The sequence below is a fragment of the Scleropages formosus genome, chromosome 6, assembly GCF_900964775.1.
Source record: "Scleropages formosus chromosome 6, fSclFor1.1, whole genome shotgun sequence".
NCBI classification, from domain to species: Eukaryota; Metazoa; Chordata; class Actinopteri; order Osteoglossiformes; family Osteoglossidae; genus Scleropages; species Scleropages formosus.
In genome coordinates this window covers 30,178,796-30,250,654 of record NC_041811.1, presented here as the reverse complement: position 1 = coordinate 30,250,654, position 71,859 = coordinate 30,178,796, and the positions used below count along the sequence as shown (strand labels likewise).

At 42.6% G+C, this 71,859-nt stretch overlaps 2 protein-coding genes across 4 annotated transcripts; one reads left to right on the top strand and one right to left on the bottom strand.

The window, feature by feature from the left end:
• Nucleotides 1-18,021: 18,021 nt before the first annotated feature.
• On the top strand, nt 18,022-47,317 carry lpar1 (lysophosphatidic acid receptor 1). Of its 2 annotated transcripts, XM_018755628.2 has the most exons (4): nt 28,803-28,872; nt 29,092-29,185; nt 36,698-37,449; nt 45,375-47,317. In XM_018755628.2, the coding sequence occupies exons 1-4, from the start codon at nt 28,845-28,847 to the stop codon at nt 45,674-45,676; spliced, it is 1,176 nt and encodes a 391-aa protein (XP_018611144.1). In that variant the 5' UTR covers nt 28,803-28,844; the 3' UTR covers nt 45,677-47,317. The 2 variants fall into 2 exon arrangements, with proteins under 2 accessions (XP_018611153.1, XP_018611144.1); XM_018755637.2 differs by lacking the exons at nt 28,803-28,872; nt 29,092-29,185 and adding an exon at nt 18,022-18,188.
• Nucleotides 47,318-51,529: 4,212 nt separating this feature from the next.
• musk (muscle, skeletal, receptor tyrosine kinase) lies at nt 51,530-71,163 on the bottom strand. 2 transcript variants are annotated; one of them, XM_018751038.2, is made up of 17 exons: nt 70,983-71,163; nt 66,399-66,525; nt 66,013-66,164; nt 64,829-64,956; nt 64,564-64,705; nt 63,676-63,800; nt 62,567-62,726; nt 61,800-61,806; nt 60,866-61,129; nt 59,933-60,105; nt 58,770-58,793; nt 58,567-58,655; nt 57,499-57,676; nt 57,053-57,233; nt 56,680-56,871; nt 53,310-53,458; nt 51,530-53,150 (listed from the first exon to the last, which is right to left on the bottom strand). In XM_018751038.2, exons 1-17 carry the CDS (start codon nt 71,059-71,061, stop codon nt 52,468-52,470), a joined length of 2,853 nt encoding a protein of 950 aa, XP_018606554.1. In that variant the 5' UTR covers nt 71,062-71,163; the 3' UTR covers nt 51,530-52,467. The 2 variants fall into 2 exon arrangements, with proteins under 2 accessions (XP_018606554.1, XP_018606563.1); XM_018751047.2 differs by having other exon boundaries at nt 57,517-57,676.
• Between the last annotated feature and the right edge of the window lie 696 nt (nt 71,164-71,859).

Below are 71,859 nucleotides of genomic sequence, written 5' to 3'. Positions count from 1 at the left end.
GGATTTCCAAACGGGACAACCACACGGCCAAGGTGGGTTACAAGTACAGAGCCTTGATCCCACTGCTGGGAAAAACAACAAATTTTTCTAATTAGAGTATTACGTTTCATAACCGAAGCTAAATTACTTTAATATTCAATGGCAGGGGGTAACCCTCTGCAGTAATCTGAGCTGATGTTGGGAAGTGTGCCATTGGTGTACCAGGATGACGACATCCTGCCTTTAACAGAGATTCCGTGTGCTGGTAAACACTTGAAAAGCTCTTCATGCAGGTCTGACCACAGCTGCTAGGGATTACATTGACATCTTCCAAAACCCCTGAGGCACACAGCGGGAATGACCTCCACTGGTCGCATTGAAAGGGACACAAAGAATAACTGTTTACCTCCTGACTTCGTTTAGTTTAGAGGTCGCCTCCAGGTTTTCCTACACAGCCTCTAGTTCCGAAAAGAACAGGGCATGTGCATAATAACAGAAAACCTTGTCTGAAAATACAGTGTTCACCCGCTGCATACCCTATTACAATGCTAACGTGCTCCTGAAAAACACTTTTTAAGGTGAATTCTCGTAACTTCAAGATGTAACTCCCATTGGTTTCAATGGTAAACATTTTTTATGTGGTCCTGACCCCAAAAGCAACACTAATTTTCTTCTAAAATGTCACCATATCCAATCAAAATGGACACGAGCACTTTAACAGTAAACCTTAGTTATCACAACATAAGACTGTTTTCCTTCATTAATGTCTGTATAATACCATATGGCTGCCTACCTGTCTACATGTTATAGCTCTGTTATAGCTATTATTCTCCATACACTTTCCGGGTACCCCATTTTTGTGTTTCATGTGAATTGGTGACTCCAAACTGATTGTGTTTTTTTGTGTGTGTTACAGTTCCCTGCTGCTAACACAGCACATAAAAGCCAACAACTTTCTAGCTCAGGCTAGTTTTGTAACCTATATAGCCTATACAGTATATAGGTTATATATAGCCTAGCCTATATATTGCCTATATTGTTTTATATAGGCTATCTCCTTGTGGCGCCAAAGCTTGGGGGTACAATATTTTGCTTCTTAAATCTAAAAATAAATTGCAAAGTTGGGAAAAGCTATTTTTAAAAGCCTGGCTTAATAATGAAGTTTTTTAAATGAAATTTTAGATCTGCTGAATTGTATATAACATAACAGTTTCTCAGGGGATGTGGTGGAGCAGTGGGTTTGGCTGGGGCCTGCTCTCTGGTGGGTCTGGGGTACGAGTCCTGCTTGCGGTGCCTTGCGACAGACGGGCATCCTGTCCTGGGTGTGTCCCTTCCCTCTCCAGCCTCGCACCCTGTTTTGCCGGGTTAGGCTCTGGTTTGCCGTCACCGAGTTTGGGACAAGCGGTTTCAGACAGTTTGTGTGTATAGTATCCATTGTAAGTTTCTTTGGAGAAAAGCGTCTGCTAAGTGAATGAATGTGTGTGTAAAGATTGCTTCATGCATCACTGTCCCATATCTTTGAAATGTTGCACCTCTGTGAAACATTTTCTATGAAGCAAGTCATTGGTCTATGTAGTAAACAGTTTGTTCCCTTTGCAAAGTGGTCTTGAAAATAAGTTTCATTTTCAGTCTATTTTCTTTTAAATTTGTTTTATTACAGGATTCAGATTTTAGTTTCCCTTTTTCATCTGTATGTCCGTATCTAAAATAATAAGAATTTTTTGTAATGATTTGTGCATGTGTACCTCTGTTAAGGGGTACTGAATTGATTCCAGGAGTGCCAGATATTGGGGATTCTAAATGGCCTGTAGTGTGTGTGTGCGCGTGTGTGTGCGCGTGTGTGTGCGCGTGTGTGTGTGTGCGTGTGTGTATGGAATTGCTATAGAAATGGATGAATGACTGCAGGGAGTACAGTGTTATGTGAGTAAGCTTGGATAAAAGTATGAGCTAAGTACTAATTAATTAAAGCATTTTCTAGAGACTGAGAGTTGCGCACCCTGGACAGGACACCAGTCCATCAAACATTCACACACTTAAGGGAATTTAATTAACCTCAGTCTTAGAGGAAGATTTGTGGAATAGAATTAAAAACGTACATAAATTTCTCACTTAATGAAATATATTCCATGAAATCATATCATTAATAAAATTCCCATTGAGAGAGGCTGGAATTAAAATTATTTATTACAAAAACAAAAACTGGTTCCCGAATGAAAAATGTGTCAGCTGACATTAATTTAAATATCAAAATAGGGGGTATTTTTATGCATGACAGTGAGGTGCTGTGTAAAATTTAGAGACAAATGTTATATCTTCATCCGAAGGCAAAATCAGCTCTATTTACACCTGTTTAAGATTATTTTTAATATTAAATCTGTTTATATAGTTTTGGCCTTGTGTGTTTGGCCACAGTAGCATCGTTATGGGAGGAGAGACAGTTTATTTAAACCGTTCCCAGGAGTAGGAGGGTCCGTGACCCTGGGATAGAGACCGGACAGGGTGTGTCCCTGCCAAAGAGAACCCGTCTCCCAGCCTTTCCGTATATCCAGTCCCTTGTTGTTTTCAACCCTCTCCAGTCACTGTTCCATCTGTTTCACAGATTATATACAAATTTCACTTGCACCTTTGGTCAGTCCCGCTGCTTGAAAGAACCAAGTATTTCACACTGATTTAAGTAACTTGGTTATTTGTTACATGTTTGTAGTTTATTTCCATAAGGACTCAAAGGACCCAGGTTTGTATCCCACATCCTGCTGTTAGTACTCTTGAGCAAGGTGCTTAACCCTGAGTTGTTCTAGTAAAAATGCTGCATAAATGGATAAATTCCTGTAAGCACATTAACAATGCAAGTCCCATTGGAGAAAAGCATCAGCTGTATTAATAAACTTGCTGAAAAAAAATGACATTAGTGTAATTAATGCAAAATTAATTTGTTCATTTACAGATCAGAATCCGATGTATTTGGCCAATTATGCACACACATACAAGGAATTTTGCTTTGGTTCCCAATGGCTTATAGTGTAGAGTAGACAAAAAAAAAAAAAAAAACATTTACACACATAAACTTACATACATACAGCGATTCAGTTTAGTGGGAGACGAATAAATAATGAGGGATCCAATAAATAATGAAGTAGAGAATAAGTAAGAGGGAAAAAGTATTGCACAAGGAAAAGGTATTGCACAGAAATTTAAACACTAACAACAGTCAGCTGTTCATGGACATAACAGTGTGGGGAAAAAAACTGTTTTTATATCTTGTTGTTGATGTGATATTAGATTATTCCATCACGTTAATCGATGGCTGAGACTGATGGAGATTGTCAGTAATATAGGACATTGCTCTCCCATGTTGCCTTGTGAGAAGAGTAGAAGATTTAGTACATGGTTATATTAATTTATTGTGCTTTACATTTTTTTTAAATGTTCCCAGCAGTATTTATTCCATGTTTACTTTGTTGTTGTGTTTAACTATTCTTATGAACTAATAACCTCTTTCTTGAGAGCATACTGTAGGTATGCTGTTATGCTGCAATCTTTGTGTACCTTTACCTGTACCTGATGCTTTTTGTTCTAAGGGATGTGGAATGTTAAGTGTGTATACAAAGCTTGCCCATTTATACAGCTGGGTAATTTTTACTGGAGCTATTCAGGGTAAGTACAGTACTCAAGGCTACTACAGCACATAGCAACTCTAACCACTGCACTACGTGCTTCACTCAGACCTTCTGTGTTCCTCTTTTAAAGTCTCCAACAATGATAGTTAAAAATAAACCCTCAGGCCATCAGATCAGTAACCGAAGCTGAAGAGAAAGCCACTAGGTTGCTCTGGTTTAAGAGAGTTGATCTGTGGTCAGTTGCTGCTGAGACGCAAGTCGGGAATTGATCAGCCTCGGTTGGGTCGCCCGGGCAAGGCTGTCTGATGCTGAAAGACCCGAAAGACTCGAAGACCCCAGGTCACATCACTGACAATGTGTCCCAGCGCATGCACAGGATGTATCTTATAACTCATAAGAGGTAAGTCAACCCAAGCAAGCAAGGCGCATACCTAGACATGCTATTACCATGCGCCCAGCACACATGCATGGAATTATGGCCCAGTCATTTATCAGAGATTCTCTCTGTCACACACACCACAAACCACACACACTGGTTCTCGTCAGTCCTGCTTCTGGCTCACCCACTGCTGCACTGCTGAGAAGGGCCAAGAGTGATGCAAGACCGGAGGTGGGCTGGATGTGGAAGGTAGGGGGAAGAAGGTTACCCAGCATTTGTATTACTGTTGATATAGCTGGTTTTAGGTATCCGAGGAAGATACGCTACCATGATAGAACTACTCACCACAACTTTTAGACGAGCTGAAGTAAACTCATCTTGTGTAAACTCATTCGTTTCATTTTCATTTCCAAAACTTTGTTACGCAAGGTACAGTGTAAGGACTGTCAGCACTATGTGTAATTCCAGGGTAGGGGCTCCGATGTCAGAGACTCCGTCTGAAACTGAATGACCTAGAATAATTTCAAGCTGTAAAAACGGATGCAGCTACAAGTTACTTAAATCATCAGATCAGAACTTCCTTGGAATCAGTGATGGAAGTGATGTCTTCACGCTCTCTTTAAAGCTCAAGTAGTAGTACTTGCAGTGCTGCGTAAAAGGATGTGAAACCCTTGCGTCTCTCAGTTTTACCAGAAAATGATTATTTAATGAGAAGCAATCTTTCCCATCTGACATAATCGGTGTGTAATGACAAATGTTGGTTTTGAGGAAATCATATGTGTAGTAAAAAAACGGAAGTAGTGCTGGTGCAAAAATAAGTGAACCCCAATCTGCACCGGTTACACCAAATATGTAAGTAGAATCAAGTGTGCAAATCATAATCATTTATGCATTTTAGAAGTTTATTTTAATATTTTCTGCAAGAATGATGACCATCCCTTTAGGGTTCATATGCTTCCAAGCAGCACTGTATCTGATCATGAGTCATTGTAGGAAGATACTCATTCTCACTATGAGGATCACCTCCCTGTCCCTCCCCCAAAGCTTCATAGGAACCCCAAATGGGTTTCACTTGTTCGCCATTTTTGGCAGTAAACTATTAGAGAGTGGGCGCTAAATGAGGGGCTTTGAACTCAGCCCAAGAGTGCTATGGAGGAAAGGAAACCACAACCCCTGGTTCCCCCCCATCCTCCCCCCAATCCATTTTCAAAAGCCTCTCTGTCTTCAGGAAGATGTTCTGGTCAAAAAGCTCTTTCCATCATTGATATGAATCTACTGGATTATCTTTTAGCCTATTGACAGAAAAAATGAAAAAAAGTGTAAAAAATCACTCGTTGCAAAATCGAGACACGTCCGCCCTCCTACCGTTCCCAGCTCACATTTCCTCGGAGGCGATTAGTTTGGCAAATTGCTGCAAAATGTGCATTTTACTACCTCATTATAGCCATACATAAACTCCAAACATTAATATTTGTCCTGGATCCTGTCTGAAACATCAATTACGCTCTCCTTCTCTGGGTTTTTGTCTGCGGCAGATTCAATTAGTGCCCATATTGTTGTCGTCTGAAGAATCTTTTTGTCGCAGAGATAATAGATGTAGAGGAGGAAGTGGAAATCATTGTTTCATTATTCAGACCCTTGAGTGGGAGCAGCCTTTGTAATTGCAGATTTTTCTTGATGCATTGCCAAGAGATTTCACTCAGCGGTACTTTTAAACATATCTGCAGCCCTCCGCTTTTACGGAAAATCGATTTAGAAGGAGACAGACTAATTTAGTATGTTTTTATTACATTTTCCAAATGTACATATTGTGTTCCTGTTATTATTATTAATTTGGGGAAATTATATGTATGTCATGTCAGTTTTCCAAACTGGCATTTTTCTCATTCAGTTATCCTTTTTTTTTTGTCATTCCAGAGCATGCTAGAACTCACATGTTTACTGTATTCAGACCCTCGGAAAGACTTGCCTTCCAGGGGCCAGGATCAGGGCGTACCTGAGCTTGGGTTTGTATCCTTAAGAGTTAAACAAGGGGCCCTTTCTTTCTGACAAGCAGCACCACGCGTCAGCTGCTCACGTCAAAGGACCAGCGGACGCTCGCAACTCCAAATGGCGAAACCCGAAGCCCTTTGCCGGTTCCACAATCAGTTAGAAAACCAAAGCAAGGTTGGGTGTGGGGCTAGCAAGGGGTAGAGAAAATAAGCAAGCACGTCTGGAGGGGGGATGCAGGAAGAGAAGCGGGTCCCTTTAAAGTCGTAGGATCTGGTTTCAGGCCTCATCTGGAGAACAGCACCTTCTATTCGGAGGCCAAAGGGCCACCATGGCAGACACTCATGCTGAGATTTGCGTCACAATAGATTGATCTCGCCCTGTGAGACTAGCACGAGGAGGGCTTGGAGCTGTGCTTGGAGTCAGCTTCCTGCAGTGACTGCTGGGGAATGTAAAGCTCTCTTCTCTCGATGAGTATGGCGCAACTTAAAGGCGTGTGCAGCATTCCCACTTTTCAAAATTTTTGGTTGCGTCACAGTGAAGCGGTTGCCTTGCAGCTTCATGCGTGAGTCTTCTGGTCACTCACATGCATGACAACGGTGAGTTCAGTTGTCACTGAAACAAATGAATGTAAGCAACAGCAAAAAACTATATTGTAATGACCTGCGTTACCGTGTTTAGGTGGGAAGATTTGTTTAATGTAAATAGTTGCATTATGGGAAAAATGTGGAATGTAAGTGTGCAACCACTGGGGGCACTTCTGGGGGAAATGATGGGGTGACCCATGTTTACTAAGCAGACTGGGACGGCTGGCTTAAGGTGTGGGCTCTGGAGGAAACAGGGTCCTTGGACTGAGAGCATTATTTCCTTGTGTGCTAGTGTTCAACTAAAATGTTTGAGATGAACGCTGTCTCTTTTCCCCATCCAAACCCCCAGGGCTGTGTGCTACAGTATAATAGAAAAATATATACAGTATTATTACACACACACACATTTTTGGAACTGCTTGTCCCATACGGGGTCGTGGGGAACCGGGGCCTACCCGGCAACACAGGGCGTAAGGCCGGAGGGGGAGGGGACACACCCAGGACGGGACGTCAATCCGTCGCAAGGCACCCCAAGCGGAACTCGAACCCCAGACCCACTGGAGAGCAGGACCTGGTCCAACCCACTGCGCCACCACACCCCCCACAGTATTATTATTTCTCATTAAATTTTAAGTATAGATTTCAGTGCTGAGTTTGAAACAAAGCTTTATTTTTGTAAACACATAAAGTAATAAAGAAGCTATTTTCTCTATTTTCCTTTACCAACTATCAAGTCTAATAAGATTTCTGCTTGGGTGGTAGGGGGTGTTCACGTGCTTAGTGAGCACTTTTACAGCTGGGTGGCTGAAATTGTGACACACTGGGTTAAATCTGAGCAGGGATTGGGTCTTGGGTGGGCCGTTAAATCTGCCTAGGGGTAAGAGATGAGGACTGAGAGCAGCCCTCGCACCCAGACTCCGTCATCTTAATGAATTTCTCTGGTTGATGTAATGAAAACTCGCACCGCTGGAGCTATCCCCCCTTTCCCCCGGCAACTCACTCATTCCCCTTCTGCCACTCTCTTTCCAGGACAACATAAGGAGTTGTTTGTTTAAGGAGACTTTGTGGGCGGGGGAGCGGAGGATACTAAAACCACCCATTGTGTAATGTAATCCTCACTGTGTTGGCTGCATCTCCTACGTTGGCTGTGCAGTGGATCCCAGCCTTTTCACACCACATGTTAAGAGAAGACCGTCCCGCGGCATTGCATTACATCACAGTATTTCTCAGGATAGCTGTAGATTTTACTGTTTAGCCTGTTGACACAGCTGCATATTTTTCAGGAAATTTAGGTTAAGGATCTCATTTAGGAGCACAGGAGCAAGGGGCCCGTTGGCACTTGGACGCGCAAAATTCCATTCCCACATCAAATTCAATACCAGCGCAATCCGACAAGACTGTGCGCCTCCTTGTCACAAAACTTACCTGATCACGAAACATTTGACCAAGCAAATGAGCTGAGCTGTGAACGGGGTCTTGCTGTGATTCTGCTCATAAACCTACTGCTGATGTCTCTGCTCTCCCCAGACAAAGAATGCAGTGTGCTCCAGGTTTAGAAAATCAGAGTAAACGCAAACTTTAGCCCAACTAATTGTGTGCACATCGTTGAACTTGCCATCACACATCCAGCTGAAGTGGAGTAAATAGAAATGTAAATACCGTTCACTGCATTTTCCATTGCAATGACCCATCAATGCACTGCAAATATGGGGATGATGCAGATGAGAGGAGGATGAAAATGACATTATTTTAGTGAGACCTGAAAACAAATTAACAAAATTCAGAGGCTGATCACTTTCAGGCTTGCAGTAGTCGTACATTGGAACCGAAAGACCAGGGCCTATTGCACAGCAGGGACCCGGCAGGCAGAACCACGCCATTTGTCCTGATTTGTTTCTTAACTTTGCCGAGAACAAAGTTTAAAAAAGGAAAAGAGTAGCGCTGTATTGACCTCGATGCTGAATGCCATGTGGTCAACCCTGAATGAGGTCCACCGCAGGCATCCAATGCTGCGGTGAGCATCCAGGACACTCTGTGAGCCATCGAAAGAGGATCCAGCTGATGCTTCAACTATCCAAACCCTGTCAGGAAATACTGGTTGCTGGGGGGTGGGGGTGGGGGTGGGATAGGGGGTGGTCTTCATGGGAAGATACCGAAGCTTTTGACTCCTTTTCTTTTTGTCTCTTCTTAAAGCGGCACAAGCTATGCTTTGTGTATCAACAGGTTTTCCAGCTGCACACATCTGGCAAATAAATGTCCCTGCGTCTAGACTAAGTGATTAAGTGATGCAACACAAAGGTTTTTCTTTAATGTCATTTACAAAGTTTAGACAACTATTTCAGTTTAATTCTACCGCTTATTCAGAGAAGCCACTTTTCACATAATTTAATGCGTAAAACATTGCTCATCTTGTAGGGATGTTTTAACCAAGGCTTTAATAATTTAGCATTTCCATTGTAGCAGCAAACGCAGACCTGTGTGAATCATATCTGAGATCACTTTGATCAAGGCCTTGGATACTGTTCCAGAGAGTGTGACTCTGGCTGTAACTATTTGCATCAAGTCCAGATGGAGCCGAATCACAGCATGCTAACATTAGCATATGGCGACCCGACAAGGCAGAGAAGTGTGTTCTTGAGTGGGTGCGAAGTGATTCCTCCTGTCTGGGGGGGATGTGAGCCTTTTAACCAATGTAAGCAGGATCATTTTGAATGGAGTTCTGATGCTGCAACTTTTTATCCGGTACCAGTCCCTTTCAACTAGATTTTAATGTTGTCGTGATTCATTAGTAACCTTCTCAAAAAACGTGTGTCCACAAGAGGTGCAGGCTGTATTTATACAGCTGGATGCCCCAAAAGTACAACAAAGTCTCTCATGTGTCCTGAACCTCCAGTATTTGGATCATCGGCCCTATTTCTTACCTTTTCACGTACCTGCTGTCCAAGCGGTCGCAAAGAGCAACCAATGACCAATACATTCGCCCCTGTAAAAGGAGTAGATGCTCAGACCTTTCGGGAACAGAAACGGACAAATTCCATACGTTAAATAAACACTGAGTGGCTCTAGTGATGTGACGGGATATGGAAAGGTTGCCTGTAACTGGAGTGTGAGAGTGCGGCGGCAGCAGCGGCCGGTGAATTCTCCTATTACAGACAACCTTTCCGTCTGCAGTCGTTACGATAGCGCGGCTGTTTCCAGACCTGCCAATAGTAACTCTGGTCTTTCCAAGGTTGCTGGGAAGGAGCTGGGGTGGGACGGGTAATTGGTTCCTCATGTCAAACTGCTGTTAGTTTGATGTTAAATAATGGGGCCTTTTTGTTTAAAATAATGGCTTTTCCATTTGCACTGAGCAGGGGGGCTGGGGCAGTGCATTCTGGGAGCTTTGATCCTCCCGCTTCACGTTTCTGTTTCAGGGCAAAGCTTTCCGTTCATCGGCAGAACCTGCAGACAAACAGCTGCGAGGGGAGCCGTGTATGGAGAACGTAGCCTTTAAGTTGTCCAAACAAACTCTGCAATGTGGAAATCAATACTTCTGAAGGGTTCTCAAAGCTGGCCAAAGGCACAGTGAACACTGAAGCGGTGACTCCAGGCCACCAAATGTCTTATCGGGATAGAGGCCCAGCAAATTTCATTGCTCACAGGCACGCAAGAAGCAGAGCGTAAGCCTGTTCTTTGTTAACTGTGATACGTGTCACTGCGAACCATAAACACTTCCTCGCCGAATTCAGCAAATCATTGGCAGGATAAAGAATCAGATCTCCAACGTCAAGGCTCTACCAGGTTGTGCCTGTTCTTTCACCTCCAGGAGATATTTTAACACATGGTAAAGTCAAATATACACACACACACACACACACACACTTTCAGAACCGCTTGTCCCATACAGGGTCACAGAGCCTACCCAGTAACACAGGGCGTAAGGCCGGAGGGGGAGGGAACACACCCAGGACGGGACGCCAGTCCATCACAAGGCACCCCAAGCAGGACTCGAACCCCAGACCCACTAGAGAGCAGGACCTGGTCCACCCCACTGCGCCACCGCGCCCCCGCGCCCCCCTAAGTTAAATATAACAAAGTTAAAGTGTGTTATGTGTTTTATGTTAGGTGTAGGGTTTTCATATCTTTTTTAGCACACTTTAATCACACAGTTCTTTATAATTCATAGGACTTATTGCACTTTTAAGTAGTCGCTTAATTGACTACCTGCATGGTGTGTTTGTATTTATATATTTATTGTCATTGTAATTTTTTTATTTACTTTATTTTATGGTTTAGGTTAATGTAGTGTAGGTTTGTCTGCTGTGTGTGGGTGTTTATTCATTTTCTTAATTTTCTTTGTACATTTGGTTAAATGTATATGTATTTGTGCCATTTACCTGTTTTGCTAAAATGTTAATAGGAGACGGTAGGTAAGGTGTATGGTGACACCCTGGGAAGAGGCCAGGGGACAGCCCCTTTTGAGCGGTGGAGTTGCCGGTTAAGTTCCTTTCAATTATTTATGGTTTTAAGCCTTGGGGTATGTCTTCTAGAGTCTTACAGGTTCAGTCATGCAGTCTTTATATTAGCTGGTCTTATTCATTATATTGTTTTATGTTTGATTTTATCATTGGCATGACAGTTTTTAGGATTTATTTATTGAATAAAGCTTTTCATCATTGGAAATGATGAATGGAGAAATGTTTACCTGTTGAGCTGGACAGTGTGTGGAGGAAGACACCTTTGGTGGGCTCGTAATCCAATCCATGATCAGTGAAGAAAAAAAAAATAGTCAAATATAACACATTATTCTAGTAGGTTCCTGTCGAGCTGGATATTATTCTACGGTTAGAGATTCAGCGAGACATGATCTCAACTCAACGATCTTTTCCTTTAAAAATCTACCCTGTCTGTTACTCGAAACCTGTATCACTGAATGTCTAGAAGGAATTACTCAGGTGGGCAAAATAAAAATTCTCTTATCTTCCAGTGCCCTGTGTCAAAGCCAGCCTTGTAAATCTCTACATAGGTCTTGCAAGCCTTCTTCAACAACCCCCTTTGGGCTGTCAGTCCCCTGTGCTCCCGCGGGAGCTGTCAGAACAGTCTAGCTGTAGGCGCGGTAAGCGTTCCCATGGTCTGCAGTAGCTGGCCTGTGTAATTCAGCAACCAGAACCCTGTCTGGTGTCTAGAGTACTGTGATTATCTCATGAGTTGTTAGTTTTTGAGTACCCAGCCACAGGAGGTTAAACAAGTGAGCTGCGTCTAAGAGGCTCCTGAAGTCATACCATTTATTTTCAGATATCAGTTATGATTGTCATACTGTCCTGTGTGAGATAACACTCCAGACAGGTACTCTCCCATTCCTATCGTTTATGACTTTCTTCATGTTCTCTGGAAGGTCTCCTGCCGTTCCAAAGCTGACCTCTTTCTTCCCTGCACTCTTTCATCCAGCTATCTGACCGCTTGTAGTCTGTGGGGTGTGTAACTTGCATCCTCGTTCCAGGGATCGCCACAGAGTCGGTGTCACTGGCGTCATCTCTCAGCTCTTCTTCATCTTCTTAATGCTATTTCCATCATGGCTTCTTTCACTGGATTTTATTGTCCCCATGTGTTACCTAGTTGTTTACATTGTGCTGCCTTGGATGTGTTGGTTTCTAACCTGCCTCAATGCAGTTAACTTTTTTAGAATTCACTAACACATAATTCTGCAGCTTGATTTGTCTTGTTTTGTGCAGTCCACTGCTGTTCTTGTCAATAGCTCATGTTCTAACATGCTGCGTAATTTCGTTCCACTCGCTCACTTTTCACAACTGCTTGTCCTGGTCAGGGTTACTGAGGTCCAGAGCCTATTCCAGAATCAATGGGTGCAAAATTGGGGGTACGCCCTGGTTGGGATGCCAGTCCATCATAGGGTAGTCAGACACGAACCCATTCACATGCTACAGACAATTTAGTATTGCTGAGTCATGTGAGGGGGGCGTGGTGATGCAGTGGCTCAGTGGGTTGGACTGGATCCTGCTCTCCGGTGGGTCTGGGGTTTGAGTCCTGCTTGGGGTGCCTTGTGACGGACTGGCGTCCTGTCCTGGGTGTGTCCCCTCCTCCTCCAGCCTTATGCCCTCTGTTGCCGGGTTAGGCTCCGGCTCCCTTCAACCCTCTATGGGACAAGTGGTTCAGACCGTTTGTGTGAGATTCATCTGAAATGGATTTCTTTGGAATGTAGGCGAAAACCCATGTAGACATGGGGAGAACATACATAATCCACACAGACTGAGCTGGATTCAAACCTGCTTCAGGCAATACAATGTGGCAGCGCTGCTCACTGCACTCCTAATAATATTTTATTTGGTTATTATTCTTTTAAATATTTAGTCTTTGTCATAATTGTTGCAATATATAAATGCTTTTCAGACAATATGGTAACAATACCCTGGTAACAATAGTGGTTGAGGTACAATACTATAACACAAAACCCACCTATTAGACATGAATTTCATTTACATTTACATGTATTCATTTATCAGATGCTTTTCTCCAAAATGATGTACATCTCATAGAAAATACAATGTGTTCGTTACATTAGCAGGAAGAGACACTTAGATGCAGACACGTGATTCTTAAGTGCAGCTAGTTTGTCTCTTTCCACCATATGAACCAAAGTTCATCACACGAATAGCTGCATAAAACTTTATCAGAATATCCATGGTTGCAAATAACCTTCCTACTTTTTTTTTTTTTTTTTTTTTTTGGAGATACATATAAACATTTATGTTACATTACAGGAGTAGCTGTGTGAAGGTTTATCTGGGAATGATCTTAAAATTATAGTGCAGGAACATTTACACCTTAGATGAACTTAAGAGATCATGGGTGAAGTGAGTCTGGAAAAGGTGAGTGTTAAGACCCTTTTTAAATGTGGACAGAGATTCAGCAGTTCTGAGTGAAAGGGTGAGGTCGTTCCACCACAGCGGAGCCAGAACAAATTATCATTTGATAAGGTTAAACCTAACCTGGAGATGAGGATTGAAGCACTTAATTATTTTTGTGTTGTCAAGATTTAGAGAAATTGTGTGTTTTACATGTTCTGTAAGAAACAGCTGAGAAAAGGTTTAGAGACTCATAGTGCTTTGTTACATGAAGGTTGAGGACCAGTGCTGCTCCTGCTGTATAGCTTTCTTGAGCAATAATCTCCCAAAAAGTGCCTGTGTGCTTTCTGGTTAATAGATTGGCAGGATACAACAAGGGTAAAAAATGCAGTCAAACCAGAATCTTTGGGAAAGCTGAGCATGAACTTGGGGACAAGAAAAAAGTGGAGTTAAAGTGTGAAACACCTCTTTCCAGTTTTTTGCATATTACTCATCCTGGACTGCAGACATTGGAACCTGCCTGGAGTCAAGCAGGAAAACTTGTTTCTTACGCAAAGCATGACTAAAATCAGCCCATGTGAAGAGATCATGCACTTATTGAAATGCCTTCATTCTTACATTAGCTCCATGTTGACTCTCATGATCCCATGTCATAACTACCATAGCTTTTCTTTTTTTTTATTGCTTCTATGCAAGGTGCAAGGTCAAAACAGCATGCAGATAGACGGTACAAGTAGAAAAAGCAAATTTGTCCACCTTCATAAATCGAGGACTCGGGGTCGAAAGGTTACAACTTATCTCAGGTATGATCATGAAGCACTTTTTCATAACTTCCAGATGGGTGTTGAGATCTTCCAAAATTCATTGGAGTTCAATCAAACAAATGTCAGTTTTTTGAGTGGGATAAATTTAAACACTTAATTTTAAATACAGGGTAACGGTCAAACATATGATACCTTCAAGTCCAGGAAGAGCTGCTGACATGTACCGTGGTGGTGTGTAGGAAGATACCACAAAGCATGTGCAAAGCAATGATAACAATGTGTCTTTTTCCACAGTGTTTGGCTTAGTCATGTATTTCCAGTGATAAGTGAAAGCAAACGTCCTTGAAAAGCAAGTAAAACTTTTAGGAATATTTTGCTTTTTAAGCACGTTCAGTACACCCCCCACCCCAAATGACTTCAGCATGAAAAGATCCGACTTCAAAGCTGAAGTGTGCCTGAAATCATTGCCTCTGCCAATAAAGAATAATTTATTTTTTGTGCAGCTATTTCTTCCCTAACTCTTTTTCTTAGACAGGAAAGGGGCCTAAAGAGTGTGCTTTGAATGACAATTTAGGAGACTGTCTCTTTGTGGTCTACTGGAATTAAGCTTTGACGTATGGTGTATACCTGTCACTGACAGGGAAGGGAGGAAAGAGGTAGGTGGTTTGGACCAAGCGCGGGTGAGGTCATCCCGGATCCAACAAAACCACAGAGGCAGACGAAATCGGTGGTCAGGGACAGGCGTTCGTTGATCGGGGTGCAAATGTCGTTTCGAGGGCAAGACAGTACTCAGAAAAAGGGAAAGCAAGCAGAGGTCGAAAGTCAGGTAAACACGGGAACGAGGAACAGGGTGCAAGGGATGAACCGCTGAATTCGCAAGCCAAGGCATTGCAAGATTCCGCAACCTTGTGCCGGGACGGCGCTGCCTTCATCCCTGGCCTTGTTGATTGTCGTCACGTGCAGCTGCTTGGCTTGTGGGCGTGACAATACCATCCTAAGAGTGGTCAGTGTAACTGATAAGTTTTGGAAGGAGTATATGTATTTCTTCTATAATATTGTATAAACAGTCACACTATTTATCAGTAATAAACATTAATGACCTTTTCATCCAGCTTTATAAATTCAGAATGCCTGAATTTTAGGTTCATATTGGATTTAATAATTTAGCTGATGTTTTTTCCCCCCAACAATGTTAAGTTACATAGAACTATTACCCATTTATACAGCTGGGTAATTTTACCGGAGCAATTTATGGTAAGTCTCAGTAGGTGGAGAATGAAACCACCAACCCTAGGACCCAAAGGCAGCAGCTTTAACTACTACACTTTCAGTGAATGTTACAAATTTTAGCTCTAAATTCTAAATTTAGTATATTGGGATAACAGATAGGGGGGTGTGGTGGCGCAGTGGGTTGGACCAGGCCCTGCTCTCCAGTGGGTCTGGGGTTCAAGTCTTGCTTGGGGTGCCTTGCGATGGACTGGTGTCCCATCCTGGGTGTGTCCCCTCCCCCTCCGGCCCTTCACCCTGTGTTGCTGGGTTAGGCTCTGGCTCCATGCGACCCTGTATGGGACAAGTGGTTTCAGATTGTGTGTGTGTGTGTGTGGGGCATAACAGATATCATAGCAGTTAATAAATCTGAATGATGACCAAAAGGTTGCTGATTTAGGATGTCCCAGATGAGGACTTAAGGCGGTATTCTTGAGCAAGCTGCTTAGCCTAGTGTACAAAACTAATAATGTTAGTTGCTGTAAACAAAGGTGTCTATTTAATTAGTAATAAATGTCAGCTGAAAACCATTCACACCAAAAAAGCAAGAGAACACTTCTTTATTGTTTTTATCTGACATATTTCATTTGTAATATTTAACACATCAAAGATGGATGTCAGTGAGGTGGTTAGCATATCTGGACAGCTAGAAGGAATAGGTTTATAGATTAAATTCAAGTGACAGGATTTTTCTTCTACTGGAAAATGCTGGTATAGTTATTTATAATCCATCACTGTCCTGGATGGAGGTTTGGATGTACAGTCATCACAGATAATAAAGGTGATGTCTGGTCTTTTCATCCCCACCAAAACCTGGTAACAGGGGTGTGTGTCTGTGATGTTTGTGTCGGATACCCAGGTGATATTAAAATTGAGCAGCAGGTAGTGTAACACTTGAAGCTGCAACCTTGAAGTCAAAGGATCCAGGTTCAAATCCAGCTCCTGCTGTAGCACCCTCTACTGTGAATTACTCAGGTGAAATTTATCCAGCTATAAAAATGGGTTTTTGTGTCTTTATATGTTTGGCATCACAAGTTGCATTGCAGAAAAAAAAGAAGAAAAAAAGATCAGCAAATCTGACAAGGGTAAAGCGTAATAATTTATTTGCCGAACAAAATATTAATACATGGGTGGCACAGTGGTACAGCAATTAGTGCTGCTGTCTCACAGTGCCTGGATTGTGTGAGAGGACGTAGATTCCATCCCTGCTCAGTCTGTGTGGAGTTTGCGTGTTCTCCCTGTGTTGTGTGGGTTTCCTCTGGGTGCTCTGGTTTTCTCCCACAGTCCAAAGACATGCTGTTCAGGTTCCCCCATAGTGTGTGAGTGACAGAGTGAGTGTGTTTCACTGATGTATGGATGAGTGACCCATTGTAAGTAGTGTATCTAGCAGTGTAAGTCACCTTGGTGAATAAGGTGTGTGGGCTGGTAACACTCCATAGAGTTCATTGGAAGTCATTTTCAAGAAAGCATCTGCTAAATAAATAAATGGAAATGTATTATCTCAGCAGTTCAGATGACCTTCTGACATCCAGCCTTTACACACCTTTCATGACTGCTTTGTAGATGATTAAACCCCCCCAGTCTTCTGCTTAATTGAATGAAATATGTGTGTTCATTATTAAATGGATTAGGAGGTAATTAATCTGATCAAATGGTGTTCACTCTGGTCTGAGCCAGTCAAACCGGTGTTCTGTGACTGGTAGTTTTTCACTAGCTTATTCACTGGTGTTTTTTTTTTTTTTTTTTTTTCTCACTGGAGTTTAGTCACTGATGTTTTTTCACTAGTTTTCAGTCGCTGGTGTTTTTTTCACTGGTGCTCAGTCACTGGTATTCAATGCATGTTTTCAGTCACTGGTGTTTTTTTTTTTTTTAAACGGTGTTCGATCATTATTTATTGCTTCTCATGGACGGGACTCGGACAAGAGCGCTCATACCACATGAACTCGTGTTAGGCACTCGGCAGAATTCTTCGAAATGCAAATAAATTAAAACGACAAAGAACCGCAAGCGTGACCATTGTGAACATGACGCATGGTGACAAAGCGCGCTCCTTCTCAGAATAGGCGCCCCGTCGTCAAGGTGACCGCGTACGCAAAGTGCCGGAATAAAAACGCGGTTTCAGTCGGGCCGCGTTTCGTGTTCCTCGGAAGCCTAATGTGTTCGGTTGTGTCTTCTCGCGCTTCGTCTGCCCCTGAAAGTACAGTATGCAGCCACCTCCGACCCAAAATTCCCAGTATAACACGAATCTTTTATTTTGAGGGAAATAAAGTCATAACCTCCCGTTTTGAGCTGCTTTTTACTTAAAAGCGTGTTGTAACAAATATGCTTCCAATTACACACCGCAGCGAGGACAAACACAAAGTGTGTGTGTGTGTGTGTGTCGTCACTTGCACACCCCACCTCTCTCTCTCTCTCTCTCTCTCTCTCTCTCTATTCGTTTGTGTGTGTGTGTGTGTGTGTGTGTGTGAGAGAGAGAGAGAGAGAGAGAGAGAGAGAGAGAGAGAAAGAGAGGGGGTGGAGTGGAGAAGGAGGTACACCCCAGCTGGGATCCTCTCCTCCGACGCTCTGCATTCCGCTATCCGTCCTCCAAGGGAATAAGATGACTTTGTCAATCCTGCACTGTCCACGCTGGGAAGAACGTGCACTTTCCACACTGTGACACGCCGCGCGTTCCCTGGAGTTCGGCTCTTTCCCCCATTTTCAACTCTGTTCTTCTGGACTTTTACCGAAGTTTGGGGGAGATACGATTTTGGTGTGGAAACTCTACTGTAAGTATGACATGCTTTTCCGCATCCCAATCACTACCGAAACAAATTAAATTGAAAAAAAAAAAAAAAATACACCGTTAATACGGACGCGAAACACTGCGCACTGCGTTTACCGCGCACCTGTGCGCGCAGCGCGGGCTCCGTCGCTGCCAGCGTGTAACGCGGAGAAGCTCGCGTGCGACGCGATCGGCACGTGGAGCCGCTCGCTGCCGCGCTCGCGTGCAGAGGTGCGCGCGCCCGGGTTCAAGGTGCGAAAAGGGCGGCGGACGATGAGAGGAGAGTTGCGTTTTAAATGTATCATCGACCCGCTCTGTGCGGAGCTGACGCGGGGCGGTTAAGCACACGAAACGTTGAGGACTTTTTAATAGGTCAGAAGGTAGGAGTGGCTCATGGTGTAAATAATCTGTACACATACATGTTATTAATCAGTTTCTACTTTTGGCGACTGCGTTTTTGACCCAATGTGTATTTTCTTTTTCTGATACACACCTGGCTTACCGTCCTTATCACCTGATAATACTGCGTAAACGCGTGTGTTGTACTTATTGATTGCGGACTTTCAGATCATAAAGTGTCAGTGTTTATACCAAAAAGCCGGTAGTGCACCGTTAAACGGGAGCGCTCCCGCTCACTTGGCCCCTGTCCAAGGAGCGCGCCTTGCCTCTCCTCGGGACGATGCCTTAACCACGTCCACTTTGTTGTTAGCGCTCCGCGAGTCATTAATTAATCCGCTGTGTTTTATAGGCAAAAAAAAAAATATTTCAGTCATATATTATATAGTCATAATAATACCGAGGTGAATTTTCATTCAGCTTTTTTGGGTTGTCATGCTAATACATTTGGTCCCTCAACCAATGTCTGACAAGTTGTTATGGCTCCCCATCTATGGGAATGGTTTGATACCTGCAAGATCAAGACATTTCATCAATACTACTATTGGGACTTTAGCCAAATCATCATCCATCCATCCATCCATCCATCCATCCATCGTCAACAACCGCTCGTCCATGATGAACGACGAGATCCAGCTCCCTGTAGGTCCTCTATGATCTGTTGCTGGTCACACACTGGTTTTCTTTAAAATCCTTTGCCTTATTACTCCTCTCGGAACAGCCCCTTTAATATAGTTTAGGTTTAAAAAGTCTTTATTAAAGGCTTCGTTCCTTTTTCTTTTACAAGTGGGCGTGAAGCATTATGAGTCAAGACTTATTTCAGATCTGTGAGTTGGGGGGCTTTTATATGTTTTTTTGTGGCCGAGGTGGCCTCTTCTTTTCAGGAAGGGTGAGCTTTTCAGTTCCTGATCAGGGTTATGTTCCATGCAAACTATGATATTCATTCACACGAACACCTTATTTTAGTTCAAGACCAAGGACAGGAAAATAAGAAATTCATGGGCAAAGGTGAATGTTATCATGTTCTGTACCCTTCAGAAAGCTACTAGATAAAGTTATATGCAGAATTACTGTGCCTGTTTTTTTTCTGTTGATGTGTCAGACAAACTGTTGGTTTTTTTTGTCCCCAAACCGTGCATTCTCTGGATTTTTCTCCAGTCTGTATGGCAAATGCTGTTTTCATTGCAACAGCTGTATTCTTTCTCAACAGAGAGAAAATTAATATCTCATGTCCTTTTATGTGAAGAAATGAGCACTTTGACCATTGGTGAAAATGCATATGTGGAATTATATTCATAATCATATAATTTATAGGGATTAAGGCAAGGATGTACCTCAGAAGACAAGAATTAGGGTGAAATCATCGAGGACGTGTCTTTTTTGTGCCTATCATGCAATGTAATGTAAAATTATAGATTTAACTCAGAGCTTCTCTTTAATTTGGCCAGTGGGTGGTCCAGCCAAGCACAAGGAAGAAATTTGCCCATCCTCCAATTTATTTTGCTGGTGAAGCACCATTCACATGTACATTTGCTCCAAAAATGTGTGAATTAATGTTTTTTGTGCTTTGGTCCTTAAGTTTCATGACTTCTGACACTGAATTCAAATGAGTTCACTGCATCATTCACACAAAGTCACTCAAGTTCAAGTCTGGGTGATTCATTTTAAAACAGTGTTATGGAAAGCTGCTAAAATTCTGTGTTGTCAGAAAAATATTCAGAAGAAAGAGAAGTAGCATAGTTATTTGTCAGCAGTGGTTTAATTGAATTATCATTGCTCTAAAGAACCTGTAGTGTGTTGGGTATCAGAGGCTGTCAAAGCAAGGAAGCCCATCAGTGCTGTTACTGAGGCTGGAGAAAAATGGCATGTAGATGGATGGCATGGTGGCACAGCAAGTAGTGATGCTGTCTCGTAGCACCTGGGTGGTGCGAGAGGACCTACGTTTGACCCCTAGTCAGTCTGTGTGGAGTTTGCATGTTCTCCCTATGTCTGTGTGGGTTCCTTCCTGCAGTCTAAAGACATGCTGTTCAGGTTCCCACGTAGTGTGTGAGTGACAGAGAGAGTGTGTTCCACTGATGTATGGATGAGTGACCCAGTATAAGTAGTGTAACTAGCAGTGTAAGTCACCATGGTGAATAAGGTGTGTGGGCTGACAACACTACATAGAGTTTGTTGGGAGTTGCTTTGGAGAAAGGCATCTAGTAAGTTAGTTGAGATGGTTGATCATAAGAAGGGAGCTGTAGGTTCAAAGTAGCACCACTACTACTTTTTTAATGCTTATATGACCTTTTTTGTGGGATGAGGGGTGTTTCATTTGTTTATTATGTTATCTTTTTTTTCAGTTCAGTCTTTGCTGACCACCTTGGAAAGCACCTTCTTCCTGAAGAAGTAACTTTCAGAACCCAAGCTTTGCAAACTTTATTCTGAATAGTGGACTCAAGTGCTGAAACACTTTTTTTAGTCACAGATGCACAAAGACAGTATGGTGAAGGCACTGGCTGGTGGACAGGAAATTCAAGATTTTAGTCTTTTTTCCAAGATACAGCCAAATAATAAAGTTTTGGCTGAACGTATTTGTTTACAGAAAGGCATACAGTATAGAGAGATGTCAAGAGTGTGCCATGTGACACCAAATGAAGATAACCACAGAGGGAAGAACGATCAAGGTCCATAAACATTAATTCCAAGAAAAATAAATTTGAATTCTTTAAAACTCAGTGAGTCATGTTCATAAGTCATGTTCAGACTTTTATGGCAACACTCTAGCAATGTCATCTATCATGATGTAACTCTTACACCTTAATCCTCTTGAGAATTTTTTCATACCATAAAATGGTCAGTATCACTATCGGTCGTCTTTACTCCAATTTTAAGATTTAAACTCTTTCTAAGGTGAAATCAGTTGACCGATAGCAACAAAACAGTTTTACTCTCAGCCGTGTGCCATATTCAGAGCACCAGTAAAGTGATCACTTTGTTTTTACCGTGTGGACTCTAGTCGTTCTTTCATCTTGGGCTATAGTTACATTGCCTGCTAAATGCATGGACAGTGGTGGGTTTTACATTTTACTCTAGTATTAATATGTGGTTCAGTGTCATTAATTAGAGAGGGGTGCGGTGGCGCAGTGGGTTGGACCGCAGTCCTGCTCTCTGGTGGGTCTGGGGTTCAAGTCCTGCTTGGGGTGCCTTGCGATGGACTGGCGTCCCATCCTGGGTGTGTCCTCTCCCCCTCCGGCCTTACGCCCTGTGTTACCGGGTAGGCTCCGGTTTCCTGTGACCCCGTATGGGACAAGCGGTTCTGAAAGTGTGTGTGTGTGTCATTAATTAGGTGGCGCCAAGTTCTTAAGTTATTCAAAAAGTGGAAATTGATTGTTCTTCCCTGTACGTCTTCAAGCGTGTGGCTCAATAGATAATTCCATGATGCCCCTGGCAAAGTGAGCATTTCCTTTGCCAGGAAACTGGATTCTGTCAATGGTCTTAGGCTCTGAATAAGCAAACAACAGTGTAAAGGAGCGACATCTTCGTTTTGGGTTTATTTCGGAACGCAGCACTTGTGTCTCTCTGGAGATGTCTTGGATGATTACACACCATCTGACAAATGTGCACATTTGCCAGAATTGTTGTAACAAAAATCAAGGTGTGTCCTGTCACCTCCTGGGGGGTGTGTTTCAGTCCCAGCAAGGCTCCTGCTTCTATTTCTCCAGTCTTTCCTTTTTTGGGAGAATGTTGAGAAGTTAAATACACCACTAGCAAGTGAAGTACCACTGGAAGTACCCTTTTGTGGTTTTGAGCTGCTGTCTGGTTTTGTCTTTTGTATCTGATCAACATGGAGAAACTATATGTGGTGCCTTGCTAGGTTAAATTTTGAGCGTTTTCATCACCAAATTTGATGGTAAAGTTATGCACCTGTATAAACTTGTCCAAATGACACAGAGAGAGGCCAGTGGATCATGATTTACAAATTATTGGGGGGAAAAAAAACATCTATTTCAGGAAGGACCTCCCAAAAATACAGGCTGTAGGAAAATATGAGAAACTATGCAGAGCTTTGTTAACCATTTGTTAACTGTTTGCTGGATGAATTAAGCATAGCTGTTGGGTACAGAAACACATCTTACTACACTGTTTGTTTCAAACTCAGTTGGTAGATATTATTTGGACTTGTACCCATACTCTTGTGTCTGTTCTAGAATCCTGAACCAGGACCCTCTTCGCCTGTCTTTATGGAAGTCGTGAGACCTCTGCAGACTTTCAGTTCCTCAGTCAATGCACGTGTGAAACTCTTGAAGCCACTTGTATGAATTTTTGTTTTAAATGCCCTTTAGTGATCCACCCCCCCCCAAGACTGAAAACATGTTTGAAGAAATACTTTCTTTTAATTTTTTTTTTTTTTCTGCAAGAAAAATGAAGTCTCTCAGCTCCTTTACATAAATACTATGCAGGGAGAATAAAATATTTGGACAAGTGTTCTTTGTAAAAAGAGAGTGTGAAAAAGTGGAACGGTAGACACTCAATTTTGAGATGCAAATCAAATATGTTTGGAGTCTGAGGGCTTTTAAATGACATCATTCTTTACTCTTTCTGTCTGCATGCTGAGGGGTAATGACCTGATGACAAACTATCATTTATTATGTCTGACAGCCTTAGTACATGTGCAGATTTATTTAATTTTGGCAGCAGGGAGAGAACACTGCTGGTCACAAATGAATGTAATGTGCAGTACAAACAAAGTGGATACAACATCTCTTCCTTCATAATGTGCATGACTAATAGTAGTCGTTGTTAATAAACAAGAACTCATTTTATGTTTGTTACAACACAAAGCCGCAAGACCTGTGGGGGGGGGGGGGGAAATGGTGATGTCTTGTTTTCGAAATTCTGCAGGATTTCTCCATTAAGACATATTTGCCAACCATTATGTTTATGTAATACAGTTAAAGAGCAGAAGTTAGACAGAACAGTTATCTGTTAAGGTTTAATTGCTAGACTACACTTCGCAAGGACCAAGATCTGTAAAGTAATCCTACAAAAGCACTGTATACATTCACTGAACCTGTGGACATCGCAGCTCTGCTTATATGTCAGCCACCAAGTTATTTAACATCAAAACAAACCGCAATTAAAAACAATCCTTTACCATAATCTGAGTATCCGAGAAAATTTTGAACTCCTCGCTACCACAATGAAAACTACCATTCAATGTACTGTACCCGTTTTTTTTTTTGGCCTCTTTAAAATAATACGTGTAAAATGCATTGAGAACAAATCAGGACTTTCCACTGAGTGGGTGGGGCTCATTTCCCAGGGCCAGAACCTCTGACCAGGTTCAGAAACACATGGCGCATTGGTGACAGGGTCAGTACTGAGGCTGCTGCTTTTTATTGCCCATTCTAGGGTTGTCACAACTGTACATCACACCTTTTATAGCATCATTGGTTTTAAGGGCCTTTAATATTATGATTCTTATCTTTATTGCATAGGGTCAGCCCCTCCCCCACTGAGGGAAATTGAGCTTACAGTCGAAGCTCTAAATGTGTCCGTTACTTTGAGCTTTCGTAATTTATATTACTTTCTGGATGTGAGAGTGTGAGGAATGTTCATGTGAGGAATTGATTTTCAAATGATCTTTAAACTGACTGGAGAAAAAAGGGTGTGTTTTGGGCTGAACCGGACTTATAAATTAAAACTGTGGCCAGGCGCACCAGGCCGATTTGGTTAGTTTAATAAGTAAGTAAGAATAATTCTGTCTGCCCTTGCATTTCAATAAATTTTAAATGAATAATAAGAATCCAGAAACTCATTTTTATTTTAGCAGGGTTTCTGAATCGCTTCTCTGAGGGCTAGACTGCATGTGTCATGATTAACAGATCAAATTTAGCCATCGATTCCGGTCTGGCAGTGATGATGGTCTTTACCCAAAACAAATTGTACTTCTCTTGTGCTTCTCTATTCTATATAAACACAATTCATATGCTTCCTTAATATCTAAATGTTTGCAAACCCTATCGAAGAAGGCATATTTTATTTGAACCACAAAAACAGCTTCATGGCAAACCGCAGAGGTAATTCTGTTGAAACAGTTACTCTACTGGTTACGTAACCGGCCATTGACTTGGCTTTTTGTGATTTGGACGGAGAGCACGGTGGAAAAAAGGGAGCAGCACGCTTGCCCCCAAGCACGAGGCCCTTGGTTGAGAGTGCCGCGTGTGCAAGACTCTGAAACCACAGTTTGAGTCGCATCAGGGCCTGTGGTGCAAAAGGGCTTCTCTTTCCCGTCTCCCAGAATACATGGTTGTTACCGGGGGGATACTAGGGACAAATGAGCAGAAAGAAGTCAGATGGGCAGTGGTATAAATCCAGTTTTTAAATTTCTTTTACAGAGCAAAAATATTGCTGGTCATTAGCACCTTTTTTTTTCTTTATGTATTTTTAAATTAAAATAATCAAAAAATTATGTGTATATGCCTGCCTTTTTATATATAGGCCTATATTCTGATGTGACTTGAGTTACAGTGATGTTCAGATTTGGCTTGAGACAAATTTTCTGTTCTGTCATGTTTTTCCTTAGCATTTCTCTGGGTGGATTAGAAAAGTCAAAGCTATTGGAAATCATTTATAAGTAGAGCAGCCAAACGGGGAATACTATAGAAGAATACATTCAGTGTTAATTACAGAATGAAAGTGGAACGAAGACTTTATTACGGAAGATTAAGAAAGAATGTGAAATTTGCACTGATAGCACGCTTAGTTTTAAAAAAAAATTTGCAAGGGAAACTTCTTCAAGTGCCAGAGGAGTTCAGCATCAAATAAGCAATATAATACTATTGTAAACACTTAAATGGTCTCAATTTGCAAACAATTAAATACCATTCTCTGTTTAAAGATGGAAAAGATCAAGAAGCATAAGAATGTAGCTCCATTGTACTGCGTATTTTGGTTTTAACGTCTTTCATAGAGCACTTTGTTGAGTTCTTTGTGGTTCTGGGTCCATTTAAAAGTGCAAGAATTTGCAGGAACTGGCTAGAAAATGTTTTCCTAAAATAATTTTTTGTTTTAAATAAGCCACTTGAGCATGGAAACCTCTCTCTTTCAGTAAGAGACATTCACTTTAGGATGCTTACTAGACAAGCCAGATGTCCCTGAGTGTTTGGCTGGGGTGTAACGGTGCATTCACCTGTTCGTTGTTAACGCAAAGATATCGTTGACTGTATTCTGAAATGCACTCTGGTAGGAAATGTTTCACTGTGAGGTGATTTAAAACCTTTAGAAGCCTTTTGTCCACAAAAAAAAAAAAAAAATGTGTATTTGGGATACATGTTTCAAAATGGGCGCAGTGGGTTGGACCGCAGTCCTGCTCTCCGGTGGGTCTGGGGTTCGAGTCCCGCTTGGGGTGCCTTGTGATGGACTGGCGTCCCGTCCTGGGTGTGTCCCCTCCCCCTCCGGCCTTACGCCCTGTGTTACCGGGTAGGCTCCGGTTCCCCGTGACCCCGTATGGGACAAGCGGTTCTGAAAATGTGTGTGTGTGTGTGTGTGTGTTTCAAAATGCTCATGTGTGACTGCATTCTTAAGAGTCAATGATTCTGTGGCTTGTCTTGCATGGGCCTCAAAAGGCATGCTATTTAGTAATTAAAAACTTAGCAATCATGGTGATATACACACACACACACACACATTTTCAGAACCGCTTGTCCCATACGGGTCGCGGGGAACCGGAGCCAACCCAGTAACGCAGGGCGTAAGGCCGGAGGGGGAGGGGACACCCAGGACGGGGCATGGTGATATACTGTAAGCGTTACTCAAACTGAAAGGTTGTTATGTACGTGCTAAAATTCAGTTTTTAAAAAATCTCCTTTAATTATTGATTTTTGAACAAATGAATTAAAATTGCATGGGCACCAATTATCCAGGTAAGAATGATTTTTTACAGCTTTTTGACTTCAATCGTTTTTGGTTGTGCTTTTTTCTTTTTGCCAAATTGTTAAGTTTGAGTTTGTCTTCAACCCCTACATCTGTCTTTCGAGCATGTTTTTTGTGCTGTTCAAACAACGTGATATTCACATCATTTGACTTTGACAATACAAAATTCGGAAATTTTGCCTTTAAAAAATACACCCTGTCATTGACGATACATTTGCTTTAATGTTTAAATCTCGCCGTTGATCCCAGCGCTTCACCAACATTTTTATTTCTTCAGCAGTGCGTGTAACCACTACCCCTTAGGACACCTCTGGCTGCTCTTCAAAGACTCCTGATGTTTTTTTTTTTTTTTTAAAAGTGAGCCCCTGTGTCGAGACCAGAACCCCGGGTGCCATGGCTGGGCCACATGTTAGAGAAATGTGGGGCCCTCGATTTATCGAGAGCATGTGGGCTGCGCCTTTGGTGCATCTGGTTCTCAATAGCAGCAACGCAACCTGGGTGTTTTTTCCTCGCAGTCTGTGTCCTGTCCCAGGAGGGTCAAAGGTGAAAGGACATCTGAAGACTGAGGGTGGGCCCGACTGCCTTTGGAAGCATTATTCATGCAATGCTGGTGCACAGGCTCTGGCACACATTAAGAGTAGGGTGATGCCGCTACTGTAGTAGTTGGTCAACAGAGTACTAAAGTATGAGGTTTAGATCATTGGAAGGGGCCTTATGTTGCATTGTGATATTGTGTCAATGAGCGATATACTTTGACTGCATTTCTTTAGTGTCCCATGTCAATAAAGGGTTAAATTTGCGTAAAGCATGGCTATAAAAAGGAATATACATTTACATTTATTCATTTCACAAATGCGTTTCTTTCCAAAGTGACGTACATCTCAGAGAAATACAATTTGTGCATTATCTTAGGAGAAAGAGACATAGTTGCAGACGTGTGATTCTTAAGTAGTTTCTTTCTTTCCACCATATGCACCAATGTTCATCACACGCGTAGCTGCATACAACTCAGAACAGACGAATTGTGATCATCTTCCTACATTTTTTTTTCTGAGATACAAAGACATTTACGTACAATTATAAAAATACATATAAAAATAAATCTTAAGGTTAGATGAGGTCAGTCACAGGGACAGAAAATAGTGACCACTGGGTTAGTAATGCTGACGTTTCTATAATGCATGTCTTCCATGCCCCCACCCTAGTCTTGGCTTCATCACCCTGTTGATCACACATCTAGGCTTTGAGCTTCATTTGACTCAAGAGTGTGGAAGACACAGGAAAGATGACAAATGCACAGCAGGGCTTCGCAATCTCATCATTTACTTTTTATTGGTACCTTGTGGCCATGCAGGGGAGCCGATATCGCAGTAGTTCAGGAGAAGACTGGTGGATGGTGTGAGCCCCAGTAGGATCCTTCCTTTGATATGTTTACGTTACTTCATTTAGCAGGCGCTTTCCTCCAAAGCGACTTCCAGCGAACACTATGTAGCCCACACCTTATTCACTCAAGGTGATTTACAGTGCTATACACACTACTAACAATGAGTTACTCACCCATCCATCTTTGTGTCACTTGCACCCTATGGGTCACTTAGAGTCACCAGTCTAGCCGAACAGCATGTTTTTGGACTGTGGGAGGAAACCAGAGCACAGACCGAGCGGGAATCAAACGGACATCCTTTCGCACCACCCGTGCGCTGTGAGACAGCAGCGCTACTTGCTGTGCCACCGTGCCGCCCGGGTTTCAGGTAAAAATATCCACATGTAAAACGGGGACGGTAAACTGTACATGTTATTCTGGATTAGATGGTCTGCTAGGCAAATAAATACCTGCTGTGTTCTATGTCTAACTGAATAAATATTTAGCGTGATAACTGAATGAAAAGGTGTTCAAAATGAGTGTAACAGCTTAAAGCCTCACCCAAGCTGCAGTGCGATCTAACACATCTGGAATGGAGTACAGTACTACGAGTGTCAGGCAGCCTCCATTCTGAGCTACTATTCCCTCCATGTGGTCCTTGTTGCGATAGCCCTTATACTTAGAGCTCATGTATCGTTTAGAGTCCGGGTGGTGTGTGGTGATGGGGGGAAGGGTGTAAAGTACAGGCCCCTTTACTACTGTAACTTTTAAGCCTCCGCAACGCTCACTGTTCCACTCAAACAGATTTGAATGAGTTCACTGTTCTGGGGTATTGCATTACTTTTAATTTAGATTTTATTAGGGTTATTTACATAAATAGCCTTAGCCTTAGTCCTGCCACTTTTTTTTTTTTTTTTTTCCTCAGTCCACATTTTATTCTACGGAAGATTGCGGCACGTTTCATTTTTGGTTTAGAGTCCGGTAATGCACGTCTTATTAAGGGTTATCATAGGTGAGTGAGCTTTTGTTCATCATATTAAAAGAAAACTTTAATGCCATGGACCGTGAGAAATCTTCCTAGTTAAGTGCTACTAGATAAAAAAATTTTAGTCTAATCAGAGCCTAAAATTGTATACATGTTGATGGCAGTTTTTGGTTTGGTCGTGCTGCTTTGAAAGGAATGTGTGTGAATGTGAACATTTCTTTTTTTTTTTTCCTTTCTGCGCTGAAGGCTGGCTCCATTGCCTTTTTGACAAGATGGGGACAGAACAATGGCTTCATTATGTTACGCTGCTGGCCAGCCAGAGAGGAGCGCCGACACGGACGTATGCAAAGCGCACCCCTCTTGCGGGTTTGAAGGGAGCTGCTGAATAGAATGTACCAGTTGTTCTAGCAATGCGGAATGTATCAAGAGCTCATGCTGACATTACCATAAAGTTTCTTGATTCACTGCAGTGGCCGAGACCTTCCTCCTGCGCTCACAAAACACATGGCATTGGCCCTGTTGAAAACATCAAGTAGTGAAAAAGTCATGATTTCGTATACGGGGGTATGAGATTAAGTTATTTTTCTTTAAGTATCATGTATTTGCATCCAGATCTCCCTGTGTGTTGGTGTAATACACTTTTTTCTAGTTTTATAATATGAGCGTCGCTTTGGAGAAAAGCATCTTTCAAACAAATCTGTATGTGAAATGTACAAGCAGTAACATTTTTCCGGAGTGTATTTCTTATGTTGAGGCACCTGATTACTGAAGAAAAGTGCCGGGTCAAGTAAACACTAAGGAGAGGTCTAAATGCAGTACTTTATTTGAATTCCTAAGTCCCCTGAAATGTTAGGGTTTGAGCAGTGCAGCGGCACAGCGGGTAGCATCGGTTCCTCCCAGCTCTGTGTATGAACACGGGTCCAAATCCATCTCATTCCACGTGGAGGTTGCATGTTCTCCTCATGGTTCAGATGGGTTTCCTGGGGGTTCTTTGCTTTCCTCCCGCAGTCCAGCAGAAGGAATGAGTGTCAGTGTGCGGGTTACGGATAATGAATGAGATTTATAATTTATTTTCAGTAATATTACACAATAGAAAATATACAGTGCTGGTGAAACATGGCGAATTGCTCTTGTAAAAAAAAAATTTGTGGGTGTAAATTGAAAATGTGAAAAATTTTCACTCTTCTGGATGAGGATGTCCCAACGCAGACAGAAGACTTGTAAAGGTCAAAAAATGAAAAGATGAGCATCTCTTCCACAGAGATGGCAAAAACCATCTCCACGGCATCTTTTACAATCTGGACACCGTTGTGGGAAAAGCCAGGAGAGAAACATATTTTATGATGCACAATACCTGCGAATGAGAAACGAGTGAGTTTGAGAGGGGTCTGTGTATTCAGAGCTTCTTGCAGGCCATGCAGCGTACAGAAATGTGTTGTTTTCCTTTCCCTCAGTTCCCCTTCACTTATCTTTCCCAGAATTTTATATTTGTGAGGGTTGTCAGTCTGCTCCTATTTCAGATAATCCTACCTTCACAAAACAGCTCCTTTATGTCTAGTCTCAACTGCTCAATTCAACTCTCCCATGCAAAATGTGTGTGTATTTGACAGCCAGCAAAGGAAAAAGTTATATTTAGCAAAGCTAACAAAAGTCAGGATGTGTGTGAGGGATTCTTTCTTAAAATGCATAATTACATTGGCAGAAGTACTAATGTGAGATTTGCTATTTGAACTGTATATGCATCTGACTTTTTCTTTAAATGTAAAGCTTTTGAAAATACCCAGCTATTTGCTGAATTCAGTTTTCTGTAATGTTTGCATGGGGCAACATGGTGGAAGGTAGCGCTTAGTGTCCCACGGCTCCTGGGCTCTGTGGACATTTTTTTTGACTGGCTTTATCTATGAGGCGTTCGCATGTTCTCCCTGTGCTTGTATGGGTTTACACAGGACACTTCAGTTTCATTCCACAGTCCAAAAACATGTTTCAGGTGAATTGGTGGCTCTAAATTTACATACATTTACATTCATTCATTTAACAGACGCTTTTTTCTAAAGCGATGTACACTCACCAGCCACTTTATTAGGTACACCTTGCTAGTACCAGGTTGGACCCCCTTTTGCCTTGACAACTGCCTTAATTCTTTGTGGCATAGATTCAACAAGGTACTGGAAACATTCCTCAGAGATTTTGGTCCATATTGACATGATAGCATCACGCAGGTGCTGTAGATTTGTCGGCTGCACATCCATGATGTAAATCTCCTGTTCCACCACATCCCAAAAGTGCTCTATTGGATTGAGATCTGGTGACTGTGGAGGCCATTTGAGTATATTGTACTCATTGTCATGTTCAAGAAACCAATCTTTGAGCTTTGTGACATGGCGCGTTATCCTGCTGGAAGTAGCCATCAGAAGATGGGTACACTGTGGTCATAAAGGGATGGACATGGTCAGCAACAATACTCAGGTAGGCTGTGGTGTTTAAACGATGCTCAATTGGTACTAAGGGGCCCAAAGTGTGCCAAGAAAATACCCCCACACCATTACACCACCACCACCAGCCTGAACCATTGATAAAAGACAGGATGGATCCATGCTTTCATGCTGTTTACGCCAAATTCTGACCCCACCATCTGAGATGTACATTGCTTTGGACAAAAGCGTCTGCGAAATGAATAAATGTAAATCTAAATGTAAATGAATGTTGCAGCAGAAATCAAGACTCATCAGACCAGGCAACGTTTTTCCAGTCTTCTGTTGTCCAATTTTGGTGAGCCCGTGTGAATTGTAGCCTCAGTTTCCTGTTCTTAGCAAACAGGAGTGGCAGTCGGTGTGGTCTTCTGCTGCCGTAGCCCATCTGCTTCAAGGTTCGACATGTTGTGCATTCAGAGATGCTCTTCTGCATACCTCGGTTGTAACAAGTGGTTATTTGAGTTATTGTTGCCTTTTTCTATCAGCTCGAACCAGTCTGGACATTCTCCTCTGACCTCTGGCATCAACAAGGTATTTTTGCCCACAGAACTGCTGCTCACGGGATATTTCCTCTTTTTCTGACCATTCTCTGTAAACCAGCGTGAAAATCCCAGTAGATCAGCAGTTTCTGAAATACTCAGACCAGCCCGTCTGGCACCAACAACCATACCATGTTCAAAGTCACTTAAATCACCTTTCTTCCCCATTCTGATGCTCAGTTTTAATTTCAGCAGATTGTCTTGACCATGTCTACATCCCTAAATGCATTGAAATGCTGCCATGTGATTGGCTGATTAGATATTTGCGTTAACGAGCAGTTGAAGAGGTGTATCTAATAAAGTGGCCGGTGAGTGTACCTCTCATAGAAAACACAATGTGTGCATTACATTAGTAGAAAGAGAGACTCAGATGCAGACACATGATTCTTAAGCACACTTAAGTTACTTTCCACCATATGAACCAATGTTCATCACACGAGTAACTGCATAAACTTTATCTGAATTTCGACAAGTCCTGATCACATTCCTAATAATACATATCTGTTTTTATATAAACATTTGCATTAAATTGCCTATAGTGCGCCTATGTTTGTGTGTGTGTGAGTGAGAGTGATTGCTTTACAATGGACTAGTGGTCCTTCCAGGGTGTACCTCCTATATTCCATCTAGTTCCCATGAACAGCCCTGGACCGCTTCAGCCATAGATTTTGTTAACAGTTACAGATGATGCGTGGATGGAAGGAGAGTGTATGTAATTTTTAGCTTAAAATGACACAGCAGCTTTTGTCACCAGCCAACATGGAGATCAGGGAGCCCTGCACGGTTAAGAGGTATTGTTGGATCTCTGGTGTGACTTCTCCCTCAGCAGGGTGACTTTTCAAGGTTATGGACAGTACATTCCCTCCTCCCTTAACACACTCCAGCAACAGTATATGAAAAAGATTAGTTTAAATATGACTGCCCCACATGGGGGGGTGCGGTGGTGCAGCGGGTTTGGCTGGGTCCTGCTGTGTGGTGTGTCTGGGATTGGAGTCCCACTTGGGCTGCCTTGCGGTGGAGTGGCGTCCCATCCAGGGTGTGTCCCCTCCAGCCTTGCGCCCTCTGTTGCCGGGTTAGCCTCTGGTTCACCCCAACCCAACTTGGGATAAGCAGCTTCAGACAGCCTGTGTAATATTTGCCGTGCTCTTGTCTCAGTACTGATTGATGTCCTTTGTCTAGAGTGGACGTCCTTTTGTTTACTTATTGAGTAATGTTCACTTGAGAAGTTTGTTCATTAGTGATAAAGACAGCATTCCTGGCACACTTCTCATTTTGGCTTTTTCTTTAGACCCGTTACTCCACTGAAGCTTAACAGTGGACCTGCTAATGCTGTGCTCAGCTGCTCTGAAGAATTTTAATTAACACCATGGCCTTAAACACTTGTTTACGATGAAACTTTGTTTTGCAAAAGCACTGTTTTGCATTCAGACAGTGTTTTTTGGGTTTTTTTTCTCCATGAATGTTAGTTTCACAATGTAGAGCTTTTAGTGCTATCTCTTAAGAGGGAGCATGTCTGTCTTCCTTACTATTGCTTTTCTGAGTTGCGCCGCCATCACAAGGATGCTAAACGGCACCTTCGGGTGCTTTGAATGCTTCTCACTATAGAAATGTTTCTGACCCGGGTGGATGACTATGGTTGCAGCCCTCAGTTTTTCTTGGACCTGGGAAGAGAACTCCCCTCGTGGGTTGCCCATGTAGGCCGATGCTGTAATGCTAACGCTGCGGTTGCACCAGGGTGGTCTTGTCAACATGACACTAAAATGGCTTCTTGTGACAAGAGATTCAGTGGACGGGAAGTTGGCCTGCAGACATTTTAAATGCACAGACACAGCTTTTGTGCACCCGTTCCTATATGGAGAGCTCAGAGCCCTCCCAGCCCATCGGCGCAATGACGGCCTCTGCCTGTGAAATCTTGCCTGAAGGTCCCCCCAACAGTCAACGTTTTCATCATGTACGCTTTGTGTGAATTTCCTGCACAGAAGAAGGCTTCCATTGTGAGGTACAGTCACACACTGTGGCCAATGGGAAAGCCTTGTTGCACCTTTCTTTGTGCCATTCGTTGTTTTACGGATTTCTACGACGACGATTAAGTTCCAGAATCTTAGATATTCAAAGTGGATTTTTTTTTTGTTTGTTTTTGTTGTATATTTGAGCTGTTTGCCTTTTAGTGAGCAGGAAAAAACTTATGGAAATTACATACGAACAAAATTCTAAGGTGACAAAAAATTTTTCTGTCAGAATCATCATTATGGTTTGGGTTTTGCAAAAAAAAATCTGCAGTCGCATTTGCCTTGGTTCGCCCATGCTGGGAAAGAGTGTGGCCCTTCCAGCATGAGCGGCAACAGCATTAGGCAGATTTGTCCAAATGGTAGCAAAAGTCATCTGGTCGGGAACAACAGTGCGGTTTCGCCTTAATGTATGTTCAGTGGTGGACTAGCATGTGCGCTAATGAACGGAAGCTCGCCTGTGGCTAGGCATGTGGAAGCAACATCCGTGACCCTTGAAAGCAGCTGTCAAGTAGAAAAACCCAGTCCCACATTCCATTACAATCTCACCATTCCTTCCCGTGTCTGGCCTCGTACACTTGTTTGATACTACCGAGAGTTGCCATGACTGGGCACGCAGCTTGTGTCGTTTCCCTGCTCCACAGAGGACCCGTTTCTGAAATCCGTCAACCATTCCCTTCCCCTGACTCCTCCGCCATATTGAACATTCCAGCACCAGGGACCACTTGTCATTAATTGTTCTCATTATTATAATTCAGTTCAAATGATTGCTTTAATGGGGGTGCGGTGGCGCAGTGGGTTGGGCCACAGTCCTCCTCTCCAGTGGGTCTGGGGTTCAAGTCCCGCTTGGGGTGCCTTGCGATGGACTGGCGTCCCGTCCTTGGTGTGTCCCCTCCCCCTCCAGCCTTACGCCCTGTGTTGCCAGGTAGGCTCCGGTTCCCCGTGACCCCGTATGGGACAAGCGGTTCTGAAAATGTGTGTGTGTGATTGCTTTAATTAACTGTATGCAACAACGATACCTGAGTATTTTTGCTGAAGTGTCACTAAGCTGTCTTCTTCTCTCCTGGGTGCAAATGCAGTTCTTCTGTGACTTTAGCCCAGCAGTCTTTCAATCTGCAGTCGGGCTGCTTAACCATTATAACGCCTGCAGCCCCTTCTTCGCTCTTGCTAAGTCCCATGTGGCTCACAAAAGAAAACAGGCCTCATAAATCAAACCCATGCTGGAAGCGCCATGCTTGGGTGTGGTCTACAAACTCACAGACTCTGGGCATGCACATTCAGTCACGAGGTCAAATATATGAGCTGCTAATATGTAAACCTAACAATTTAAAACCCTGAACATTTTGCTTTGATGTCGCTCAGCTAGTTATGGATGTACTACGTAAGATATTTTTTTTCGAATGTGTCAAACGTCTTTAGCTATCACATGTTTATAGTTGCTCCTTAATTGTTCGTCATGATTAATTATGTGGGATCCAGTTGTGATCTGCTTGCGTTGTGCATTTTCCTTGAGGCAGCTGGTTTCGAAGAAAGAGATTTTTTTTTTTTCTTCACAGATTCATTTATTAAATATCAAATATTTACTGTCAGCATGTTTATAAATATTTGTTTTTATGTCGTTGATACACGCACACAAACAACAGTGTTGAATTCTTGCAGGGAGAGTGAAGTGTGCATGGCTCTGGATCCTTGTAGCAAGTAAACAATAAGGGTTGGATAACTCTCAGCCAAGAGGCCCACTTCCTGTCCTGGCTGTTTTGGATGGGTACGAACCAGCCAATTCAAATGAAACCCAGCAGAGATGTGACTGACAACGTGCTGGGAGGGTCTGGGGCCCTGACTCTGGCGTTCCAGCTTCCTGGTTTGTTTATGTGCTCAGTCAGCTTGGCGGTGCCCCCCGCCCCCAACACCCTCCTTTGAAGGCAGCAACACCAATAAAGAAGGCTGGAATGGAAATGTGGGACTTTCATTGCTACAATATGAGAATTTCGTACATTTGCACTGCAGGAAGAAAATCCCTTCAACTTTACGCTGTTTTAGTACTTCACCGGGAGGGGCAATTTTGTACTGTTTAGTTGTGTCTTTTGTTTGGTGCAGCTTTCAAATGATACAGCTGTACTTGTTTATAAAGCAGAACATTTTAACCAATCCAGATCAGACTCAAGTAGTACAAGAGCTTCTGCCCTCACTTGATCCTGAAACTTTTCCACAACCTTTGAAATCCCAGTACTTGACTGCTGTCCTTGATCCCCATCACTGTATTTGCTGATCTCCACATGTCATCCCATGGAGGGAAGCTATATGAACAGCCACAAGGCCACATTGTAAATGGGGGGCTGTTCCTGTTTTCTCAGCAGGGTGCAGCAGCCCCAGTAACTGTGAACTGAGTTTATGAGGACAGGAAAGGTTATCCGTGGTTTTGCTTACACATTTCCTGGAAGGGACAATCGTTTCCTTTAGACACTCAATTAGCGCAACCATTTTGACATTTTTTTCATTTCAGTGCAAAAAAATGTAGAAATTCATAGACATCAGCAGTAATGACAATAATTATGAGAGCCCGGCAAATCAGGGTAAAAATCAACATACATGCAGTCCACGAGAACTTAAACTAGTGTTACAAAAGGCTCATCAACTTCGAAGTCCGGGGTTGGTTTCGGCATGTTTTCCAACTCTTCGTCATATGAGCTCAGAAAGGGAGACCCATGTGTTCAGTCGAGAGTCGGTTGAATCAGGTTAATCACTTCCTGGCCGGAACAAAAACCTCCAGGTTTTAATCATGCCTCCGGGACCATGAGCTGAACCTGCTGTAACCAATCCTTTGTTCCCTCTCCAGGCTGCAGGCAACAGCAATGGAAGGACAGTGCTTCTACAATGAAACAATTGCCTTTTTCTACAACAACAGTGGAAAGTACCTGGCCAGCGAATGGAACGCGGTCAGCAAGCTAGTGATGGGGCTCGGCATCACAGTCTGCATCTTCATCATGTTGGCCAACCTGCTGGTCATGGTTGCCATCTACGTGAACCGCCGGTTCCACTTTCCCATTTACTATCTCATGGCCAACCTGGCAGCGGCAGACTTTTTTGCTGGCCTGGCATATTTCTACCTGATGTTTAACACAGGTCCTAACACACGGATGCTGACCGTGAGCACCTGGCTATTACGACAGGGACTGATTGACACCAGCCTGACAGCCTCAGTTGCCAACCTGCTGGCTATCGCCATTGAGCGGCACATCACGGTCTTCCGTATGCAGCTGCACACACGCATGAGCAACCGCCGAGTGGTGGTGGTTATTGTCATTATCTGGACCATGTCTATTGTCATGGGCGCCATCCCTAGTGTGGGCTGGAACTGTATTTGCGACATTACCACCTGCTCCAGCATGGCACCTCTCTACAGCAACTCCTACCTGGTCTTCTGGGCAGTCTTCAACCTGGTCACGTTTGTGGTCATGGTGGTACTCTACGCCCACATATTTGTGTACGTGAGACAGCGGACCATGAGGATGTCCCGGCACAGCTCTGGACCACGACGGAACCGCGACACCATGATGAGCCTGCTGAAAACCGTTGTCATTGTTCTAGGTGAGTGTCTTGCTGCTTTGGAAGGCATTTCGAAGTAGTGCTTAATTCTTTTTCTAGTAATAGACTTTTATTTTGTTTGTTCAGCTAAGATGTAAATGTTCCCATTTGCATAAAATGATTTTTGTCCCCCGCGACCACTTAGCGGATAAATGCCTGTGCTGAATTACATTTTAAAATGTTGTCCACCATGTTTACTTTAATTCTTTGGTACAGATCCAATTTAAATTTTTTCATCGAAATTTCCACAGAAATGTTGTTAGAGCATGATCTGTTAGATAAATTCAAACAAGGAGCTGTTTTCATGCCTACAAATATGTAAAGACTCCAGGTTTCACTGGCCCTTTATATGCATTTTACGTATGATGCTCTTCCAGATATAAACATTGTTGGAAAATTCGAGGCTGAAGACGAGGAATGATTTCCGCCCGGTGATTGATTTGATACGGAATGTCCTCTATGAAGCCGTTAAAGAAAGTTCGGATGTCGCCAACTGTTTGGCACAGAGCCCCAGCGTGGAGCAGGCTGAACGAGGCTCCCAGATAGGGTCACGTTCAAGACCGGGCATGCGTTGCTAGGGCAAACAATGCAGTTGTTGAAGGCATGGACTGGCTGACTTCAGCGGGAGTCACTGCACTTTTGTTGTTGGTCCCAGTGCTTGCCTAGCACGACATGAGTGTTCCTCACTCTTTAAACATCCCTATGGAATTAGGAGAGGCTTGGGGTTACTGGATTTGAAATGACAAGATCAGTCATACCAGAAATCACCAGAAAAAGGTGAGCTGGTGTTTCCCGTATTTGAACATTAGCTGTAGTTCTGTCGATAGGGGTTTTTGTGGAACTTGGACTTTGATGATGTAATGGGACTTCTCATCGCAGTGCAGTGCTGTAACATCAGGTTGATATGAATTAGATTATAACCTCAGCAGGCCTGGACAAACATTAAATGCCCATTTTGAAAAGCGCACACAGTTGCTTTCAATTAAGTATGTATAAGTGAAACGCCTACAAGCATTAAGCGGCAGCTGACAAAGGAATATGAGAGTGCTTCAGAGACTCTCCAACAAGCCCATCCCCTGAAAAATATGATGCCCATGCCGTTCCCCTGATAAATATCCAAAGTACGTGTTGGCTTTGAACATGATACTCAGTTAAAACAAAACTATCCTTTTGCTGAACTGTCTTACTAAACCTGAGAAGTGTCAAGTAAACATGAACAACCCTTTGTTTCTTTTCGTTCCCTTTGCCCCTGTGCCAAGCGTATGTTCTTGAAGAGTGTTCTGAGATACGGTGAGCAGGCTGGAGGTTGAGCCATTGCACAGGGCGGGGCTGATCTTGACGGACAGCTCTTTAGTACCACCAAGAGCCTGAGAGAACATTCTGGGGGAGGAGTGAAGAGAAAGCAGGGAAAGGAATAGCTTTGTGCCATTTGCTATGTTTATTAAATACAGTTCTGATTTTTTTTTTTTTTTGGACAGTTTCACTGCTGTTTTTATCCCCTTTGCATTGCAGGTTATGTTTTACTCTTTTAAGGTGCTATTGCTGCCTTGTGCCTGTTCCCGCCACCCTCCGCATATGGCCACAGTATGCTGGCCACTAAATATGTCCCCAATGTCAGTGCATCAAACCTGGACACTATACAGTATACACCTAGAAGTTCTACACCACATGCAGATGTTTGTAGCATGTGAAACCGGTGTGATCGTACCCTTGTGTGGCAGCCATGTACATCTCAGAAATTCCAAATTCAGTGTTAATTTCTAATTGTTAACGGAATCCGTATGTAACTGGGATGTACATCTCACCTCTAAATGCAGGATGCTACATACCAACTGAATAAAAAGAATATTTCAAGTGTTCAAATGGGATGTTCAGAGAGTCGGTGACTGTTACTTTGATATCCATGTGTTCATCTGCAGCTTTAAAAACTTCCAGCAGTGATGTAACATGACCTCCACCCTCCAAAGAGCAGCTGGAACTTGTTTCTGATGCTCTGCAGTCCTTTTGGCGTTTTATTGCTTGGAAGAATTTAACAATAGTCGTGAGATTAACAAACCAAAAGGACAACATGAGACTATTGTTTTTGTGGTGAATCTGGGGGCGTGTAAACAGATTTCAATCTGGCTTTACCAGTCAGTACTCAGGACATTCTGATCCCAGATATTCAGATTTTTGTTTTTTTATATCGTAATTTTTAATCATTGCTAGAGTTTTACTTACAGAAAAAAAAAACTTTAAATGGCTTTGCATACCCATGTAGCGCTGCAATGTATATGCAATGCTGGATCTTTCACCCCTTAAATTAATACACAGATAAGTCCAGCATATTACCAGTACCCATCAGATATTATGCCACTGTTCATTTCTGGTGTTGTAAATAAGGAGTGTGTGTTCTGTAAAATTGCACACAATGCTCACTGCCTGTGCTAGAGTGCAGTGGTTCAAAACCCAAGGGGAAGCAGCTCTCCGGGACACCGAACATCTGTTTAACAGCTGGACAAGTGACTCCAGCTTCTTGGGACGCTGTAAAATAAGTCATTCCTTATTACTCTGGGGAACTTTTATCGTGGCTGGAAAATAACAAAGTCTTCTTACCCTATACCTCATGCTTTGAAATCAGCGTTTGCAGCATCACCCTTGGCATTATTAGTCTTTTTTATAAGGTGTAAAAATTAATCAACTTCATCTTCTGCTGTATGGGTTTGAATTGCATTTTAGGTTTTTCTTTTTTTTTTAAATTAAATGTGAAAAGTTTAAACCGAATTGACCTTTTCAAGGTTTGCTTCATAAAGTCGGTTTTGCTGAATTCACATTCTTGACCAAAGAATTCAGCGGTTGAATATGAAGGAAGAGAGGCAACTGACTTTTGGTTACTTCATACAGTCTCACCGAACACCCATGCATGCGTCATCTTCCGCAATAAAAGTTTCACTCGTCCAACAGAGCAAATTCAAAGACAATGTGTATAAAGCGAATCAGAACAAATGGCTCTCCTTGGGCCAAGAAGTGGAGCCCCGTGTAAGCACGGAAACACGCTAGGCATTTGCTAAGCTGTTCCACAGGTGGCCGAGTTCTGCGGCACACATACCGTCTGTCTTGCCATCTCCGCCATCCGCATTTCTCTCAGCGAGGGCTTTGTCACAGTGTAATTTCGCAGATTAACCCTAGCAAATCTGCCGGAAACAACGCAGTTTAGTCCATTTGCTTTTGGAGCCGTGTTCTGGTGCGAGTGAGACGGGCATCGACTTATGGTATCTCACCAATGGAGATCTCCTATGGGTCTGACGAACACGATCAAGAATTTTCATTCACGCCTAGGAGGAGCTCTACAATCAGCCCCACTCTGCGCTTCAATCATAGCAAGGATGCTTTAATGAGTTGTCAGTTTTCCTTTCAATGAAAAACAGATGTAGGTTAAAAAACGTTCTTGACACCCTCATTCTGTGAAGCCCTTGTATATGGAAACATGGTCTTTAAATTATAGGACCAATTTTATTTACGAAAAACAGACACAGATTATCCATCAGAAAATATACTATTACTTTTACAACTAATGCTACTGCTGTTGCTGCACAGCTGTATAAGTGCTTGATCATTTAGGCTGAGTTTGGTTTGCAATTCTTGCACACAGTGTTCAACGCATTTGGTGTGTATGGAAAGCTTGAAGGAAGTAATACGTTTTGGCTCTGGAAATACGAAGGTTGCATCCTTTCAAAGCAACACCTGTAGATGCTGCCAGTTCATATACAGTAGTTTAGCAGTTTGGACTTGGAAAAGACTACTGAGCGCCCTTCCTGCCTCATATGAAATGAAATGGCCCAGTCTTTCAGCTCTTAAAAGGCTTCATGCTTGTCATTAGCCTGCCAGTAACATCTTGGATTGGTTCTGAACAAAGTGGCAGCTGGTCTGCTGGAGTACTGTTGTTATTACCGTAGCAGACACAGTGATTTTAAAGCGACACACAGTTTACCATTTTGCTCTTTACACAGCTAGATATGTTCAGAATAGCTTTTTTAAGTGTGTAAAAGCATGGCCTTACATTTACTAGGTCCTGTATGTACAGTGTGTGTATGTGCAGATAGTATATAATTTATGAACCATGTTTATTTTCTAATTGCCCTTTATTCAACAATAATCTTCACATTTGATCTTTAAATATTGAGAGGTGTATGAGTTGTATTTCAAGCACAAGGTACTGTAACTTTTCTATGGGATGTATGTCGCTTTGGAGAAAAGTGTCTGCTAAATGAATAAATGTAAATGTAACCGATTTGATAAAAATTTCTGATAACTCATAACACTGTACCGGTGTGTTCTAATTTTTACAGAATTGCATGATTTGTCATGTTAAAGACTGGTTGTTCCATAAGGAAATAATGGGGAAAAACTTTAAAAAATCTTAAAGCTTTTTTCAACCCCATCTGTGACAACATACGAAGACTGAATATTTCAGACATATTTTGAGGTAATTCTGCCACCGTACAGTGTCATGTGCTCAAAACTGCAAAAGGACTTATGTTTCAGCTGCTAGGAAATAGCAACACGCAATGACTGGTCATAGTGTTGCATGTGCTTGTGCTACTTTGTTGAAGTCTTGATTCTGAATACATGTGGGAAATAGATTAAGACGAGGAATAGGAAACAAGTTTTTTTTTTTTTATACTATCACAACATGGGATTGAACCTAAAGTTTAGCCCGCAGTGTAATTGTAAATTATACATCTGCTTAGCATATGAACCCTTGACAGGGATGTAGGGTTTGACCACAGAAACTTGCCATCAGCTCTGGGTTTATAATTTATGATAAAACCCACAAATGTTTGGCTGTGAATCCGGCTTAAGCTTCGAGGCCTGATCGTGTCCTCAGTTTAACATATCTTGCGAAACATTTCTAAATGTGTACTCATTTTAGATCATGCTTATCTGTAAAACATTAACTAAATTCTTTTTCTGATGTCACGGCAACTCTTTTTCTTGAAAAATATGTATGGATGGTACAGTCAGTACGAATCACCATTTTAGAAAATCCCAGCGTGACCCCAGGATAACAAGTACAAGTACCCTCAGCTGTTCATTTGTTAGGGTAATGCTGTACCACAGAACACCCACACTATTACCCTTGCTCAGATTAATACCTTGAACTATGTAGAGTCATGGAAAGTTAGAAATGTATATTTCACAAAAATCTTAAATTAAATTATAAAACTTGCATTCAAATTAACGGGGGATACAGTGGCACAGCGGACTTGGCTGGGTTCCACTCTCTGATGCCTCTGGGGTTCGAGTCCCGCTTGGGGTACCCTGCGGTAGACTGGTGTCCCGTCCTGGGTGTGTCCCCTCTCCTGCCAGCCCTGCACCCTGCATTGCTAGGCTAGGCTCTGGCTTGCTGCGACTCTGCTTGGGATGAGCTTTTTCCATCAATGTGTGTGTGTGTTCAAATTAAAATTAAAGGAAGAAAGGACACAACCAAATATGTGTGATGCAAATGAAAATATCTAACTTCAGGCATTTCAAATAGGCTTAATGACATTGTTTTGAGAATATAACTATATACATAGTAAAGACATACATCTATATGCTTCTACAGCCCAGTCTAGGATTGGGCTGCAGCACAGGGTTGTTGACGCTGGCTACTAGCAGACAGAAGCTCAACACTTCATTCATATTACAAGAAGATGGTCTGCTTTATTGAACATAGATAATCCATAATCCATCTCTCTAGGGTGAGCCGTGCTAACACAACAAGCAAACTTGAACCCTGCCCTTATGGATATCTCTCTACTGTATCAAGTCAGGGGGGTGCGGTGGTGCAGTGGCACAGTGGCACAGTGGATTGGACCACAATCCTGCTCTCCGGTGGGTCTGGGGTTCAAGTCCTGCTTGGGGTGCCTTGCGACGGACTGGCGTCCCGTCCTGGGTGTGTCCCCTCCCCCTCCGGCCTTATGCCCTGTGTTACCGGGTTGGCTCCAGTTCCCCGCGACCCCATATGGGACAAGCGGTTCTGAAAATGTGTGTGTGTCTGTGTCAAGTCAAGCAAACAGTCCACCAGTTGAACCTACCTCCTGAATTAATAAAAATAGAAGACGACTACCAAAAAATGGCACTCACCCTTCTGGCTGTTGCTTATCTACACTTATTCATAAAGAACTATTTATAATATATATCTGAGGTTTTTACATGCACTTTACAAAGCCTTCCCATCATTTTCACTACAGTTGGTAAGAACAAGGTCTCTTGCAGCAAAATAGAGTTTAATTTTTCCTTAATCTGATGCTTTTCTCCAAAGCAGCTTACAATGTTAAGATACTTAAAATTATTTGCCCATTTATACAGCTGGGTAATTTTACTGGAGCAAGTTTGTTTGGAACATGGAATAGCAAGAACCCCCACAGGTCTTCAAGAGAAAGAGGGAGAGAGAGAAAGAAGTCCATGGACCTTTGGACCAAGGTCGTAGCAATTCATAAAAGCTAAGATTTACACAAACACAAAGTACTCGAAAAATGATAAATGAATTGTACGTGTTCATGGAACTATGAACTTAAAAAATTTGCTGATAGACATAACTACAAAGATTGTTTGTGCAAAACAAATGCAGAACTATACCAAAATTAGAAAAAATTGAATTATACACAAGACAGGCTGCTTAAGGGAGGGAAGATTCGCCACAAGGTTTCATGAGCTGCTGACAGAACGACCAAACTGCACCATCATTTGATGGTTGTCTGTGTTTCCCTCCAATTCTTTGCTGGCATGTATTATCCATATCCATTGATGCGGTTATTAATCCTATTTAAACTTTGAAAAAAAGTTGTGTCGAAGAGCGGACAATCTGTCAGTGTTTCAGAGACCCACCTGCTCGTCTGCGTACCGTAGTGGGATGTGCTCCAACACCCAAGTGATCGAATGAACGGCAAACTCATTTCTACTTCGGCGGTCTGTTTGGCTTTAGATTGTCAAATGCTTGGCATGCATAGGCACACTTTTTGGCATGTTGCGTGCATGTTGCTTTGTGAGTATGCGCACGGGTGCGTTTGCGTGAGTGAGTGTGCTCTGTGTTAATTTCACCGCCTTCTGGTCCAAATTAGCCGGGTGTCCAGTTCTCATGGAGCGCGTGCAGAGCAAATTTTCACTCCCGGAGCCTAGTGCTTAATTCTGGAACCCGCAGCAATGTCAGCAAGATCAATAAATGGAGAGCCGTCCTTTCTGTTATGTATTTATCTATGGACAGAAGATGCTCAAGGGAATGAAGGCATCAAGGTCTGTAGCAAAGCAAACAGTTTCCTTGAGCTCGGAGATTCACAGAGGAAATTAAACTTGCTTTTGTAAGATGTGTAGATGCCCTACGTGAATGAAACTCTGCTACAAATAAACATTTTTTCCCTTGTTCTTGTTGGGAAAACTGCAAAGCACCCTGAGAAGCTTGTCTGGATGAGGCCAGTTAAGGTTTTTCTGACTTCAGGGAATCTTTCCATAGCTGGACCATGAAGTCAACACAGCGAAGGCCAAGGCAGGGGTGTCAGCTGGGAGAGGGCAGGGTCTTCACACGTCTCCTGCTCAAAGGACACTTGTAGCCAAAACACCCCCCCCCCCCCCCCCCAACCCTGTTTCCTCACACGGAAGAATTAAACATGAAATGAAAAGATCGCTTTAGACCTTCTCTGCAAGTAAATCCTGGATTTTTCTTTTAAAGACTTAGTTTTGCTTATTTGTATGGCAGGATGTTTTAATGTAATGTTGCAGGTAGCGTGATCGACTTGAAATGGTCGTCTTCGCGGTTCGCCAGTCACCATCACAATCCCGGCCTTTCTGTACTTTTTTGTTAAAAAAAGAAAAGAACAAGTGGACAGGCAGACCAAAATCTAGTGTTTCATAAATAATTGACTTCTTCCTCTATAGTGATGTTTCCCCCCCCCCCTTTTCTGCACCAGGTGCCTTCATCATTTGCTGGACTCCAGGCCTGGTTCTGCTGCTGCTGGATGTCTTCTGCAGCAAGTGCAACGTGCTGGACTTTGAGAAGTTCTTCCTTCTCCTGGCAGAGTTCAACTCGGCCATGAACCCCATCATCTACTCGTACCGGGACAAGGAAATGAGTGCCACCTTCAGGCAAATCCTATGCTGCCAGCGGCAGGAGAACGTTAACGGGACGGTGGAGGGCTCGGACCGCTCCGCTTCCTCTATCAACCACACTGTCCTGACCGGACCACACAACAACGACCACTCTGTGGTGTGACCTCTTCCTCCTTGACCGCGTAGGACCTGCGTCGTGGGAGGAGCAGGAGGGAAAGAAAGAATGGAAGGAAAAAAAGAGCGCAAATACTGGGATGGTATGAAAGAGATGCGTTCCTGCTCTACTGGAAGCTAAAAAGGGGCATTTTGCCAGCAAGGACAGCATTGTCATGCTTTTAGGGTTTTTAAAGTTTTGTCGTCGGGCTTTTGTTTCATTTTCAAGGTAATATCGGCTTCAAACTGACATTCTATGAACTATTTAAGGACTAATGGAAGACATGAAGGATGCCAGTATGCCGTCCAAAGCTGACTTTCCCTTCCCCTCGCTAGGTTTTCTGTGTTGTGCCGTCTCACCACTAGGGTTTACCATGTTTAAGGAGCCGTTTCCATCTACCGCAAAGCGCACCCCCCCCCCCACAAGCGGTGTCATGGATCTATGACTACCAGAAGAGAGTATTAATTTTTTTTCTTCATTCAGACTGAAATCACACTAAGCAGCTGTTTTAATCCTAATGCAAACTAATGTTCTGTATTTTTCCCTCCCAGGGAGGGTCTTTCTAAGCCCTTTGCGGTTGATGACATTTTTCTCCTTTGCCAATTTACTGGACCGCTGAGATGGGTGGTGGAGCTACGGCCCCAGCTGTTCAACTCTCATCAATTACATTACATAACCGTAACTCTTCACATTACTTTGTTAATAAGGTAGAGTTAATAAGACCAGGCTGTGGTAGGAACGCAGATCCTTAAATAAGCCTTTGTGCTCTTCCCATCTGCATGCATGGGGAGGAGATGCTCCCTGTCTCGATAGGGCCGATTCCTTGTTACTTTTTAAGTACATTTCCATAACTGCCTTTAAAGTATATATTTCTTTCCATTTCAAAAAATTAAATGAATTTAAATGTCTGTGTAATTTGAGGTTAGGCTCAAAACAAAGTAAGTATCTGTGTTGATCTGTACTTTCTATATCCGTGTATGTATGTATGTATATATAAAATATATATTCAAAGTTGTTACTTAATCAAAAAGGGACAGTTTAAAAAGTCGAATTCTCAAACAGAACTACTGTGTGTATTGTTCTGTTTTCATTCCACATACTATGGCCCTGGTCCAACAGCGGTTTAAAACCACTGCAGTTTGTTATTGACCAAGACTGATTTATTAAAGCAGGTGTTAGTCGTCTCATAGTTGCTTGCTCAACACTAAGATGAAATGAACCAGAAACATTTTGTAAGCAATTAAAAAAGGTCATTCTTGCCTGATGTTGTTTGTCTAGGTTACCAACAAATTGCAGTGTGTGTGGTTTCACACTGCTGGGTGAATTTCTGCTATAAATAGTTTCTCTTCTCACTCGTTTTTGCCGTGCGGTTGCATTTATTCTCAGGCCAAATGTAGATTAAAGAAATACATTTAAAATGCTTCAAAGCTGTATTTAAGTTCACTTCACAGAGATTACAGATTAGATTCTTATTTAAAAATTTAAATTGTTTTGCAAAATGGCCCGAAAGGTGGACAGATGTCTGGCGTCCTCCAGAGGTCCACTCAGTCAAGACCTTTAATAAAGTTGCCTGAAATGATTTGTCAAAGTCTACTTTAAAATGAACAGTACCAAATAAACAAAGCAGTTCTGACAGTTGTATTGTGTGTCTGCAGTGATTTTCCAAGCTGAACATCTTCCGGTTTACTATACAGTGTATATATAGTACTGTGTATTTATATATATTGTATAAGCCCACACTCATCTATTCATTTAGCTGATGCTTTTCTCCGAAGTGACTTACACTGTTAACCTACATACAGTTATTTACCCATTTATACAGCTGGATAATTTTACTGGAGCTATTTAAGGTAAGCACCGTGCTCCGAGGCACTACAGCTGGAAGAGGCATTCGAACCTGCAACCACTGGGTCCAAAAGCAGCAGCTCTTACCGCTACACTACCAGCTGCCCCTCACAATCTTGCCTCTACAAATACCACTCTGAAGGACACCCTACTGTTCTGACTAATCTCCATTCCTGTCAAGGTGTTGATAAAAACAGTTAACGTAAAGCATGATTATCTGTCAAATCTTCACACCCCGTCCGACATGCTCAAAAACAAATGTGACATATCAGTGACCAAATGTTTTTGATGAAGAAGCTTGTTTGTCAGCTGTTATCTCCCACAAATGCACCCCTGCCCAATGAAATGCATTTCTGTGTACAGTGTCCTGTAAATGCAACGCCCGTGTCTTGGTTGCTGTAGTGACCTAGTGGCGCGCTAGACGGCCAGCCGTAGGCTCTGGAAGTCTGAAGCGGCTTGTTGTTCGGAAAATGTGAAGGATGTGTCCGGCCCCGTGACTGACAGATTGACGGGCAGATCCTTCCTCCGTGTGGCTGGTGGTACATCCCCACGACAAGACAGGAAGTGCCCACAAGCGGGCGCCGCCCAGTGCTGACTGAAGGGGATGTCACATTGTTCACGAGCGAAGCTGATCACTCTTGCTCGCCCTGCTCTAGCACTACCCAGGAGGCCACAGAGTACTTTGTTTGGTGCTGGGGGTGGGGGGCTCACCATGCAAAATGTGTTTTATATCCTGGAAGCGGTCACAAAATGCCTGGTATGACAGGAATACCACGAATGCGACTCGCAAAGACAATCGGGCTACAGTTCAGAGCCGAGGCCTGGCTAAATTCCTAACCCGTAGCAGCTGGGACCTTCGTTACATCAGATCTGCGCGCCATGGTGCTGAGCCATCGTCCTGCTTGGGGCCTGACGGGCAGCTGTCAAACCCGAGCCCAATTCTCATTAGCAATGCACCTTCTCTGGCCTATTTATAATTTGTTTGTTCACCATTTCCTGTGTTCAGCAGCGACATTTACGAGGTGAAATTTCAAAGCGAGATCTAACTTTTGTGGTTGGACTGCTGAGACAACCACTTCCTCCTGAATGCTTGACACCAAGCGTTCCGGTTCAGCTAAGATTGTGAGAAGGGAAGGAGATGAGATGAGATGAAGTATGTCCTCCTCTGGCCGTCCTGTGGGAGGCACCCAACAAGCCCCCCTCGCATTCTCTTTAGCCTGGGATGCAGCGGCGGTGCCAACTGGCCCGGGCAGTGTGAATGCAGACTTTCACTAAGAGATCATTTTGGGTGACAATTTGAAGTGTCAATTATAATGAATATCTTTAAACCAGGGCGGCACGGTGGGTAGTGCTCCCGCCTCACAGCTCCTGGGCATAGGTTAGAATCCAGTTCAATCTGTGCGGAGTTTGGATGTTCTCCCCATTTTTACGTGGGTTTCCTCCAGGTGCTCAGGTTTCCTCCCACAGTCCAAAGACATGCTGTTCAGGTGGATTGATGATGCTAAATAGCCCACTGTGCCTGTGATTACCCTGCGATGGACTGGCATCCTGTCCAGCATGTACCCCCCCAACCCCAGCTTTGTGTCCAGTGATTCCAAGATAGACCTCAGACCCCCCGCAACCATGATCAGGACAAGTACTTAATAAAAATGGACGATTAAACTCGCTTTATAGTCAGAACAATGAGCCCCTCCAGCTCAGACTGTGTTTGACCTCAGCTGTCTAGCATAGCTGCTGAGGATGTCGGAGACTAAGCTCAGCTCCACAAGAGATGGCGTGTGTTGCGGAGCGGCCTCCCATTGCCGACACGTCCCAGACCTCCCCTTTCCGTCAGCATGTTTGCTCTGAAAGCTCCTGGTACTGGGAACACGGGCGCTGCCAGATAGCGGCCACTTACAGGGCTGCGAGTGGGAGCTGTAAACAGTGGAGCGCAGGAGTGCGTCTGCCTGAGCGAGCGAGAGGAGGGAAGCGGAGGGCCAAGAACGGCGACGGGTCTCTAAACAGTTTACACACAACCCAGGGCCTGTCGCGTTTCCTGTTTGCTGTTAATTTGAACCCGGGGTGGGTGCTGGATGGTGAAAGGAGACCTCACGATGTTGCATGATGACTTACTGCAGCAGGCTGATGTTCCCGTACTCCATGAGTGTGTGTGTGTGTGTGTGTGTGTGTGTGTGTGTGTGTGTGTGTGTGTGTGTGTGTGTGTGTGTGCGTGCCTGCACAGGCACAGGGGAGCAAGGGTGCAGCACCCTGGTACAACCAATTTGTCGGCTCCCTCCATCTCCACCTGGATTCCGCAGGATTGCGACTCATTAACTTCCCGCCAGCAGGGCAGTTGTGGGGGTCGCCGTAAGTTGAAGGTCCGCTGAGATCATCCAGACCTCGTTTCACCCCCCTTCCCTGAACCCTCGACCGCCTTGCACAACACAGCTCTCCGTTTCATTCAACCCACCCCGCTCTGGGCCCACGTTCTGGGTTTCTTACATTTGTTTTTGGACCCAAAGACGCCCGTTACCTTGCAGCTGTGACTCGTCCCGCTGGAATGTCATGCAGGCGCCTGTTTTTTCCTTTTCCCGTTTTACCCCGTCTTTTCTGCAGAAACTTACGGAGGGGACGGCGTCACGTGTCAGACAACGAGAGACAGCTGGCCCCTGGCGGAGGCTATTGAAACAGCTGTGTGAGGAGGGAGCCCGAACTCGAGAGCTGTTTCCCAACACGGCCCGGGGACGTGACGGTAAACTCAAGTGCAGAAGCCCAATGGAACGTTCAAGCGTTATCTTCTACGTACTGCTCTCGGAAAAAAATCGCTTAAACGTTGGAGAGAATATGAGCGTGGAGCCAAATCATATGTCATTAGAGAACATCAAAGGACTTCAGTCAAATTTAAGGACTTATCCTCAAGTTTATCCTGAAAGAACCACAAAGCATCCATTCTAGAAAGGTTTTTTATTGAATTATAACTGGTGAAACAGCGCCACCTGTCTTACATATTAGTTTGCACTTTGAAGAAGAATGCAATAAATCACATGGGTACATGGTAATGTGTAAATAATCTCAATCTTTAAGAAAAATCATCATAACATGATACATACAGACACTGCTAAGGTACCGTGATCACTCAATTACTGAAGTCATATTAAAAAAAAAAAATAAAAATTACACGTAAAATCAGCACTGGTGTGAAATCCAGGCACTCTCAAAAATGTTTGAGTGACGATATAAAGTAAAATTTGCTCAGAAACTGTATGCTATTCTGTGTGCAAGGCGTTGCTTTTTCCATAAACGTGCGCACAGCCGTAAATGAGAGGAGGTCAAGTGAAGTCCTATCAAATCAATCTCATCAGAGCAGATTCCCTTGAAAATGTCGACCTTATCAGCTGCAAGAGCTACACGCGCATTGAGAGTTTATGGAGAGTGTGATGTGCTCGCTGGGTTCTCGGTGCAGAGCAAGGTAAACATCTAGTGAAACGCAAAGTCTACGGCGGAAAATTTTGCATTACAGAACCTGCCCCATAGAAATGATCAGAAACCATAACTGATAAACCAAGGTATTCAAAGGCAATCATTTCATTTTCAGATATTACTCATAAAACAAGGGACAGTTCATTGTGTTGACAAATTACAAGCTAAGCCTCCTTCTGCTTTCATAAAAAAAATCATGACAAAAATTAGAGTACAAAAGTTTTGAATTGTGCTGATATATATGGATGGCTATTGTATCAGAGAAATGCTGTACTCCAGAATGTGTAAAACAAAGTAATTTTACAGAAATTGAAATGTACCTGTTACAGACAACCATGTATTCTTTATCCTAGTGAAAATGACACCATCGTTCTTTAAAGAAAACTCAACTTCCAGTAGTTATTTGTATATACTAAAAACATTTATATTTTTATTCATCTATTTTGTATTATTGGTAAAAAAGGATGAATACTGTGTGAATGGCAAGAATGGAATAGCAACTTTAAAAATTCAACTTTAAAACACAAAATACAAAAATATTAAAGTGATTATGTGCCACTATGGAATAGACAATAGTCCAAATAGATCACGACAGTTTGTCCGATATGTTACTATGTCCCAGACATCCCATAATGATTTGAAGTATATTTTGATTACCTGTCCCAACAGATGCATTTCAAAGCCGGCTTTGGATAACTCAGGATATCTGCAGAATATTATAGGAGCTAACAAAATGTACTCGACAGACTAATGATTTGAATGCAACCACCACTGTAGCAGCAAATGTAAATCTTACACCTAAAAAAGCTGTCTAACTGTACAACTCTTGAGTGTTCCCCCAAACAACCAGGCTTAACAGTGGGAACCTTAAGCAATGAGTCTACACTGATTTATAAGAAAAAAAAAAAAGACAAAAAAACCATTTAACTGCTTCTGTCTTCAACATATAATTTCTGGGTAGCCTGGCATATTAACATATATAAAACTAAAAATTCAGTTTGGTTCACAATTCTAGATATATTCTAACTGAACGCCTTTCATAAAAATTTTGAGCTTTCAAAGTATGAACAGTGTTGAAATACAGAAGTGTAGAACGCACATAGGAACAATTCATGCATTGTGTTTCTAACGTTCAGGCACATCAGGTCTTATGCCGAAATGCGAGTTGCCACAACTGCACCGATCATTCCGTCAAGGACCGGAAGTGCGGGGACCGAATGACGCGCTGGGACAGAGGAGGGAAGGAGTGAATTCAGGACCGTCCTCTTAACAAGGCGCCCGATGTGGCCATGTCTGGGTCTATCATCCTACCGTAATTTTACACCTTTGTTGTGGCCAAATTCTTGACAGGCTGCAGCATCTTCCATGATCAAACAGAACAGGTACATCCTGTCACAAAAATTACACTTTTACTGCCTGACCTCTTTAAGCCCAAGTCAGGGTCAATGGAAGCTCTGATTCTGGAGAAAGATGATGAGGATCAGAAAGGTTAGCGGTCATGGCAGGCTGGCATGCAGCATCTGGCTATGCATTCGCTCCAGGATACGGTGGATACTGACAAAGCTGGGCCTGTCAGTGGGGTGGCCACTCCAGCACAGCCGCATGAGGTTGTACAGTTCCAGCGGGCAGCCTTCCGGACAGGACAAGATGTTCCCATCTCGCACGTAGTAGATGACCTCCTCGTGGGCCATGCCGTAGTACGGCTGCATGCCGTGGGAGAATATCTCCCACAGTACCACCCCGTAGGCCCACACATCCGATTCGGTGGTGTAACGGTTGTAGAAGATGGACTCGGGCGGCATCCAGCGAATGGGGATGGCGTCGTTCTCATTGGCTTTGTAGTAGTCAGCCGAGTAGATGTTGCGTGACAGGCCAAAGTCCGCGATCTTCACCACCAGGTCGCCACCCACGAGACAATTGCGAGTGGCCAGGTCGCGATGGACGAACTTGCGCTCGGAGAGGTAGGCCATGCCGGCCGCCACCTGCTTGGAGATGTAGAGCTGTTCCAAGCACGTGAGAGGGCTCGCTTCGAGCTCGGAGGAGAAGCTACGGCCTGAGAGGCTGGTCCGGCTTAGGCTGGCCTGCAGATTTGGCGAGCGCCGCCGTAAGAACTCGTTCAGGTCGCCGTGAGCCATGTACTCAAACATCAGGCACATTGGTTTACCCACAGCACAAACCCCTGGGCAGGAACAGACACAGTGGAAAACAATTATTCGGTGATTTGAGAGCACTGCTGTGCATAAGCAAAATTTTCGTCACATATGTATGAAGCATGCGTGCGTGCTTGTGTGTGTGTGTGTGTGTGTGTGTGTTTATGTCTGCAGTTCTGAGCTTGTACCTAGCAGCTTGACAATATTGGGGTGATCAAATTCCGCCATGAGTGCCGCCTCCCTCTGGAAGTCATTCTGCATGTCTGCTGAAGCCTCCTCCTTCAGCATCTTCACAGCCACCATTGTGAAAGGCTCCATGGGCAGCAACCCTGGGGCCCTGACCAACACACAGGTATGTGGGTTACAGGTGGTGGGAATCTCTAAAACAGCTCCTTCCTGGAATGTTGGGAATGTTCTAAAAATGCTCAGTATTCTTGAGATTTAATTTGGTTAAGTACTGAGTTATTCATTCACGTTATCTTGCCACATCCACAACATATTAGACGTGTAAGGTTTTTACGGATTATTATTTGCTTGAGTTGTTTGAAGATGCATCATTTTGGTGAAATGGTTAATACGCATTTTAAGAGGCCATCAGTTCACTCGAAAACCTGTTAATTTTCACTTTTTTTTTTTTTTGTATTTGCAAACAGAGCAGCCAGTTCACCCCGGCTTGAGTTGATCAAGACATTCACACATCACCATTGCTGCCTTGTCTAATATTTGTGCAAACAAAATTGTCAATTTATAGAACTTGGAGGATTAGAGTGACCTGTAGGAAGTGGTAAAAGCTTATGGACAGACACATTTTTTTGTCCTAATTCAAGTAACTTGTGCAATTTGGAGATTTCCAGGGAAAAACCAGCTGTTGTTAAAGAGCTCCTTGCGGTAAATGCCGATATTATTTCATCACCTTAGTCATATAAATACATAACCATTTCTGGTTAGAATAGGATGTTTTTTTAATGAGATCACTAGTTCCTACCTTGATAAAAAAACATTCACACTTTGGTCTTTCCTACTTCTGCTATGGCAACAGATAACTTTAATAGTAGCACTATTTAAATAACTTTGACATTTCAAACCTTTATGGTATACTGATAGCATAAGGTTGCAGTGGCTGTTTCTCTCATAAATTAGCATGTTCTCCCCTTGTCTGCGTGGGTTTCCTCTGGGTGCTCTGGTTTCCTCCCACACTCCAAAGACATGCTGTTCAGGTTCACCCACAGTGTGTGAGTGACAGAGAGAGTGTGTGTATTCCATTGATGTATGGATGAGTGACCCAGCGTAAGTAGGGTATCTAGTAGTGTAAGTCACCGCGGTGAATAAGGTGTGTGGGCTGGTAACACTAGATATAGTTCAATGGAAGTCGCTTTGGAGGAAAGCGACTGCTGAATAAATGTAAATGTAAATTCAAAATTAATAAATGTAAATTCTAAGCAAATAAATGTAAACGCTAAATGAAGAAATGTAAATGTAGTATGCAGTCCTTGAGTGTAAAAGCGCTAGAATTTCAGTTCTGCCATTTTAAAGACTTTTCTGTGTATCTCTCTGACTCTGACTTCAGGTCCAATCCTCCTGGGTCCCATGTGGATCGCACACTTCAGCCTGTTAAATAAATGTCTCCTGCTGCGCACACGGAGAGTACGCCGAGCTAAATTAGAAGCCAGTTCACTAGACGCACAGCTGAGCCAAAATGGCAGCCATTCAGGAAGGACTTGGCATTCCGATGCTGCTCACTTCCTGTCGTTGAAGCTCCTGGAGAAAGTAAACATTTCTCACCGCGGCTAAAAATAGTTCCCACACCGGTTGTGATGTACCCAGCCGTGTCCGCGGGGAAGTTTCACCCCGAAAGCCATTGGATCCGCATTGATATTGAGATTCCTCCCGCTATTTTGGGACATGGTACGAAGCTTATATATCGCTCAATGTTCTTCCCAGGGGTCTCCATATAACGCACGAGAATGAGAACAACCCTTCCAATCTGGGTGTGTGACACAGTGAGGAATATATAGATGCTCTTCTTTATCACCCAGTCAATAGCGCTAAAAACAGCCTTCTATCATCTTCAGTCAGTAAAATCATGGGGTGTACGGTATTTTGGTCCATAACCAGTCAAAGCCAAATACCATCAATAAATCAGTATATATGAGCAGATTGCATTAGCATCATGAGGAAAACCTGATGTCAGCGCTAAAAATATGATGAAAAACAAATAGAAAAGGAATGATACCTTAATGTAAGAGCAATTTACGTTTAAGCAGCTATTAGCATGGTGGTTAGAGGTGTTACCTTGCATCTAAAAGACCTGGGTTCGAATCCTTCCCTCCCACAGCACCCTTGAGCAAAGTCTTTGCTCTGAATTACCCTGCTGTATAAGTAGGTTAATATACGCTGTGTATAAACATAATCCCATCTATAAACATAGCATAAGGAGTCAACGCACAAAAGCATCAGTTACCGCAATAGTGCACGTGGAAGAACTGTTCTTCAATTCTTTCTTTCAAGGGCAACTCATGAAACAAGTACAACATTTAAAAAGAAAAAATGTGTAGATTTGGCCTGATTTGCATTTTAAAAAAGTCATATCTCGGACCATTTACATGCATAATTACAGTTCCCGGAAGTTGTAAAGTCTATCTGAGTCACTGTAGTACTTTTTTCAGGTTAGCAAAATAAATGATCCTTCAGCAACACACTTTTCTCGAACTTGGGGAATGAATGACCCCTCTTAAGAGGTGTGCTTCCGTTCCTATTTCTTTCTGCAGACTCTATTGGGTCAGAAAATAAACGGCTGTCATCGGAGCAAGGCCCGGGATGACGTGTCTTGCATGAGCTGTTGCATGCAGTCCTGAGTGAGGTTAAGTAGCCAGCTCTGTGAGGCGTCAGCGCTCTCCTTCTGTACACCCCCAAGCACCTGTCAAGCGTGCAAATCCAGCCTCTCAGTTTCTGAGTTAACGCTGTGATTAAGGGGCAACTGGCTTCAGAAACAGGGCTGGCAGGTCCTGTGGTGGTTAAAGCCCTGAGCTTCTAACCAATTTTGAACCTCTCTTCAACATACTTCATTTCACAAGGTATTTAAAATTCAGCAATATAACAAAGTTTGAAATTGATAACCCTGTATTGTCCACGTGGATAAAGTTTTTTTTTTATTTTTTTCCATTTAGCAAATACTTCAACATGGAGGTGATGGAACAGCAGTTCCCCCAATGACATTTATTCCCGTTGCTCACACTTTGCTCCAAATTGACTTCCTGCGCTAAGCTACCAACATTTACATTTACCTACAATTAATTGCCAGTTTAAACAGCTGGGTAAATTTACCGGAGAAATTTAGGGTAAGTACCTTGCTCAAGGGTACTACAGCTAGAGGTGGGATTGAAACTGCAACTTTTGGGGCCAAAGACAACAGCTCTAACCACCATGCTACCAGCCGCCCCCTATAAAATGGTAAAATGATTCATAAGAACGTTAATAATATTTGTAAGATGATAATTCTGGTATTGCTTAGTTAATCACTTTAGCTTTGTGTTGACTGGAAGTGATGTCAGCCCTCACCTGGCTTGGAAGACACGACCGAAGGCACCCTCTCCAATGTCCCTGACATACTCAATGTTGTTGCGAGGATACTCTAGGCTTAAGAGCTTAGAGTTGAGCAGCAAGGGCAGACGCTGGTACATGGGGTTGGGGTGCAGGCGGTCCAGCAGAAGCTCCGAGGGCAGGGCTGTCAGCGCGGGGGTCTCCATCACCCTTTGGAATACACCACACTAACATTAAAATCATGGTAATCCCAGAGTGAGGAAGTGTGGCTGTGGCCACAATGTAGAGATTCACTAAAATCCAGTCAGTTATGACTTATGCAAAGTTCAAGGAAATACTTTTATAAAGGATCCAAGAATAAAAACGGTTGCTTCCCTACATCTGCACTAACCTTTTCCTGCTCTTCCACAGCTTTTTCCTCTTGCAACACATGAGCGCGAGGATGGTGAGGAAGGCTGCTGCAGCGACGCCAGCCATGACAAAAATTATGACGCTCATGGAGTAGGTAGGTGAGACTGATGGAGGGAGGTTTGGGGTTAGCTGCCGAGGGTAGGTGGATGCTGGCACCATCACTATGAGGAGAAAGGGATAAAAATACAGTTACTACATGCAAACATGTAGTTCCAGGTGCAGAGCTAGGCTTGTACCCAATGAACATGACATGCACCATGCATATAGCATATAAAGAAAAATCCCATTCTATTAGTTGGTATCCATCCAAAGTTTACTCGTCTTACACCCCAGGAATGGCGAGATAGGCTCTGACCCACTGGGACATGAAATTGGGTGAAGGATTACTGAAAATGGATTGAAGGAGGAAAGTTTGTGCATCAGTACTATGGGTCAGCTGTGTACCCTCTCCACACTTGGGAACGTTGCAGTATTCCCATCTCAGTAGTGGACTGGTAGTGAAGCACCAGGGTCGCTCCTTCTCCGCTCCCGGGTTCCGGCAGTAGTTCTCTGCATTCCGCAACTCTGGGATAATCCCGGGGGAGAGCCGGTGGGTGTGGGGACTCTTTGGCGGGTGTTTGTGGGGAAAGATGTGGAGACAGGGACCATCAGTCATCACAGTGCAAGCAAACTGAAGGCAAAGATTCAGCCTTCATCTTCATCTTCATGACTTATTAGACTTATCAGTGGAATTCCACAGTTGAGGACCCTTTACTCACAGGTAAGATCAGATTGTTCCGTCACTCTTTTACAAATCCTGGATTTTCCATTCTATCTAAAATTTCCTTTTTCAGGTAACGTTCGAATTACCCAAGTGTTTGTATGCAGACATGATAAGAGCAAATGCAATGTGAAATCAGTGATCCTTTACTCAGTGTTTGTGAACTGTAGCACAAAGCACAATGTAGCGTCACTGATGGCCAGATGATGGAAGACAGGCCCTCACTGTCTGTGACAAACTAAACATTTCCAGAATGGGGCAGAACTAATCATAAGTGGTTTTGTCACTCATCCAGCAAACGTCTCATCCAGCTCAAATTCACAGATAATTATAGAATTATATTACATTAGATTGTGTCATGTATGATGCAGCCTCCAAGATATGTGTAAACAAAAAAAAAAAAGATGGAAACTGCTGAACAAATGATAAAAAAACTGAGTCACTGATAATTTACAAAAATTTACTAAAATTGCCTAACCCTTAAGCAAGTATACTACAGTTATTTGTAAAGAAAAAGCAGACAGTGGAGAAGTTTGAATGGGAAATTTTCCTGTTCAGATCCCACAAGCGGTCTTCATTTCTTATCCTTGAGAAAAGAAATTAACCCAAATTGCTCAGTTTAAAACACCCAGCTGTGCAAATAGTTATAAATTTGGTCAAAGCTGTCAGTTAAGCAGCGAAATAATGGCAATAAATTAAACATGAATCAGAGCATATAAGGAATAAAGTCTTACTTGCTGACTCCATTTCTGACATGGTACACCAGATGCTGTGACATTGGCTGTTCCCAAGTAAAACTGTCCTCTGTCATTATAGCATTTTGCTGGGAAAAAATAATCAGCATTTAATTTCAGCATTAACAGTTTTTGTTCATATATTCTTTTTTCCACACTTTGTCCAGAGGGGACACATTGTTGGAGGAGCAGAAAATTCTTACTTGTAACTTGATCTTTTTTGATATCTAAAAAAGAACAGAAAAAGAGAGAAGTGATTTATTGCACATAATTTATTTTTCACAGAGTGGGCTCCCACTGCAATAATGATCTGTCACCGTGGAAAAATATACACTTGAACCTATTAAAAGCACATCTTCATTCGTGTAATAAAATTAATGACCTCAGGGTGTGAGCAAACACTCATCCTGGCTGGACAGCCTGCAAGGACTGAGACAACACTGGAAGGGGAAAGAGGAAGGACAGTGCGGAAAACCAAACCCCCGAAAACGTTTGCTCAGCTGTGAATCTTTAAACACTGGACTCCCCCCCCCCCGACCAACACACATCCCCGATCCCAGTTCCTCGAGCAATGGGCTCCTTGGTCTTTGCACAAAAAAGGGCCAAAAAAGCAATAACTGCTCCACCTGCTCCCATGGGGTCCCAAAGAGGGTTTTGAACAGGTCACATGTCAAAGCTCTGTCTTTGGTCCCTCCTTTGCCAGCTAAAGCAGGATTTAACAGCACAGTATATCAGTTTATCAAAGTGAAACTCTTTCATTTAGCCTAATCCCATGTCTCTGCTTTAATTGTTTAACCAATATATGTATGTAAAAAAATATATGTTAAAGTGTGTATCAAAATGTGGGCCTGCTCTGTCCATAGATGGCTGGATTTGTTGACATGACCTTCACTATTGATTGCACTTTGTCTTATTTCTAACTGTTTGTTACATGTCTTTATACAGTTTATTCTTACGGGCGACATCACTAATGATGTCCCATGGCATGGTTCTCCATTAGTCCAAAACAAGACACGTCTAAACTCTGTCAATGTAGCCGTCATCCTATACAAACTCTTCTGTTTGCGAAGGCTCTGAAACTGCATTTTTAAGATGGAAAACAACCGCGTTGTTTGTTCATGCACTAAATCCGTGGTCCAAATGATGTTTGTGTTGCAGAAATCGCAATAAGTCTCCGGAGTTTATTTTATTGCTAAAGACAAACTTATGACCTTGGAAAAATACTCCTGGCAATACACTGGGGTAGACACGCCCCCAGCCCTCACTCCAGCCAATCGTACACCGGGGCGTGCGCACTTCTCATCAGCCAATGAGAAGCTAGAGCATGGCACATCAGCCAATGGTGCACATGGAAAGTGTGTCTTACCAATGTAGGAAATGGCGGTACAGGCGCTGTCGTCTGTCTTCTGGTTTGGTAGGTGTGTGCAGTCGGGAAGGGTGATCCCAGTCCGTGATGAATATATCCCTCTGTGAGAGCTGTCCTCCATGGACAGCCATTCTTTGTCACAATAAAAGTCCCTCACTGCCAAGCAGTGTTCTCTGCAAAACAAAACAAAAAAAATCCCATCCTACGTCTCTCCCTGTCATGCAAGTGGGCAACAATAAACCATTGTTTTAAACGATGTAACACTTAGATTGTTTGGACACCGACCATTACCACCATCCTTTGGGAACTATTGTTTAAAAAAAATGCAATAATAATTATCACATGCTTCTTGCTGTCATATGCTACTCTCCTTTACCTAATGTTAGATTTAATTCATGGCCATTCCGTCTAAATGGTTGGCGTAGCGAACGATATCCTTTCAGACAGATGAATGCCATCTTTTACACTGACTGACAGGCACGGGCAGTCAGAAGGGACATTAAACATTGAGGTCATACACCCTGCTAGCCCCCAAAGTCAGTGAGAGGAGATCCTCTATTATTTCACTGGGTTCCAGTAGCTGTTCCAAAAACCGTCAGGCCTGTGAAATGTCATAACCACTATATTAGACTGCAGCCTAAAGCACCACAGCAAACCAGCTGGTGAAGTGAATTAAGTGGCTACTCAATCCAAAAAAATCAAGAAAATTTTGTTCCAACAACTTCATCTTTCATGTACTGGTTATAGGGTCGGACAGCTACTAAGTCGTAAGTAAGTACTTACGTAGTACTTAGTACTAAGTACTAAGTAATGCAGCACTTTGATGATATGTTGATGACATACTACTGTTATTTTATTTTTTTATTATTTTCGTTTAAGCCCTATTCAGCGTGCCTTCAGAGAATTTCAGACTACATTAGGCCCCCCGTTTACCTGCAGACTGGCTTGGGTACTGGTCCCAGGTCAGAGGGGTTGCAGTCCTGGAACGCATGGTGGCAGATCAGGGCTCGAGCTGCTTGCCTACAGAGGGTGCTAACCCTCTCCAGTCCTGCCCAGGAACTCTGTACAATTAGCTCCTGAGTGTCCTCGGGGTCACCGAGCGAGGTGTTGAAGAAAAGCAGGGCATCTGCACGCAGAGCCCCTCGGCACATCTCCCCTCGGTAAGTACCACAGTAGCCAGCGTTGCCCTTGTATAGCCTGTGAATGGGGCAAAGTGGGTTTGAAGCATGATGGATGCGTAGTATAATTCCTCCTCTGAACACCTGGCACCAGACAGACCTTCGTAAAAGAAGACACTCGAAATCCCTGAATGGTAGTGCATCAAACATAAATATTTTAGAAATATTTTAAACTATTTCATTCCCAGCATACCAAATATGAGATATTCCCTTCAACGGTACACTCAACAGCATACCTTTTTAACAATTGTTACTAAATAGACCAACTAAGCCTGTAACCGAAACTGCTGAACACGTAAGTCATCCTGTAATCACTAAGTATACAAGAAACAGCAAAAGTAACAAAAAATTACATTGTAATTATAGCACAGAAAACCCAAGCATAATGTAACATGAAATATAAAACTGAAACATATGAAACTGTATCTTACTATGGTAATGATTGGTCTCTGTCCTGATGATGCATTTAAAACTGGTTTTCATGTGAAGCTGAAAGTCAATATTTAATTCACTTTGTTCACAAAGCTAAAAGACACATGCTGAATATGTCTTACTTCCATCATATTTCTTTTAGTTGTGTCCAGATGTCAGGGCCATACCAGCAAGAGATCATTCAAGCAAAGATAACCTCGAACCTTGGCCCTTTCCCCTACACAGACAAGACTAAAGAAGATGGGAGACACACTTACCTCCATTCTATGGGGAAGTTGCAAGATCCAACCACCACCAGTAAAACAGCACCCAGGAAGAAGAGAAAGGTGTTACAGCATCCACAGAACAACAAGAGAGTAGCTCTGGTCTGCATTGTGGAGGCCACCATCATGTGGGGCCAAAGATCTTCTGTCTGTCAGAGGCATCTGGCTTGAACAGGTGTGAATGCAGCATTCTGCGAATTTAGCCCCCCCCCCCCGTGCTATAAACAAAGCTTGGATGAGGGGGGGTGGAATGGGGTATTGGGTGGGGCAGTACAGCTGCCTTTCTTTTGTAACTGAACTTCCCAGGCCATAGACCCAGACTTTCTGAGATGCCATCACTTTGAGTAAACGCTGTAACTAGGAGATGAAGTGAAGGCGGTAAGTCTACTGATAAAAATAAAAAAAAAAAAATAGATATATTTTACATCTTTCAAATTCAAGACAAGCAATCAGGGATCACATCTGTAACATTATCGGTTCAGCTGATAGTGTTGGGTTCACATACATTTTTACATCTTTAATTCAGGCCATTTACCATAATGATTTGCTTTATGTCTTATGGGAAAGTGTTATATGATAGTGTTTTATGATATAAAGGAAGGAGGTGATTTTAAGATATTGCTTGTGATGTGCAAAAAAGAAACCAACCAGTATGGACACTACATTGCACTTGTGGTTTTTCAACAGATACAGTTTATATATTGAATAATAACCGTTCACAGTGGCTTTCTGTACTTTGCAGCACCAGCTGGATCCTGTACCTGAAACTGTGACCTTAGCGGTGGCTTTCATCGTGTTGGCTCCTCCACTTGGCCGGTTGGTGGCCAGACAGGTATAAAGTGCCGGCTTGTTCACAACAACGCGAAGAACCGAGAGAACCACCTCGCCCACTATGGTGTCCTCCACAGATGCCCCTGATATCTGACATAAATAAGAAAAGCAGTCAGTATATAAATTTCAAAAACACAAAAAAAAAAACAAATAAAATTCAAAACTGCTTAAAAGTTGGTTTCTGATTATTAATTTCTGATTACTTAGCGATAAATTTGATTAATTTCTTATTCATCCTTGGGTTAATGAACTAATACTTAATGCTTGCTTTTGGGGGAGAAAAATTTGAACTGAACAGTTTTTTTTCACTTGACCTTTAAATGAACTACTCGGCTGGATGCTTTTTCAGTCAAATGGGCTGTTTTTAGAACTCTGTCAGTGCAATGAAATACTGTAAAGACTATCCAGATTCTCACATAGGTTAATTATAACCTATCGTTTGATGATCTCATAACTGGACACATCTCATAAATGGTTTAGAGGCTTAAATGATACTGTTCTAATAAAGGGACTGGAAAACTTGCTATATAGAAAAATAGTAAATAAAATGAAATGCATTGATTTTCAGGCAGAATTTCCATTATTCTCTAGAATATTTAAGTTAAATTTGAAAATATTAATCTAATTACTGTTTCATGTTTCCCAAGTTTTTTTTTTTTTTTTTTGCAATCACAAAGCTAGATTCCTGGAAAAGAAATGAATATTTGACACTAAAATCAAACATATTATGTTGTTGCTCTGTATGATCTAGGAGCAGCACTCTGAGATTACTGACGCAAGTGGAATGGCGTTAATAGCTGCACTGTCCTTAGAATTGATTGTGGCACAGGTTCCATAGAGAGCTCAGATGTCCACAATGTTCTGAGAAATCTATTGTCTCTGACATTTAATTTGATCTGACAGTGCTCGGTGAAGAGCTTGGCGACAAAATTGCTGAAGCTTAAATTACATGTATTGCTACGCTGTTTGTTGATCTTTGCCAAACTGCTGCTCAGATTAAAGACAGAAGAGGAAGGTGAAGACGAAGATCTTGGCTTACAGCATTTCCATTCTCCAGCCATGTAATGGTGGGGACAGGATTGCCTGTGGCGTTACATTCCATTGTCACCTCAGTCCCAAACGGGACCCTTTTCTCTTTCGGGACTTTCAGAATCCGAGCCGGTGCTATGACAGAAAATGGATTGAAAGGAACCCGACAAATTTATAAAATGCTCTGATAACACAACGCAACAAAATTTTTCAAAAAATTCTTAATTATGTTGATTTTTTGCATCATTTCTGGTTAGTTAGAGTTTTTACAAAAATACCAGAAGTTCTGCTAGAGTGTCAGTTTTAATTTAGTACTTTACAGCCCCTGGAAGATTCTAGAAGGCACTACAATATTCTGGAAAGTACCAAAACATTCTAGAACGCATCAGATCCTAAAAGGTACTGGAATGATTGGTGCTCAGAACCCAGTGCCAAATTTTGCTAAAATTGCCTAATTTCAAGAATGTGGAATATTTTTCTAAAAACTGACATATAATACGAACTAATGCCAAAAGTATGATTAATCTAACAAAAGTGAATGGAAAATGCAATGACGTAAGAAAATTTTTGTTGCATTGTGTAATTTGCTGTAAATTGTAAAAGTTCAACTTCAGATGGATAAAAAAGGATACAGTTTAAACACTCTAAAATGTTTTTGTACATGACATGGTGTGATGTGCGGTATAAGTGCTTTAAAAAAATTTCTTTAGACACAATCAGACAAGACAATTCTTTTGCATTTATCAACTGAAACAGATTAATTTGGGGACTGTGTAATTTTTGTACTGCTAATCCAGACAGTGACACAGAAGTATCACACTAGTGTATTTGCAAGACTCAGATTGACTCAAGTGACAAATGTGCTCATGTATCGATGACTCCGTCCTGGGGGTCTTACCCTGAACCTCGATGGTAGCGGGCTTTGAGTAGGCCGTGCCCAAGCTGTTCCTTGCCACGCACCGATATTGTCCTGCATCCTCCTTTTTGATGCTATGGATTTTCAAAGCACCGTAATCCAATATAGTTATATGGTCACTGACCTGCAGGAAATGGATTTTCAAGGTTAATATCGTGCTGCGTTACAGGGACGTTTAACGGTTGTGTAAGTGTGTCTGTAGTCCACTGCCTTAAATAGTCAACAGCTTCCATCATATTAAAGTTACCTTGACAAGTTCATCATCTTTGATCCAGGAGATATCTGGTTTAGGGTTTCCCAGCGTCACACAAGGTAAGACTGCCTTGGATTCAATAAGTAACGTTACGTTACTTGGGTGTCGTTTGATTTGCGGCCCTGGAAGAGAAATACAACAGTTTCTATATTCCACCTGCCTAACTCTTCCTGAACTTTCAGTGAATTCCCTGTAAAATACCGAGAACCAGCACAAGCGCTCAATCCGGAATGTGCGTTTTGTTGACAGCTGCTCTATATTGCAGTTAAAAAGATGCAAAACCTCAAATTTCACCTGCAGACAGGTCAGACTACTTCTTGGGTAACTATTGTAAAATAAAATTGAGTTCCAGTTAAAAGTTACATTTGCAATGTTAATATAATTATAAGTTGGAGGGTTTTAATATGCTCAAATATTATTTGAAATTAAAATTCCTCCCGTTCATAATCTTTCAAAGTCCTGGGTCGGTATTTATTTATTTGTTTGTTTTGAAATTTGTAATACCTTTGGCGTATTTTGTAGTTGTGGTCTATACTCATATTTCTTTTTACATATAGAGGATTTCAGTTGTGAATTCGTTCGGTCTGATAAATTCGATCTGAAAGAGTTCATGAGTTCATACTTTTTCAGACAATTGACTTGGATAACAGCAGCTGATCATTTTTGAGAAGCACTGTAATTTGCTTCCCTTGATTTATGCTTGCAGTTGCAGTTTGAAATTTACTTGTTTTTACCATATTGTGTATGACACTGTGACCCAGTGTTGCTGCTGTTGCAATTTTAAAAATTCACCAGTGGTCTTCCTGCATAAACTATTACTAAACAGACAGTATTTAAAAGGGCTTATCATGTGGAACTTTACAATCTAATAGGATTCGGATGTTGGGTGACTAATGCAAGGCCCGTCACCTGGACCGAACCTAATTATATAAATAACGTTTAAATATTCAATTAGGCCAGCAATTTGCCCATTGAAATTTGTAGGCCACAGTGCCATTTAGAATCAAGAGGAGACCCTTAAAGTTGATGAGCGAGGGAGAGGAGCACAGAATCTGAGATAGAATTGAGGTTGGCCTCTGAAGGTCATCTGAACTCGGGGGAGAAGCCCTAAATGTCATCTGGTCTTGGGAGGGAATTGAAAGTTGGATAATAACAATTGACAGATCTTCAGTACATACTCATCTTCAGCTGTAGGGCACCACAACTTTTCGCCGGCTCTCCGATCCCATTATCGGCAGTGCAGCAGTATTCACCGTTGTCCGAGTCCCTAACGTTCACAATGACCAGCAACTGGCCGTTCTCTCTGGTGTGGTAATGCGTTTCAGAAGTCCTGCATGATGACAAGTAGAAAAACTCATCAGGACAAGTTCTCTTCTATCCTATCTTTTATATTGAACCAATACAGTGACTCCGAAATTCTGTGATTTGTAAACAAAATCATTCTGAATTATTTGCAGTTCTTTAATATTAAATATTTAAATGATTAAAAGCTTTTTAATTTTACAGTTCCAGGCTCATTTGCTTAATGCATAGTACTTAGCATCATTCTTACGGAGAGATTTACCTGATCTGTACGTTATTGCGAGTCCATGTGATGTCAGCAGGAGGGCGAGAATCAACTTCGCAGATGAACGTGGCGTTGTGATCCAATAATACATCCACTGTCTCCAGCAAGGTGGTGATTCTAGGAGCTGGAACATTAATTTCTGTTCAATTCAATTTATTTTTATAGAGTTTTCTTCTCACTCAGTCACACAAAGCACCAAGCATAGTATAACAGGCATAATACAAGTAAAAGCTCGGTTATACACTAAATTAATAAACCGATTAAACCGATAATATCATACTCATTACTGACACATCCAAGATTACATTTAAACGATCACAATAGACTGAGAGCCATTAGCCATTCTACTACAGTATAGTAAATAAATGCATTCCTGTGAGTCCTTCATCATACAGATCATCAGGGAATTGACAGAGTGATGAATGTTTATTTTCCTTTTTTTTGCTTTTTAGAAATGAAAAACTGTGCAGGCTACATTCAGATCTCGTTTTCGCTGAACAAATTCGGCTATAGGGATTACGACCATTGCATTTCAGGTATCCCCAATGTTCTGTGCTCTCCTCACCCCTTTGCTGACTGCCAGAAAACTATGTCTTCACAGCGTCATTGTTTAAGAGGTGAAGAGACAGCCAAATCATCCAAGAGGGATCTTGTAAGAAAGGCTACTTGTGAAGTCACAGGGATATATTGTACAAGGGAAAGAAATTCCCAGAATGATCCGGATCTTTCTGCGGGGTTTTCATTTTGAGACAAAGCCATTATAGAGTATATGAACTCGAGACCCGAGGGGTTACTTCATCTTTCCTGCCTCGCCGTGCCCTTTTCCTCAACTTGTCCCTTCTGAGGAGCTCAAGCTCAAAAACACATGTGCTACAGCACTAGGGATGTGTGCCTGTTGTGAGCGCTTTCACACAAATTGTGTGGTCGGGGTCACAGTTCTCTGGTTAAGCAGAAGTGCCTTTTCACAGGTCAAGGAGATGTCGATTTCACCGTGACGGTGACAAAATATTGAGATCTTTTGATTTGCCGTGGTGGCAAAAGCTACATCCGTATCTGATTGTCTGGAGAAACTTTAACAGTAAAGCTGTGACTTCCGTTTCTGCACCCAAAAGGTGTAACACTGTGCCCAAATCATAGTGTATTGAAATATCAGCACGGGTCCCTCTACTATATCGAAAAAATTAGTTGAAGACATACAGCTGGGACATAAAGGGTGCATTTTTATGGAGTATGACGAATATTCATGAATTGCCTGTATTCTTGCTTTTTAATGGCCAGGCACGGTTCAGTTGAGGAGGAGAGTCCTTTTATCAACATGCTATACCACTATCTGGACTTCCTCAAATAGCAAGGACCTATCAAGTCTGCATTTTGTTTGTCATGGCAACACGCCTATGTTGCCCCATAGAGGCAGGAGCTGAAGAATGGAATTTGTAATATTTAATTGTTCTACAATGTGACATGACTCCCACTTCTGACTTGGAGTCAGAAGGCAAATCTGTCCTCCAAGTCCTCTTTTATACTTCATCAACTTAAGAATGTGACCTCTAGCATTTTAAAAAATTTTGTTCTATGTTTGGTCTCCACAAGAGGCTATATTTAACCTAAAATGGGCTCTTTGATCATTCACACTATAATGCAATTACTTGCTCCATACACATAAAGTATGTGATGAGGTAACTATTTTTGCCTGCCTATTCATATTACACTGATGTATACGTTCCAGTTGTAAATTTCAATACTGATTAAATTAGTAAACTGGTATTTTATGACCAGAACACAAAAATCACAATATATAAATGTATGACTATGGAGATCAGAATTGAGAGTAATAGGTTTGTACCTTTATACTGTACATATAAGTATTTTATCATGTGTTTCAAGGCGGTATCATTGCTGGTGCAGAGGGATCTGGTTCTAAGATAACATTCAGTACGCATCCAGCATATGTGGACTTCATCAACCCCTTTTCCAAATCCCAGCTTGCACTTTTGCTGGACCTTCCTTTCCTGCCTGGGGTCTGGGTAAGCTTGAGACAAAGTCACCTCCAGCAGAAGAATTTTCTTTTACCTCTCTTATCATTTCACAGGTTTGTCAAGGAATTGATCTATTATTTATCTTACCCATTTGGAAAACATTAAAAAAGAAAAATGAGGCAGCTGACAACTCAGATTTACAACCGGCTCCATTTTTCATCCATACAGCTCAATACATGTTTTCAGTTTGCTCATGTTCATTTAAAGACTATCATATAATGGTCCCACGCACAAAAGGTAAAGCACGGAGGTTCTCGGTTCTGACTCCGTTGTGGTGGAGCGACCTCCCCCTCTCACTCAGAACTGCTGAATCTCTACCTACATTTAAAAAAAGTCTTAAAACTCATCTCTTCCGGACTCACTTCGCCCGTCATCTCTTAAATTCATGTAAGGTGTAAATGTTCGTACCCATATGAATACATGTTCATGATCATGCTTGGATCAGTCCTTTACAGAGCCACTGTGGTAATGTAATGTAAATATTTGTACCCGAGGGGAAAAAATTGTAGGACGGTCATCAGGAATCTTTGATATTCTGAGCTTTACGCAGCTACTCGTGTGATGAACATTGGTTCATATGGTGGAAAGAAACAAACAAACTGTACTTAAGAATCATCCATCTGCATCTAAGTCTTTCTTTCTCCTAATGCAATGCACAAACTGTATCTTCTATGAGATGCACGTCGCTTTGGAGAAAAGTGTCTGCTAAATGAATAAATGTAAATGTAATAATAATAACAGCTAATGTAAAACAGCATTGCCAGTTCCATTTTATTTACAACATGACCTAGTTACCATAACAAAGTCCATAAAGTATGTATAGAGTAAATACTTGTGTACTGTGGTAATAAATATTTGCTCTGCTGACTTATGAAAACTATTTACTTCTTTGTATTCCGGGCATTCCCATGTCGCTGCTGCCTGAACAGCAGTGGCTGAATAATTGAATTGCAGCCTCTTCCTGGCAAAGGCATCAAGCCTGTTGAACATCCATGATGCGGCCAATAGAATGCGGATTGCTATTTGTGAGCCTCGCGTTCCTTTTCAGAACGTCATCCCAGCAAGGTGCTCCCAGGCTTTCCGGATTGTTCCTCCATTTCATTTTTAACCTCATCAATTATCCTGTGGCCTTACAGTGTTCTGTATTCTGTACACTACTGATCTGGCACATGAGCCCTATCTCCCCACACACACATACACACACATTTCAGATTTGTACCTGCTCATGTAGGCCTACAAGACATGCATATATGTATGTACTTATTTATTTATGTCAGTCACTTTCTTTTATTTTGAGAACATTTACATTTATATTTACATCGTGGCCTGCATTCACAGCTTTCTTTTTTGGGGTTTCCACAAAAATTGCGCAGCCCATTGTCACTGCTGAAGCAGTTTTAAAACAGACAGTCGCCTAATGTTGTGTCGTATCTTTTGATCGGCTTTATCCTTTGTCGTTATCATGAGCACTTTTTTGGAATTTATGACCTATGTACCTCATTTACCTGAAACGGTACCACTTTCGTGAGTGTCATCTCCTAAATTTTGCATTTTATGCTCTTTGCTTACAATCACCCATTAATTTCATATACCCTGCCAGATCTGACGGGACACAACAGAACACACAAAATTCAAAGAAACTGGTTATAATTAATTTTATGCACTCAATTTCCTAATTTGGAGAACATCACAAAGCCGTACGGCCATCAGATGAAAGAAACCCCATTTGTGCGTATGGGTCGGTTTTGGGAACACAAACTGAAGGTTAAATCATGTCTACTTTTGTCGCATTAAACTTTTTCCGTGACATGCTGCACCCTCAGTCGCATTAGCACTGTGTTAACACTCAGCTCGTTGGTTTACGTGTGTGTTTATGCGTGAAATATTTACATTTTTTAAATATAGACTAATCAGAATGGCTGATGTAAGGTTAGTGCTTGCTGGAAATGCATGGCGATGCTATGTTCAGTGAAAGCACTATTAGGACACAACTGTTTACACCTGGTTGTAAACATGCTACTCAGCATTGCTTCATCATCACCCCGACTGTCATTTTTAGGCACCGGTTCTTTCATGTTCCCACCATGGTGTGGTCATGAGAAGAAGGTCTTTACAGCCAATTAAGGCCCTTTAAAAGCAAGTATTCTTTCAACTGGTACGTTGCATGGTCACTTGGGCACACCTCTCACCGCTTCACCTTCGCACGGGCACAAAACCCATTAGTCATGCCCCAGTGACTTAGCAGCACCACACACACCAAAGATCTGGCGCTCATAGTATTAATCTAAACAGGAGACATGATACACTCCTTAGTTGCTATTAAGGAGAAAAGTAGCTGCGATGAAGCCAAATGGCATTAACATGAATTGTACTGGCAATTTCCACACGCCGCTGTGAGACAGCACGCTGGAGCTTAGCAGAAGTTCCCGAGCTGTAAAGCGGGAAGGTGATTTCGGTTCAGAGAATGCAAACGCGTAAAGCGAACCAGTGTGAAGAGGTGCGTGGGATTTCTTCCGGTTGCATGAATGCGGAGGTTGGAACCGACCTTTCTGTTGTCCCGCGATCGGGCGTAAAGTGGCCGGTAGGAAAGCGAGGGCTAGCAGAATGTGTGGTAGCAGCCTCATCTCTCAATCCCAGAAATGATGTCTCAAGCGTGTCCTGCAGTCTCGTCCCTTGGGTTCATTTCTGAGTCGCCATCGGCTAAGGAGTCCCCACGCGCTTGGCTGTCTGTGCCTCGGGCCCGGCCATGCTGTGTGACAGTGGTGGGGGGGCGTCGGAAGGGTCTTTTTTCAGCCCCGAGGGGCGAGATGGACGGCAGCAGCTGTGGCGCTTCCAGCCAGACTCACAAGGAGTTCTTAAGGAAGTTGGACCCAGTAGAGGTGCTCCGCAAGGGCCTGGACTTCACTGCTGAAGCCCTCCTCCGAGGACCCTTTGTGACCTGTGCCCGTCCACAACGCAACGGCCATCAGCATTTTGGGGTTTTGTATCACCGCGAAAACATTCAAAGGCTTATTTAGAGAAAGGGTCTAAATCAAGAAATAAGGCAAGAACACCATTGTCATTTTCATGCTGTTGTGCCCAAGGTAACAAAGGGGTAAAATTGCAATTGTGATTTTTTTTTGGTCAAAAGCAGCCTTACTTCTCCCTGAGAACAGCATAAAACAAGAGGTGTTTGGCTTTAAACCTGTCAAGAACAGAGGAACTATTGGGTTGAGAATACTTAAAAAGCCATAAGGCAAGTCTGGCAACTGGGGAGAGTGGGGACATCACAGCAGGTCCTGGCATCGTCCCAGTGTTCTCATTCCCTTTGTGTGAGGCCCACCTGTCACGCAGCACCGAGGCTCTGCCCGTTTATTTTAAGCAGGGAATGACATTTCCCAAAGCGCTTGTTTGTGGCCTCGCCAATGGCCTCTGCCTTCTAA

What these genes read in the sequence shown, in the direction of transcription:
- lpar1 (XM_018755628.2), top strand. Translation starts at nt 28,845, where the DNA reads ATGCACGTCTTATTAAGGGTTATCATAG. An exon ending in AGAGGAGCGCCGACACGGAC is followed by an intron (nt 29,186 to 36,697) that starts GTATGCAAAGCG and finishes TTCCCTCTCCAG; the next exon opens with GCTGCAGGCAACAGCAATGG. An exon ending in AACCGTTGTCATTGTTCTAG is followed by an intron (nt 37,450 to 45,374) that starts GTGAGTGTCTTG and finishes TTTCTGCACCAG; the next exon opens with GTGCCTTCATCATTTGCTGG.
- musk (XM_018751038.2), bottom strand. Translation starts at nt 71,061, where the DNA reads ATGAGGCTGCTACCACACATTCTGCTAGCCCTCGCTTTCCTACCGGCC. An exon ending in AAGATGATGAACTTGTCAAG is followed by an intron (nt 64,706 to 64,828) that starts GTAACTTTAATA and finishes CATTTCCTGCAG; the next exon opens with GTCAGTGACCATATAACTAT. An exon ending in GGGTACACAGCTGACCCATA is followed by an intron (nt 57,234 to 57,498) that starts GTACTGATGCAC and finishes TTCTCCTCATAG; the next exon opens with TGATGGTGCCAGCATCCACC.